The sequence below is a fragment of the Lissotriton vulgaris genome, chromosome 6 (genome assembly GCF_964263255.1).
Source record: "Lissotriton vulgaris chromosome 6, aLisVul1.2, whole genome shotgun sequence".
Classification (NCBI taxonomy): domain Eukaryota; kingdom Metazoa; phylum Chordata; class Amphibia; order Caudata; family Salamandridae; genus Lissotriton; species Lissotriton vulgaris.
The window spans coordinates 1,189,426,632-1,189,498,720 of NC_141694.1; positions in this window are offsets into that span (position 1 = coordinate 1,189,426,632).

The following is a 72,089-nucleotide window of genomic DNA, read 5'->3' on the forward strand; positions in this document are numbered from 1 at the left end:
ATTAATACAATTATTGTAATTATCGATTAATAAATTAATACAAATTAATTACCAATTAATAAAAAATAATTACCAATAAATTAACAATAAATAAAAAATCAATACCAATAAATAAATACAAATTATTTACTTAATTACAATTACATTACTTCCCACCCTATTCCCCTATAAACCCAAAACCCGCTACAGAAAATAAAATAAAATTAACATAATTATTAATTCATCAATTAAGAAAAACTAATTACTAATTAAAAATTAATTGACAAATAATTCAAAATGAATACCAATAAATAAATAAAAATATTTAATTAATTACAATTAAATTTCTTCCCACCCTATTGCCCTATAAACCAACAACCCGCTACAGAACTAAAACACACAATTAAATTAAAAATAATTAGTAATTTCTAAAAATTTATATATAATCTAATATAATTAAATAACTTCCCACCCTATTCCCCTATAAACCCACAACCCACTACAGAATAAAATGACGCAAAAATTAAATAACATAAAATTCATTACTTAAAATAAATTACAAAAATATTATACACTTTTCACACATATACTAACATACAAAACACTTTAAAAAATTCGATATTATTAAAAATCCGATATATTTTAATACTTATATTGTATGCTTCGATATTTTGACTTTCTATATTTTAAAAAATCGATATTATGTTACTTACCTTCAATTCGATATTTTTGACCACTATATTCTGTCCATTTGATATTTTGTCCATTCTATATTTTGAGCGATATTTTGGTAATTCTATATTTTGAATTCGATATTTTGTCTTGTTACCCCTCTCAACATCACTGTGTTCATCGTCGGTGCCTGTGCAATGTTACCAGTCCATGTGGGTTTCAATTATGCACATTGGTGCACTTCAGGGTGTGTGGTGTTGAGGGTGGACCGATGTGAATGTTTTCATAGCTGGGCCCCTACCTCCCTTTAGTCCCTGGTTGACGGACCGTGCTGAGTGATTTGTGTTTGTGTAGGTGTGATGTACATTAGTGCCACAGGTCACATGTCTGAGCTTCCCAGTTTGAACAACATCTACCTTTGTCATCACAGTGGACGTTTCATGCAGGCTTGTGTCACTCCAATTTATGGTCCCTGGTGGTAGTGCTGTTGTGGGTCTGTCTCTTGTTGTTTTAGTTACTGTTCATTCCAGCTTGTGTCACATGTGTCTGTTGGGATTCCTCTCATCTTACAATGCCTGACTGACCACTGAGGGGTGCCCAGTTAATGGGTTACTTTTGTATGGCACTGTGTCCACATCTTTGTCATTGTGGTTCAGCCCCCCTCATGTGTTGTGTAGTTGCCTGGGGATACTGAGACACACACATACACATGTTGTGTGAGATGTGCAGTGTAAGGTTGCCTGTTTGTGTGTGTGCCTCTGCAGCAGTACATTGGTATTGCTGTTGTGGGCAATTGTCTGGATGTTGTTTGGGTGATTTTTCCTGCTGACCATGTGAGTCATGTCTCATCACTCTGGACATTGATCCTGGTTGTAATGTCCCATTGCTGCCATGGAATGGGATTTTGTGACCTGACACCTACAGTCTACACAGGATGTCTTGCTTTGTGTGTCTATTTTCAAGATTTGGACTGGACTGTTTCCATGAGGAGCAGGGTCAAGACTGATTTGCATATGACAGTGTCTAAACTGGGGTGGCTTAGTGAGCCGAAGAGCGATGATAGATTCAACCTAGATCTGTGACTGGGGGTAAGTGTCTGAAATGTTTCTGCACTCCGTCCCTCATCTTATTGTATTTGCTTTATTTTTGTTGCACAATGTTATTCATCTTTGTTTTAAGTGCTTACCATTTCAGTAATGGTTGAAATCTTTTGAAGTCGAGGCAGGTCTTGCCACGAATTATGTGTTTTTTTGTTCTCTTTAGGGTAGAAAGAGGCAATTAATTGTCCAAATGAAAAAAAAAGCCATAATCCTAACTGGCTTTGTGTGTTCTTTCTATGATAGTAAGTATATAATACCACGGGTAAACCAAGTCAATCAAAAGGTACTTAATTATCCTCATGGAATTTTAATAAGGTTGTAGCCCTACAGTCATAAACAAGCGTGCCTTTCAAGTTTGAAACAAAACCTAAACCTTGTGTTCACCACATTTGTAAAGATGTACAAATAATTATTAGAAGCGTTGACCACACAGCGAGACAAGCCATGGTGCACACTGATACAAAATGCCTGTCTGTTGCCGTAGTGCTCAGAAGCAGAGGTTTAATAAGCAATTGAACAGAGCATGGAACAGCTACTTTGTGTAGAAAGCTTAACCACCACGGATGACACATGAATGAAGAATGAAGTTAATGATTTCACTTCTTGAATAAACTATAAAAAAAATGTGTACCAGAACATGACCTGTCAGCTCCTTCATTAAAGGTGGATTTGCTTGTAATGCTTATGTTGCGGGTTTGCACGCGTCATTGGCCGTGGACAGCACCTGTGCCTGCAACTGTGGCTCCAGAGTGCATTTCAGTCAGATCAGGCCTATGGGAGACTCCTTTCTCTCTCGCACCTGTCGTCTATTGAGGAATCTGTCAATATTAGTAAGGAATTGCACAGTGGTGGCTCGCACAGGTAAAAGTGATGGGGCGTTGTGCAAGACAACACTTACACCACTTACTTTGACCTCCCTGCATTGCCAACGCGGCGATGCGGCGAGTGCAAAGTAAGTGGTTTTATTTATTTAATATTACTTACATAGTTGTCTGTCGATTTTGACCACCCCCCACCCCGCCCTGTCCCACTGCTTTTTTCATGTGCGAGCCGCTACTGGAATTGCAGGCAAGCAATTACGGCCCATTTGTGGGACCCTTATGGTGAAGCAGGAGAGGAGAATCTGCCTCTCTAATCACAGGCTCTGACCACATCGAAAATTCTCAGTTTACCAGATCGCAGCTATAAAATGGCCACTTAGTGAGGGCACCTTTCGGCTGGTCCTATAGGCCTATTTACAAGCCCCTGGTGCCGCCGGAGCATCACTTTTTCCCATATTAAAGGTGATGCACTAGCGGCGCAAGGGGCTTGTAGCCCCCTTGTATTTCGTCCAACAGTACTAGATATGGAGGGTCATGGATGTGTGTGTGCATAAATGTAAAGGCAAAAAATAAACTACATGCCCAAACTTACATAGTGCTGTAAACCAGGAATAAAGGCTGGTTGTGTGCCCCCCACACCCCATACATAAGACCTATTGACGGTTGTGCAAAATGCTTTGACTGAATTTAAGACATCTACAGGATTTAAGGTGGCAACTACTTTATTATATATCTTTTCCCACGTTACGTTACAGAATAATCATTTTGCTATATCCACCAGTTTCTATGTACATTTCATGCATTTCCAACATATCTCTGGAACTCTTTAAACATTTGTCTCGTATCTAAAAATAAAAGTGATAGTGTGGCTATTTTGTTTGTTTCTTTCTATTATTTTAATACGTACTTCAGCTGCCTCTAAACTATGATTCTTACTTTTTGATACATTCAAGGTTAAGACTGTAAATGGTACTTCTTTTGAACTTAAAAAAGACTGTAAATGGTACAACGTTTTCTAATTGCATGCAGTGTTGACACAATGCAGTCACGTAAGTCAATGTTTCATTAAGTGCGGATTAGGTAAAAGCATTTTTTCTAGACTGACCAATAAGAAGAGATTAGGCAAGAACTCAAGTGGAACTAAAACTGTATTTTTTATGATGGACAACGCTTCGGATTATTTTTAAGTCTTCAGTCTCATTAAAGTGGTATCACCTGACAGAACACTTTAAAATGTAGCTTGGAAATTGACATTGATTTTTCCTTCCATCGTAAAGCACTTCAATGCCTCATCAGGAGGAGTAAGCGCTATATCAATTCACAATACAATGCAACACAATCTACTGGTTAGCAAGCATGGCCCTGTACTGAAACAAGTCTTGTGGTAAATTTACGAATAGTCTCTCTTAGTAGCTAAGGAGAATATTTATTAAGATATCAAGCGGCAGAGCAGGTAACCCTACTGTGCTGCATGATAGGGAAATGGCAGAAATGTGTTGTATCTAACAATAAATGGCGCATTCTTGTCTTTTCCCTGAGCTGGCGCACAATGTGCTGCCTAGCACCAATGCAGACACCCTTGCACAAAGCAGGATTGTTTTAACCCCTTCAATGCTTTTGACGGAACGGTTCCGTCATGAGCGTCAGTTGGCCTGTGCTCATGACGGAACCGTTCCGTCATGAGCCCGTTGGCTCATTAGAACGCTCAGCACAGCGCAGGAATCTGCACCGTGCTGAAGGTGTTACAAAAGGGGGTGGTAATGGACGGAGCATCTGAACCAATCAAACACTCACACCCAGTCAAAAGATCTGGGTTTAATCCATCACCGTTCTTTAGCCCACTATGCCACTCCAGTTCAGACATGGCTATATGCAAATCAGTCTGACCCTGTGCCTCATGGGAACAGTCCAGCCCAAACTGCCAAGAAGGTGTTAAGCAGGAAGGGACACCTTCCTGCACAAACAATCCTGTGAGGCATTTTCCTCTTTCTATGTATGCTTCACTATGCAGCACACATAGCAAGAGGAAGTAACAAGGAGAAATAAAGATATTTCTCCTCAATAAGCTTCACCGGAGAAGGCGTTGTCTTTTGACGCATTCCCAGGTCTACCAGAAATGGTAAATCTGGGAATGTGCCAAAATCCATGGATGGATGCATGAGAACAGCCACGCTCCAGCCATGGAACGCCTCCCTGTGGCAGAGTAACGCGACGCAGGGATTTGCGCTGAGTTGCGCTACTCTGGATTTATCAAGCCACGCAAGTTGGCCTAGCCTGGCATGATAAATCAGACTTAGGTTTTGTGTTGCCCTTGCGTACCCTCGCATGATGCAAGGGCGATGCAAAACCTTCATAAATATGCCCCTTACAAACTTTATGTAAATGAGAAGTAGAGATATTTGTATAGTGTATAGTAAGCAAGGAGGTTCTGAAAAATCAGTGTGACCTAGGAGTAATATTGAACGTTATTCACAGTGAGGCAGGTGACCAGTGAGTTCCTATTAGGCAGGGGCTAGAGCTCCTTGAAGAGGTGAATCTTAATATTCTTTCTGATGTGCAGGAGGATTGGAGCAGTAATGATATCAGTGGTTTTGCTGCTCCATATCCTGGAAGCTTAGATAAAGCCTGCATTCCATTTTCTTTCGTTCTTGCACATTTACATTTCCAGTGTGGTGACGTTGTGATGTTGTGGCTCATGGCATGCCATTTTCCACTAAGACATGGTTAGTTTCTTAGTTATGTTTGAGTATTATTGCTTATGACCATGTAATGTTGCTTAAGTTACGACTTTGGCGCAACTATACAAGGCGTGCAAGATTATTGTAGCTCAGCAAAACTCTATTCAATGTTTAATTGACATAGAAATATTGCTTTTGGGTTACTAACAATCCCATAAAGTGAATAGGTGCCCAGTGGAAACAGTAATAAACTTTATTTCATTATTCACTGGATTGCACACGCTGTACTAAGAAGAATGAACACTTTTAAGTTAAAAGTATTTATTAGGACAAGAACCATCTGCTTCCCAGTACATCTAAAACAACTACACGAAATATTATAAAAACAGCAAGTAGGCACATATAAAAAACTGAGAATAAAATTAACAGTTCTGGCATTGTAAAAATATCATATAGAACCTAACACCATAATGTCTACTTCTATGCATCTACTAAGAGAGCATTGAAGGCAGAGAAACTTGTGGTCTACAGTGTCTTAGAGAGAAGAGACATACTGCATACCTTGTTGGCAGCAATGGCTGTCTTTATCAGTGGGGGTATAAAGACAGTATTACCCACAAAGGACAAACACATGCTGAGGAGTCTTGATGTATTAATGAGTTGGCATTATACTAAAAGTGTGACCTAACTCCACAGGAAAATAATATCACACTCTGGAGAGAATACACATTCAAGAATATAAACAATGAATCAGAATCCATAAATCACATGCTCACCCTCACCAGTACTGTCCATATGTTCAGAGATGTTCTCATCTCCTAGGCTCAAAGCTCAATATTCTTTCTCACACTCAGTAGGAGAATGGTTCTGAATGCCTCCTCCCTGGAAGTGAAATTATTGCTGGCCCTTCCCACTGTTCTGGTTTCGTGTTTCCTGCCCTCAAGCAGATGACAAATCACTATGTAGTCACCCCAGGGCTTGGGATCTTTGGCCCTCCAATTAACTCCTCTGCATAGTTGGAGTGGTTCAAATGGTCACAGATAATTACTCTCGGGCCTTGCAGAGGTGGGTTCAGCAGGCTGTTGTAACCAAAACCTGAACTCAACTCAAAAGATGGCTGGTGGGGTATGCATTCCCTAAGCCAATAGTAGATGCAGCCAATGCATCATTGATTGGCATGAAACCAGGATCATACTTTGAATAAGATCAATACATAGCACTAAAGTAGTGAGCTGCACAGGGCGATAATACTTTACTTATTTCCTCTAAGATAAGCCTGACTGCTTTTGTGCCAAGCTACCAAAGAGTTAAGGAACAATAATTTGGGTTTTACCCTGACAGGGATTGTGGTTTCTGCTTGAGTACAGTTTCAACCCCCCCTCAACTACCAACCCATTTTCCAACATTGGTGTTCAGCCATGAGATTTGGATTTGGGTGACCCAATTTCCTACAATTAGGAATACAAATTTCCTAACAGCGATTGTCTTTGTGTCGCAATTAGGTAATCAGTATTCCTAATTTATGCATTTTTGTATACCCAAATAGCAATTTCTATTCCCAAAGATCGCAAATTGACCAGCCTCATGAATATTAATGAGGTAGGTTGCAATTTGCAACCAATTAGGAATCACCGTCATCACAGGGATGATGGTCAGCAGAACACCATGTCTTTGATGGCTTTTTAATGAAGCAATCATTTTTCTTTTTTTAATGAAACCCGTTTTCCTTGAATGAAAATGGGATGTGTTTAAAAAAGATAATGGAGAGTTTAAGTTTAATTTTTTTTTAAGACCAGTCTGTGGTCCATTTGGGCCACTGCCTTCTCTTAACAAATATTTTTTTAACAATCTCAAAAGGGGGTGCCGAGGGGACCCCTTCCCACTTATAAATAGGTTAACACCACTTTTAAACTGGTGCCAAAGTATTACCGGTTTGCGACCTGAATCCAGTTGCAAAACAGTAGTACATACAATACCTATTCAGTATAGGGAAGGTGCACCCTAAACACGCCCCTTCCCAATACCTAATCATAAATGCAAATTTTGATTCAGTAACAAGTTACCAAATCTCATTTTGCCTTTTGTAAATTTGAAAAAGCATTTTTACAGTGGCAAGCAGCCTATTTCTACGAATCTGGACATTTGTGACCGCGAAAATGCTTTGTGCGTCTGGCCTTTGGTTCATATCATGAACTTACCTGAGGGCCAAGAAGGATCTACTGGGCCATGGTTAAAAGAGAACTTGTAAAAACATATCCCAAGGACCCTTCTGTTGTATCCTTCTAGTCATTCCTCTTGTTCATAGTGTTGATTGTAGTCTGGGGGGCATATCATTACATTTCTGAGCTAAGCTTAGCAGTGTTGTGTCCCATGCTGTGGTTAAAATGTTACAATCATTCCTCCTCTGTATAGGTACCATGAAGTAGTTTCTGTTTTTGTTACCTTTGATCAATTCCACCCACTAGATGCAGAAGTGTGGCTCAATGGTTAGAGGGGCAGACCCTGATGCAGAGGTCTAGCCCGGGACCAGGGTTCAATTCCCGCCTCGGCGGGTCTTGGGCTAAATTTCCTCTGACCTGATAATTCTCGCCTTGGTGCCTAATCTAATTCATGGGTCCCACTCTGCAACTCTGGGCAATAGCTTGCTTAATCTCCACAACGGCCCCAACAACGCTAGGATGCCTAGCTTCACCTTAGGGGTGCCCAGGAGTGGACACTTCACAGGGAAAAAGCCAGGAAGGGTTCCACAGTGGTATGCGTACAAGTGCTGTAAGGCCTCATGGGTGATTTGTGCGCTATACAAGTACTACTACATTACATTACATAACATCTTAAATACTTGAGGGAACCTCCATATCATGGCTGTTTGTCTTCTGACAAATAAAACTGCTTGAACTGACAGTATGCATTCTAATTTATGTTTCTTAGGTCTAATCATTACTCCAAGTAGACATGACTCTGTCCTGCAGACATTGATCCTACACTTAGGAGTCGTCACCCTATTAGGTATTCCTACCTAAGAATGCCTAATCATTGGGCACTTGTAGACCATATGAAAAGAATGGCCTTACCTGTACATATCTGAACAACCATCTGTTATCTGCTATGCTTGGGTCCTCCCTCTGTGGATGCTGTGGAGACAAGTATGTACCATTTCTTTGATAATCTAGTTGGAAAATTTGCAGCTAGCAGCATATTCCAGGTCAGAAGGTTCTCTACCTACTTCTTAAAACAAATGCGTTATTTAGACCGTCTAGTGCTACCCTGGCATTTCTTGTATAATTCAATACAGCAATGTTTCAGATTCCTCAGCTTTGTTCAGAATCAATATCTAATGTTATATTCCACATGTTGGTGGTTCAGGTCACAGTGGTGGTGGTGGAAGGTAATAATGAACAAGAATATAGCCAAACACATGCATGAAGAGGTGGCTTTGCTCTAATGCACCCTTCCCTTCTTTCCAGAGGAGCACATGAAGCACTATAATGTGTCTTACAGACGAGATAAAAGATCAGACAATTCGTTTTTGAGGCTCTTTCCATCGTACTCATTTTTCGAGGTGATGCTGTGGTGAAAGAGGATCCAAGTGGAAAATATATTTGCAAGATTCTATTCTCTAGGTGTCAGACACAAAAGTGATTTTGAAAGCTAGATATAAAAATACATCAAAGGAGCCAGTAAACGGCAGTGACAGTTTGTAACTCGTCGAGATTAAGATACCTCTCCACAAGTCAGTTTCGGAGATGATTCTTCAGAAGTAGAAGGAGGCAGAACATATTTATATCGATAAGAAGGAGCCATATAATTTACCTTTATCCTCTTGCATTTTTTCCTTTTTTTTCATTCTTTCACTTCAGATATTTCCAAGTAATTCACATCAAATCTTTGGTATACTGCTTTAAATGCATCTATATTGATTTATTTACCTTAACATTCTCATTAGATTAGAAAATTCATAATATGAACTAGTTTTAGAACAACACCACCCAGGATTAATCCTCTTGGGAGAAAGATGAGCTACTAAAAACAATCAGGTGTAAGAAAACCTGAGGTTAAGATAACAAGCAGGAAAATTACATCAAAAGATTGAAGATAAAAATGAAATGAAAAGGAAAGGAAAGAGAAGAGAAGAGAAGTAAAGTAAAAAAGAAAAAAAAAACGGAATATTGAGAAATAGTACCAAATAGCAAGTTGATTCCAAATACATCAATGTAATAAGTATATGTCACAGTACATCAATATTCAATAATATAATTATTGGTATAGATCAACCAAATATATTTTCATTGTCTGTATAAATAAATTCAGGACCCCGTTTAATTCCAATCACATTGTCTTTTTATATATTCTGTTTAATAGCTCATGCTTATTTAAATATTCTTTTCCCAAGATCAGGGGTGTAAATATCCTCCAAAATAGTAAAAACATTTCTGCAAATTCCTACCCTATAGTTCATATATGACATTTGTTTTAAAAATTACACGATACAGGTATCTTAATAAAATATTTTATTGTTCATTTCCACATTTCGTAAAAGTCTTTAATATTGTTATTAATTTACCGGATAGAGATATTGCCCAGCTCTGATCCTGCATGGACCCCCGAAACTTTGCTTGCACAACTAGGTAAGTAGGCCACTTTTTTGGGGAAGCTTTTGTGAAGATTTGTCAAATGGCGCCAAAGTTATTAGCAAAACAAAAAACGCTTCATCTATAAGAAAAGCTGGTCCTAACTATAAGTACCTCCCGGCTATCACTAGTATGCTATATGTATATATATATATCTTTATATAGAGAGAGATAGATAGATAGATAGATAGATAGATAGATAGATAGATAGATAGATAGATAGATATTTATATTTGTACACACAGGAAAGCTAGATCCTTCTTCTTTCCATCTCTGCTATAATACTATGAATTCCTCAAGCTGTGGGTGGCCCTTTAAATTTTGGTGCAATTGCTGAGTTGATTAGTGGCCTATTGGAGCCTGCAGGCAACTCTCTACGACTGTGGGCAAGGCATCCTTGGCGCAAGGGAGGGAGGAATGCAGCTGTATTTATTTATGTAAGTGTGTTCTGTAAGTATTATCTGGGCATCGTCTACAAAGTTAGGGTTTCACTCATGTAAAAGTCTGAAAAATCAGTTGCAGATGGAGCGTTTTGCCCCCAGGTCCAAGGCCGTCAGTGTGCTGATCTCTCTTGTACTGTAACGTATTCTCTCTCCAAAGATATCTCAGTACTACTGTTAATTGTTTAGACCAGTTTATGCTGACACATAATAGGTACAAAATATGCAACTGATATTATTCAATAAGGACCTTTTACTGTTTGACAACTATAATTTTTTTACATATTTGTATTGGTTTTCTTAGGCATGTATTTCGCTCTTTACAGTTTTGTGAAACATGTTCGATATTTTTCCTCTTCTCCTCTCCTTTCTTCCTTTTGAATCTCTTTTTGTACATTGCTTTCATTTGTGTGCCTTCTTTTATGATGTGTATGTTGTTTGCGTTATCCAAATATACTTTTGTTTTCATGTACCTAATATATATTGTTTTATAGATTAACATTGGATTTTATAAGGTGTGAAATGGAAGAAAAAAAATAGAATGGAAAAGAAAGAAGGATCAAAAAAGGAAAGTACTATCGGGTCAGCTGCTCTCCTTTAGCTTCTACTCTAGGTGGAGTTTTGGCAATACGCGTCTAAGCTATTTGTACATTTAGGGGTATATTCATCTAAAAGTAATGCAGCCCAGCAAGTCATCTTGCTGCGCTGCGCTGAGTTATAGGGAAAAGGCAGGAATGTGCTGTATTTATCACAATATTGCATGCTGCTGCCTTTATCCAGCACTGGCGAACACTGGGCTGCCTAGGGCCAACGCAGTCACCCGCGCACCATGGTGCAAGGGTGCCTGCTTTACATGTAGGATTGATTTTGTGCAGGTAGTGCCACCTTCCTACACAAAAACAAACACCCAGGTGTTTTCCTTCTTCTGTGTGTGCTACAGAATTCAGCCCACATAGAAGGAGTAGTAATAAAGAGAAATAAATATATTCCTCCTCATTACGCCTCCCCTTTAAGGCGCAGCATTTGATGCATTCCCAGGTCTACCAATAATAGTAAATCACGGAATGCATTAAATCCATGAGTGCTGCGTGGGAACACCCACGCAACGCACATGGAATGCTTCCCTGTTTGTGCTGCGGTGCCTTACTCTGGATTTATTAAGTCACTCAGGGCATCACAACATTTTTGCCAGAAAATGTTCATTTTGGGCTTGCGTCGCACTTGTGTGGTGCAAAAGTGATGCACCCCCAGGATAAAGAGGGCCCTAAGAATTTTCCTCTGTGTGTTACTCCATTTGATCTATCTATATCAGTGTTCTCAGAAGGAGGTCCGATGCTTAGGCGTCGATATGTGGGGGTCTGGCATAGTCATTTTTAGGCAGTAGGTGGGAGGCTTTTAACATGAGAAAGGCGAGAAGAAAGTGAAAGAAGTATATGTGATTTTGGCTAGGGCAGTCGAATGTGGGGAACTGGGGGAATATTACCAACAAGTAGCGATATTTATCGCTAAATAGGCTTAGCGATGATTTTTTTATCGCTGCCTATAGCTGGATATGTTGGCGGAGAAAACATACTATTAGCAACGTTTTTCTCCATTGTGCTAAAATATCCAGCAATAGCGACGAAATGCGTGATTATCGCTGAGAATACAGCGATATTCACGCATTAGCGACAAACTGCTCTTAGCCATGATATCCACCTCCCATTGGATAACATGGCTAAGAACTGGTCTGGGTAGGTGTTAGTATTTGGAGATATTCGCGCTGCTCGCAAATATTTCCAACGCTACACCTGCCTTGCTAATAGGCGATAGCGACGTTAGCGACTGCTTTCAGTCGCTAACTGGTTGGGTACGCCCACTTTGCATGTCATTAGCGATAAACATCGCTGACATGCAAAGTGGGCCCCAAACCGCTCGCTATCGCCTAAAAGCTGTCGCTAACATCAGTTAGCGACAGCTTGCTAATAGGGCGATAGAATTATCGCCGCCTAGCGGCCGAAAAAGGCCGCTAAATCGGCGATAATTGCCTATCGCCCCCCTTGGTGATATGCCCCTGGGTTCGAGTCTCGGCAATGAAGCTGAACACCCTGTGATTCTGGGCAAATCGCTTAATCTCCCCCTGCCTAAAAAATGAATGGGTCCTCATGTTGCGTAACTGGTACTATGTAAAGCGCTATGATACCAGGGAAGTTCGCGCTATATAAAACTCCATTAAAAACTATTTTAAAAAATTGACCACCATATGTGGCAGGATATTTAATAGCTTTTAAAGTAGCACAAATTATTTTTTTTCTGTCAAACAAAATTCTAGGGCATATTTTTGCCTGCCCTGCGCTATGAGATGGCTTCAGGTGTGATGAATCACTGCTCCACAAAGCCTGGAAACAGATTCTCTCAGCTAAGCAGGCAGGGTCCCCAAAGCTCGCCTGGTTCAAGTTACACGACTTAAGAAAGCAAGTACAACTGTGAGAAACGAATTGGCTCCCGAAATCCAAAGCAAGTTGCTGTCATTTAAAATGTGCCACAAGTAAAAGTGTAGAGAAAAATCCATTTAGAATTCTAAGAGCATCGTTAGAATTTCTTGGCCATGCTTCTGATCGTAAAAAAATGCTTACTCGGCTGTTGCTCACTGGTTATTTATTTTGGTTTTAGTCTCTGATCTTCTGTATTCTGGCACATCATAAAAAATATTCCTGCTTTAGTTCTGAATCCTACAGTTTATTTCTGCCTGGCATGTTCGCTCGGCTCTTAGGGCCCGAATAAGACCCTCTTTGTGTTTGATGGACTCCAGGTGTTTATCGCTAAAGCTTACTAATGGATTTGACCACAAGATATGCACTCAAGTGGGGGAGCTAGGAATCTAATAGTAAAATTGCTGGCTAGATAACTTAAAGGCCTGCCCTATAGGAACCACAATAAACACCCGTGCCACTACGGGAAGAAGGCATGTTTGGAATGACATTCCGGATTAAACATCTAAAATAGAGGGCAATTATGGTTTGAAAGCAGATCAAATGTTTTATTCCGGTCTATTTCAGGGGCAGAGCTACCACTGGTGCATAATGTGCAGTGGCACCGGGGCCCTGCCCGGAGGTGCCTATTGAACCTTGATAATTGTTGCATTTTACTACCCCTACAGCAGTCAAAGGGGCCATTTTCATTGCTTGCGCAGGCATTCATACTACTCTACTGGTTGGTCAATGGCAATGTATATGCCTTGTGCTTTCCGGTTTAGTAGTCAAAGTTATCTAAATTCCAACATTGAATGAATGGACGGATAGATTAAGCATTCATTCGTTTAAAAGTGGAAGCCCACTCAGGCAGGAAGCACAGTCCTTGTCAGGGTGAACCACAAAAGTAACTCAATCAACCTGTGATCAACCCTATGTATGGTAGCTTGGCACAAAAGCAGTCAGGGTTAACTTAGATTAAAGGTGTAAAGTATTTATGCAGCACACAAACAGTAATAAAGTGAAAACACAACGCAAGAAATATCCCAAACCAATTTAGAAAAAACAGTACATTTTAATAAATAACATTATACCAGAATGATAATAATTCAATCAGTAGAACTGGAGATAGCCAGTTTTAAAGTTTTTGGTAGCTATATCACCTAAAAGCACAGAGTAGCACTCGTAGTCATCTGGTCATGATAGGCCGGGGGGAAATTCATAAGTTCAGGTTCACTGTGATTGAGCATGGCTGGATGCAGACACCAGGTTAGTCCCACTGAAAACGTTACCCCCTCAAAGTCTAATGCGGAAATTTCTGTTTGCGATGGAGGAGGCCGCGAGGAGCAGGGAGAGTATTGCAGATGGACTCTGCTGTAGCATGAATAGCTGTCTGGTCGCTACAAGCTCACATTGCTGTAGCACGAATAGCTGGCCAGGGCTTTGCAGGCAGTTGTTGCTAGACCTTCGCCATGGCAGCTACCACTGGCTGTGGTTGCTGTAACACTAAGTGCAAAATCGTTGCCATTCATTCCTGGCAGTCACAGTAGCGTGAAGTCAGGTTCACCGAAGCTTTGCGATGGCGGTCTTCATGAGCGGCACAGTCTCTGTGCAAACAGGCCCTTTCACAGACGTAAACAGCCCAAATATTCAAAAGATTTCACCTTTCTCCTTAGGAAGAGCTCAACTGATGTCAGCCAAGAGTCCAGGATGTGGGGCAACTCTTGGGGATCAGAACCTCACCCCAGGAGCAGCCAGTGGGGCTCAGGCAGGTCCAGTTGCAGGTCCAGGTAGGTCCAAGGCAGTAGGTCATCTGGGCAGTGTCAGAGAGGTCTCTGAAGCTAGTTGTGTCCCTGTAGCTAAGACATGAGATTAGCCAACTGACCCTTGGAGGCTGGGATGAAGGGAGAGGGTCCAGTCTTCTCAGACAGCAAGGCAGTACCCAAGCAGCAGGGCAGTCCTCTGGCAGTAGCAGGCTGTCCTCTCAATGAAGGGCAGTCCTTGTTCTGTAATGTAGACAGGTCCAAGAGTTGATGAGTGGCTCAGGAGGTCCAGTATTTATATCTTGTGTCAGCCTTGTGTGTGGGGTACACCCTGTCCTACCCTAAAGTCTGTTTCTGGCAAGTTCCTACCTTCCCTTGTCAAGTCTCCAAGAAGTCTGGTGTGACAACAGACTGATGTCAGGATCCTCTGTGTGTGCTGGAGGCAAGCGTTTTGATGTGTAAGTGGGGTAGCACACAGCTCTGCCCCAGCAATCCTGGCAGGGTGGCCCATCCTGTCCACAATTAGTCCCCTTTGTGTTACTCTCTGAGATGATTATACAAACCCCAACAGCAGAACCATTCACATTCATGTGACCCAGGACACTGACAGGAGGCACAAATAGTTAGGACAGGAAAACCCCGACTTTCTAAAAATTACATTTTCAGAATTCTGACTTTAAATCTCACTGTAGCATTGAAGAGGATTTTAAATTACAATTCAGTTGAGTACAAAAAACATATTTCTATCTGCTCCAAATCCAAAGTTAGCAGTTATTAAATGTAATAAGGTAACCCACTGTTAGCCAATGGGAAAGATAGCCTTACAGTAGTGAAAAAAAATTGTGGGAGTGTTTCGCTACTAGGACATCTAAAACGTAAACCTACATGTCCTACCTTTTATATACCATGCATTCTGCCCTGTTGGCTTTTAGTGTCTACCTTAATGGTGGCTCATAGGTATTTCAAAAGTTCATTTTATCAGGTCCAAATATCAGGTTAAAACTGCACTAACAGCTGCAGTGGCAGCCAGAGGCATGTCTTAAAAGACTACTTGCTGGAACTGGCACTTTTTGGTTGGCTGAGGCATTACACCAGCCAGGCAGTAACTATCACTCCTGTCAGGCACAGGTGATTACACACACTGTATAACCTGCGCTCATCCTTGGGTAGCTTGGTACAGAGCAGTCCGGGTTACCACAGAGGCAATGTGTAAAGCACAGCACTCACTTACGATAAATACCTTGTGAGTCACAAAAGAGACTTCACACGGAATGCATGTAAATAAAGTTTGTATTCAACACACAAAATAATCAACACAACATGAACATCAAGTACCTCTGGGCATAAATCATATTCATATTATTACTAGCATTACTAGGCCCAGCTGTGTACAATTAACATCAGTAATATACACATTTGGGAAATATCTTAATTTGCACCCCCCAGAAATCTTATGAGGTGCAACAGATTGTCCACCCCAGGCCTACCCAAGCCAGTCTTCTAATTCAATACCACATAAATATAGGGTGCAACCCAGGTCACTACAATGTCATAAATATGTACATACCACAAATTATTACACTTATTCGCAGCACCCCGGGCCAAGGCCACAAGCGTAAGACCAATGTCACATGTAATGATATTCTGGTAAGAAATCAATGGCAAACCACCATCCAGTGTTGTGAGTCACTAGGAATTCCCCACTGTCACTCCCACACACTCACACTCACTCCACATTGCAACCTGATTCAATAGATATCAGACAAGTCTGCTCAGACACAGACACATTCAGAACCCCAAAGCGATGCACTGATACCCAGCAGGTCAGTTGGTTACACACTGCAGACCCCGTGGCCCCAAGTCTCCCTCCTCCCTCCAAATCGCCCCGACTATCCTACACCCACAGATTGGAGACACCTCATCCTCCCCCAGGCACTAGGCAACATGCGGCTGACGTTATTCCTTTGGTTTTTCTTTTTTTCGTTATTCTTAGCCAGGGTCCCAGGAAACAGGTGGGGGTAGACAGCAAGGCCAATTAGGAGACAATCTGCAAAAGGGTTTGGCAACGACTCAAGAAGTTCATCCACAGGATGCAGAGAAGACACGAGGGGGATCATGCAGTGGATGAATGGAGAATGAAGTGGGGGGCTTTTCAGAAGGAGGCACCTGGTCAGGTACACGTTGATCAGAGTCGCACCCAGATAATCCAGGCGCAACATTGAGTGTGCAATGATAGGGGTCACCATTCCGGTCACACACAATGAAGAGTTGCTCACTGTCCTGTGCATTCCTATATTGGCCGCACCTTCGGTCATGCACACAATGAAGAGTTGCAAATCTGTACCTCCCTGGAAATGAGGCACATGTCCGGTACGTGCTTCAGGTGTCACAGGTAGACGGAGTTGGTCCCCCCTTTTTTGAAATCTTTGATGTCCCTGAGACCTCCGAGAGAACAGGGGTCAGGATCGGCAAGCCCTTGGAGAGCACATTTCAGGGTGCCACAAAGCAGCTGGTTGTCAGCCCAGGCCAGCCACTATTCAAGAAGGTAACGCAGTCTCTTTCAATGGCAGAAATTCTCCTTGTGCACAACAGAGTCCTCAGGCAAGGTGCACTACATAGGTTAGGTTCTCCGGTCCTACATCACCATAAGTGTATCTCACCCTGTGCTGAAGTACGGCACCAGTAGTTTTACTTGAGAGTGACTTGTAGTTGGGGGTGGTTTGAACCACAGATGTCTCTCCAAAATGTGAGTCATGTCTGCCATGAGGCCTTGGAATGCAGATGTTAATCTTTAGTGGGGCCACGATCTGGTCTTGGAGGCCAAGTGTCAATACGTTCTCCTACAAACTCTGCAGCCAGGTCCATAAATGTGACAGAACTGTTGTAACAATTGAATGCCCAGTGTTTAATAGCTATCATTGAGGAATTCCCAGATGTGCTTCCCCAAACTCCAGTGTGGACTGGAGCCAAGCACCAAGGCACACAAAGAGTTTAGAGCACAGAAATGCACACTTTCTAAAAGTGGCGTTTCTACACGAATTACATCAAAGTCACATTTACCACTGGCAAGGGGTTGTCACTGTGAATCCAATGATAGGAATTATCATGTGCTGTGCCACTGCAAATCACTATTGCAGTCTAAAGTGATTTCAACCATTTCCCCATGTTAGGCTATGGGAAGAGCAAATCTTACAGGCACTGAAAACACGTTGGGTATGCCTCTCTATCTGGGCAAGGGACACATATGTGTACCTTACCTGCCTTTTGACATTCAACTCACTTCACCTCTAAAGACATACCCTTTGGGTACTCGGGTGAGATGAGAAGTCCTGTCAGGCTGGCTGGTGATTAAAACAGGCCAGTCTGAGTAAACGCACAATTACAAGCATCAGTCTGCAATGGCAGGCCGAACACATCTTTAAGAGCACCTTCAGTGCAAAGCACACCCCAGCTGGCAATGGCAGGCTAGACATGTATTTAAGAGCACCATCAGTGCAAGGGTGCACACTAGCTTGAAATGGCAAGCCTGACATGTCTTTAAGAGCACCATTAGTGAAAAGCACACACCAGCCTGCAGTGGCAGACTGTACATGTATTTAGAAGCACCATCAGTGTAAAGGTCATACAAGCTTTCAATGGCAGGCTGGACATGTCTTTAACAGAACCATCAGTGCCAAGCACACTGCAACCTGCAATGGCAGGCTGGACAGATAATTAAGGGCACCCTCTGTGCAAAAGGGCGCACAGCAGCCTGCAATGGTAGGCTGGACATGGGTCTTAAAAAACAGTAGGTGCAAGCGTGCACCAACCGGCCGGCCATGGCAGACCTGACTGATGTTTTAGTAACCTCAGGTGAGCCCTCCTTCCTAACATGTGTAGGAAGGCAGCACACACTTTCACACTGCACTTACAGTGGGAACGTGCCCCAGGCACTAAGGCCTTAACATGGGAATCTGCCACCCGCAGAAGGTGTCCCACCAGGAGAGCTGGCCCCTTCGGTAGGGAAAACCCACATGGGGGTTCATCCTTACCCATACAGTGCACAAACCAATGTACCTGCCCAGCCACTCACATACCCTGGTTTGGTGGTAGTGAATGGTAGGGGTAGCTAAGGAATGAGACTGGCCACCCTGAGTATGATACATTTTTACAGGCTTTTCAAGCTGGTGGCACAGTCAGTGCAGAATCTCCCTAGTAGCCAGTGTTGTACTCTCCCTGGGTATGTGGTGTCACCTTAATACAGGGCACTCATAGGTACGACACCTAACACAATCAAGTAAGCACCCTATTATGACATGTACAGGACAGGCATGTGCACTTTTCTGATGCAATACAGTGGGAAAGTGCCCAGAGTCCTAAGATCTGAAAAAAGAGAGTTGTCAAAAACCAGGAGGGCAATAAGCAAAATGTTGTAGGGAATGCCCCCCAAGACGGGTCACGCCCAACACTACTGGGTGGCACAGGAAGCACTGCAGTCCCACTAGTAGCGTGTAATGTGCAGGCACAGGGTACATATATTACCATTTACTAGGGACTTACAAGTAAATTAAATGTGCCAATTAGGTGTAAGTTAATTTTACCATGTTGTAGGGAGAGAGCACTTCAACATTGGGTTAGTAGTGGTAAAGTGCCCAGAATACTAAAGCCTACAAAAACTATTTCTGTAAACAGGAGGAGTAAAGGCAAAATGTTTAGGGGAATACCACAATAAGGATGTCAGGTCTAAAAGAAATGAATATACCAAAGTATGCATGTTTGTGCACATTATCGAGTAGCGGATTTCTAGTTAAGTTTCAGTCTTCATTTCCTTCATAAATGGAATACTTTGATATAACGTGGGTCTCTCATAAACCAGCACACAAAATGTTTCATACCACTTGGTTGGGCAACTTCCCCCGCAGAGTAGGAGAATTTGAGGCTGTATCAAAAAATCAGTTTTCCCAAATAATGATTTTCCAGATATTGATTGTCTACTGAGAATGTAAAATTGCTGGACGAACCATTGCCAAATGTGGCACATACTCAGAAGATGCTATAGATAATGTACCTATTGTTGAATACCCTAAGTCTGTTTAGCAGTGTTTGAGAAATATCAATAGAGAGGACAAGTACACATATGGATACTCAGTAGTTGTCATTGATTTTCTTTTCAGCAAATATTTTTTTTATTTTTTCGTTTTGTGGAAAATGCTTCGCTGAGCATCAGTTATACAATGACATCAGCTAACGTTTGTATGCCAACAACAGGGAAGGGAAATAAGAAAAAGGAACAAAAGAGAGAGAGGAACAATCCCCTGTACAGCATGCAAAAGGTACAATTTGAATGTAGGTGTATGGATATGTCATCCAAACACAAGAGGAATTCAAAGATACCAGTTGTTCAAAGCAATAACGTACTTGTCTTTGATATTAGGAGGCAGTGGGATTGCCTTATTAGCTTAAAGATCTGATACTTTCTGTCCTTTAAAATATGAGCCCCATACATCTACTTGTGTCTATTACATATCTCTTTAATATGTGCCACCACAGTGTCATTTTTGCAATCTTAGCACAGGCAGCTTTACCTCTCTGTTGCAGACAACACTGTAACTAATGCATCAGCACATTTATAGGGTGAGCTTGGGCCTGCCCTAACTCACTGTATGTAATTTTAACCAGAAAATTGGTCGATTTTAATGCATATCCATCACGTTGTTTTTTTAAGACGATATGAAATGATGTCACATATATGTCTCCTTTTATACATTTTTTTACTGATGTGTGTACTGCTAAAATTTTAATTAATCAAGCAATAAACTTACTACTACTTAACTCGTTGGTGGATCACATTCTCATGCTTTTTCAATTCCTCTTCCTGATTTGTGGCATTCCTTCTTATCCTTATGGTGTTTGTCCCACCACTGAAGCATTTTCTTTTCCCCAGACTGTTGGCTGACTGAGTATATCCTTCCATCACTGACGTCAGGGTGCTATTTTTAATTTTTTTGGGTGGCATTTGTGATTTAAAACTTAATGTGAGTACATGTATTTCCCTCTGCACACTTTCTTTCTCTTGCTCTCTTCCCCTTAAATAGTTTTTTATCTCTCTTCCAGCTGTCGCAGATGCCCTGTTATCCTCAGTGCTTGTGCCTCCTACACTGTCTCATCATTGTTTACCCCTTCCTTTAACCCCTGGCGCTTGGTGCGACATCGCTTTCTCTTTGCCTGCCAGTCGCTGCTTGCCTATAATGGCTCTGACATTGCTTTTAAAATGTTGTTGCATTGATAAAGTCAGTAGCCCTCAATGACCATCCTGAAATATTATTTTTTGCACTTTTACGATGGTCGTCAGACTGCCTGTAGATGCAAAGCTTCGGGCATTTTGGAAGTATAAAAAGTAACATTTCAGAATGGCTCTCTGCAGCTATTGGCATTGCCAATGCTTCTGATGCAATTTCGCAAGAATTAGCAAAGCCATTTGGAAACATATATTGTTGAAACTAATATCACCCTAAAATTACCAAAAAGACTGATTTTGTTTAATATGAATAAAGTTTGAAGTAGTAAATGTTACAATTTTTAACGTGTAAATTTATTATATTCAACTAATATCTAATACTATATATAGTCATAGTCAAATCACTTTTTGTCAGTTTATTGTATTGTATTGTAATTGCATTTTCATTAATTTAGCGCGTACTACCCCTGACGAGGCGTCAAAGCGCTATTTTCAGCGAGAAGTACGCTAGTCTGGAACCCATAAAGATTTAGTGTTGAATTAGTGTAGTGAAATATGAAAGTAATTTGAGTGGTGGATAGGTTAGTCAGTTATTTGAATACCGAAGGATAGTGGAGGGATAGAAGAGGGAAAAAAGTGTGTATTTATATAGCGCTTGTTACCCCTGACGAGGTATTGAAGCGCTTTTTTGGCGAGTAGCACATTACTACGGAACCCATAAAGGATTAGTGGTGAATTAGTTCAGTGAAATATGGAAGTAATTTGAGTGGTGGATATTAGTCAGTTATTTGGATTGAGAAGGATAGTGGTAGGAGAGAAGAGGGAAAATGGTTTGCCTTTATCTAGGGCTTGTTACCCCTAATGGGGTGTTGAAGCGATTTTTGGTGAGTAGCATGCTACTCAGGAACTCATAAAGGATTAGTGTTGAATTAGTATAGTGAAATATGACATTTTAGAAGTGGACATGTTAGGCTGTTATTTTGATTGAAAAGGTTAATGGAGGGATAGAAGTGTGAAGGATTTAGAATTATTTTGTTGTTGTTTTGGAGGTCATAGCAGTAGGAGGAGGCTAGGGATGAGTAAAAAAGGGGCGTGGAGGGGAAGAGCCAGGGGAAAGAGTTTAGAAGGCTTGTTTTGGGGGATTGGTATAGTAAAAGAGGTGTCAGATGATGCAAAGATGGGTAGAGTAGGGGAGAGTCTAGAAAGGCGTATTTGGGGGATCAAAGTAGTGGTATGGGATGAATGAGAGAGAGGATATATTGATAGAGGTACAGGGTGAGAAATAGGGTAGTGCATTAGAAAGAGGAGTAGAAAGAGGTTTGAAATGAGTCAGACAGTTTAGGTAGAAGTTTATTGCGAGAGGTATAGGGTGAGAAATGGGGTGGTGCATTGGATTTGCTGAATTAGAAGAAAGCAATAAATATTTAGATCCATAAGTACATGTAAAGTATATAGATGCATAAAGGAAGTACGTAAATGCAGATTAAAGATATTGATAGAGGCATAGGGTAGTATTTACCTGTGCGAGCTACGGCTGCTAATTGCTGTCATTGAGTTCTCTAAGGTGCTGTTTAGGTTTCAGTATCCAAGACCTGCACACAGGACTCTATCCAGCTTTTGGTATTCAACTCTCCACCAATGCCTATCCCTCCACCCCTGGCTCCTGCGCCGCCTCCTCTCTATGGTTCCCTCCCCAGTCATGACCGAAGGGCCTGGAAGGGACTGTCTGTTCTCTCTGGGCATTGCGAGGTGTCTCCTTGATCCATTCTCACGTCCATTTGAGGTGGCCAAAGAATAAGGGTGAACCCTGAAAGATTACTTTCATCTTTGGCGGTTAGTGCAACATGTACCTAATATCCAACGCTCGTAGTCCGGAAAGATAAAGATGTGGTTCAGCTTGAGCTTGACTTCTGCAAGACCTCTCACAATTCACAGGACCAGGTCTCTGTTCCTGTAATTCAAGAACCGGGCGACCATTGTCCTTTGGGCCTCCCAAGGGGGTTGGGGTTTGCTGCCAGTGTGCAGTGTCACACTCAATCGAGAAGCATAATGATAGCTGGGCTGGGAATAGAAATTAGCTCAGCCATTTCTCAAGAAATTGCACAGGGAGGGGGTCTTCCAGCCCTTAGGTAACCCCAGGAACAGCAGATTATTTCTCCTAGAAGGCACCTCGACATATTATACTGGCTTTTCAAATTTAGTACTACCTGAGCTAAGTCCTTCATTGAGTCTTCTAGCGCGTTATTTGAGTTTCGGTCTCCCTGTGGTTTTCCTCATGGCCCGGCAGAGTATGGCCACATCCGCTCTGACTTTGCCAATTTTGCTGTCCTAGGCTACGCCGTAGGAATCAAGCTTTGCTCGCACCTGACCCCTTGAGACCCTCAGGTTCATCCTCCTGCTATGTCTGTCCAGGGGTTTTGTAAATTTGTCCAGCATTCCCTGTTTAGTATGTGTTTTAACCCTGGCCATGTTTGATGCATTTGTAGTGGTTATCCTGTCTCAAAGATCTGGTTCCCGTGCCCAAATAGTACGAAGGGAAGGGACACTCAGAAGCCCCACCAGTCCACGATCCCTACTTTGCAGGGCAGGTGGCATGAGCAGCCCTCTCCATCTAGTGTCCTACGGTGGTCATGGAGGGAGTAGGGGGACACAAATCCAGACCCTGTAACATGCTGCAGGTCAAGGACCCCCTCCCCGGTGTCTCCAGCCCAATGCCAATGTCTCCTCACCTCTTCAGGAAGGGTGTTGATGCACCACTCTCCATGCAAGGCATTGCTCTGGTCGCCATTCCTTCCTTCATTCTGGGGTGAACAGGCCCTGTTTCCTTAGATCCAGGCAGGGCTGGAGGAAAGGAACACATGGGGGCCCACCAGTCCCATGTAACCCATTCTTCGGGCAGGCAGCAGTCTCCTCCTTCTTAGAGTGCAGGGGCCCCACTCTTAGCTTACTGAGACCCCCTCACATAACCAGGGTCCTCAGTTGCACCCACTGCCCCGCCATGTACTGCGGTCCAGATCTCTGCTTCTCCTGTGGGTTGTTCGTTGCTAACCTCCCCAGCAGGCAGCAGAAGAGGGGGGCTGGCTGCTAACACACCGGGCAGGCACTCCCACTCCTCGGCCAACCCAGAACCCCTCCACTATCAGAGCCACACCAGCCAGCTTCACTGCCACGACCCTGTTATGGCTGCCATGTTGTTAGGACCACACTCCAGGCCTCTGCCGTAGCACTGATTTCTGGGTACCTTGGCTGCCCTATTGTTACTCAATGCGCAAGGGGCCAGCTCAAATGAAGCGCACCGTCTGTTGCAGAAGGTTGGTCAGTGTGGACACAGGAGCGCTACAGAATGGCAATGCCATGCCCCTGAAAATGTATTAAACTTTTAATATAAAAAATATTAATTAACTCAAAAAATATATGTATTAATTAAAAAATAAAAACAATGAGTCAATTAGCATAATTACAATTGAAAAAATAATTGTCTAATATACATCATTTTTATTAAATTCTTAATTAATTACCTCCCCACCATGTACCCCTACAAACCTATCAGCTGGCTCCTAAAAGATAACTAAAAAAAGAACTATTCCACAGCTTACATATTTTTGACAAATTGAATTATGAATTAACAATTAATAAATAATTGTTAATTAATTATAACTTATTTAGCTTCCCATCACAGACCCCCTACCAACCCAGTATCCTGCAACTAAAATAAAATGAAAATAAATAAGTATTCTACAATTTACATATTTAAAATTCAATTAAATAATGAATTTACAAATAGTAATTCATAGTTAATTAATTCTTATTTAATTAATTTCCCACTCTATACCGTACAAACCTAGCATCCTAGAACTAAAATATCAGTAAAATAAACCAGTATTCCATATTTTACATAATTAAAAATCAACAAAATAATTCACTATTAATGAACCATAAATTGATCAATAATTATGAAAAAAGGGTTGAGGAGAACAGTAACATTTTTACATCATTTAAAGAATTCCTTTTATAATTTACAACTTCTAATGTTTAAGTCAAACGACAGTAGAAGACACCATACATCACAAAAGTCAGTCTCTAAAACATATTCTTTTTCATCTTCTTTTAATTTTTAATTTCAGAGCAGTATAGATGGACAATTCCAAAAATGTGCAACAGCCATGGAGAGCACGGGACCGGATAATCCGGATTACCGCCGGCGGCAGCTCGCTCAATATTGAGCGAGCTGCCGCCGGTGGTGAGGCATCCGGTAAGGAGCCATGGCCCAGGAGAGACCAAGAAAAGGGAGACAGGGTGCCCCTGGGAGCAAGGAGCTGGGGGCTCAAAAGGCAGACACCAGGGATTGACAGAGTGTGGAGGACACTTTCTAGAACAAGTCACATTGTTTCCCACGTATACCATTTCCTGGATATTAAGAAAACATATGACATTGGAGAAATTAGATACTTGAAAGAAATTTGCTATTGGTGGTAATCCGGATGGATCTCCATAGGTGATTTTTGAAAAAGTGGTTACTCTGAAGCCCAAGTCCTGATGAGGCACGAAAGTTCATGGGTTGAAACGTGTCGACTAGAGAGGAACATCTAACCCACTTTGTTGTTTCAATTTTTTGGATTGTATTTTATCATTGAATGTGTATTAAATCTTCATATATTGTTTTTTATCATTTTATGCCCCCACATTATTTGGCATGTATTATGATCATGTATTTGTTTGATAACGAGATTGTTTTTTGTATGTATATTTTTTATAATGATAAATGAATAATATTTTTTTATATATTTTGTCGTCATTAGTCCAGTACACTGTAGTTTCTGTTATTATTTTTGTGTTGCTGTATCTGCCATTCTGCAGGGTTTTTAAATTGCCTAGGAATTTGTTATATTTGAAATATTGTTGCCCTGTCCTAGGAACTTCTACTAGTTACAGGGGGTCCCTTTTTACATATTTGACAGTATAATTGAATACACCCATAAAAATAAAAATAAAACATAAGAAATAAGTTGATGAGCATTGTTGAAAAAAATAAGGGCATAAGTATATAGCCTTAAATGCTTAATTGATAGGGTGATCTTTTGTACAAGAAATGCTCGGTAGGGAATTTTGTTTATATAGCATCCTGTTCTAATAGTAGGGCTACGAGAATACAATAAGTGGATTGAATATTTTTTGTTTTTGTTTATGTTGTTGGTATTAATATTTTGTATATATCTGTACATATATGTTTGTGTTGTAAATGTTTGTACATATATATGTAAGTCAGAGTATTACTTTTATGTGAGTCTTTACTAAAAATATATAAAAGTAAGAAAGAAAGGTGACAGTAAATAAACACTTTGTTATCTAAAACATTTGAAATTTGTTTTGGGTTAACCTTTGGCTAGTGATTTCTTCTAAATCGTCAGATTTGGTCTAAAGATTAGTATTGGTAGGGAGAGTTAATTTAAGTATATCTTCAACCTACATATGTTTGGTTATTTATCCCAAGGCATTATCGTTTTTGTATATCTGAACAATGTCATACATTCACCCCAGTACAGAGATCTGAGCCTAATCCATCGTTTTTTTTGCTCACCATGCCATTCCAGTTTGGACCAACCCGGATCTGTGACTGGGGGTGAGTGTCTGAAAATTTTGAGCACTCCGTCCATCATCTCCTTGTGTTTGCTTTGTTTGCCCTAAGTTGGGTGGGTATGCCCAGACGTGGGTCCCTTGCTCAATTTGCCACTGGATTCAAGCTAGCCTGTCTGATGAAGGGTGTTACCCAGAAACCGGTCCCATGATGCTTGTTTCTGGTTCAGGGAAGACCTGGCTTGGCAGTTCGGGCTGGACTGTTCCCATGAGGCACAGGGTCAAGACTGATTTGCATATAGCTAGGTCTGAACTGAGGTTGGGAAGTGAGCTAAAGAATGATGATGGATTCAACCCCGATCTGTGACTGAGGGGTGAGTGTCTGAAAAGTTTCAGCACTCTGTCCATCATCTCCTTGTGTTTAATTAACTTCCCACCCTATCTCCCTACAAACCCCACAGCCCACTACAACACTATAAACGACTATTCAAAATTGAATACAAAATTCTATATCACTTAAAATTACAAGCTATATAAAACATAAAATTAATGTATCAACTAAAACACATTAAAATAATTGAAAATTATATTATAACCACTATATCAGTGGAAACAATATTAAAAATATTGATATTATTTAAAATGATATTACTTACCTCCTCAAAAATAATTCTTGCCAAGGACGTGTGCATCACAGTATTTGTGTATCAGAATATTTAATTTCCGATATTTCTGTCTCACAATATTTTTAAATTGCCATTTTGACCAAACACCTTCCACACACAATGTGACAGCCATGTTGGAAGTGTTAAAATAATATTCCAAGCTGTTCAGTGTAATGCTTGCCCCACATTGGCTAACTCCAAACAAAGCAAGACTGATTTTTCCAATGTTTGTTTCTTACTGGCAAGCAGTAGCTTCCCACTCATACTCTTTTTTTTTTTTACAGGAAGTAGTTCATGTGCGCTTTGTTTCTTTCTGTGACACATGTATATGCTCTATTCCTATTGTATTTTAGTCTAACCACTTTTAACTCTAAAGTGCAATTACCTTCTGGAGAAATGTAACTCTTCCTTCACCAGTAGAAACACAGAGCTGATATGCATGCATGGTTACGCAGACAACATAGTAGATAAGTGGATTAGATAGGTCCAAATATCATAAGAGCTACATACTTCTACAGTTTTGAAAAGACAGCATTACATTAGCATGACCAGAGCTCTTATAATCATAAGGGCCGTGCAGTAACTGGATCCATCCACCCCCTATAACACACATGTCCCGGCTGAGAGTAGCTGGTAGTCCATAGTCTAATTTCAGTCTTGATTTAACCAGCAGAGTCCTTAGTATACACGTAAATCCTATTAATTCGTTATTTCACTTGAATACTGATTATCTTATATGCAGTTGCATGTCAGTGATACTCACATGTACATTTACAGGGTCCCATCACTGGATAACACTCCCTAATTAACTACTATTCTCCATATCTCTCGCCTCAATTTAGGGTCGCTCTGAAAGCTCACTTGATGCATGTAGAGCACCAAAGTGTCTAAACAGGACTCTCCTCCTGACCTCACTTCACTTTCCTTTCCCTCTTCTAATTTCTATGTCTCTGTATATATGCAAAGTACTAAATTCCATTTTACCAATGCTTAACCTTCACAAACATATAGACACATACAGACAAGTACAAATACACAAAAACATATTTATACATACACAAATTGATGGCTCACACTCTGTACCATTGGTTTTTCTCTCCACCTCCAACACCTTCTCATTGCTGTTCTCTGACATGAAATTTTTTGCAGCCAATTAGGGAACACTCTCCTACCACCATGCCAAGATGAGCTCTCCTTTAATTAAGTAGCTGAGCCCAGGTAGGCATCAATGATGGTAACTCTTAAGGATGGAGACAAGTAAGTTAGGCATTGGGCAGGGCCTACAGGCAAGTAACTTGGGACTGAAACTGTGAAAGTAGCTGTGAAAAGGTGAGCTCTGACCCTTCTAGATTTTTGGACCACTCTGCTGTGAGTGTACATGTGTCCAGAATGAGCAACGAAGAGTACTGTCGGCCTCAGCCTGGTATCTACGCATAGGTAACCTGTCACAGATTGGACCTTGGATAAATTGGCTATGGCTTGTGCAGGCCTTATAATTCATTTGAGATTGCAAAATGAAGCACCTCCAATTTATTCTGACGAAAATGTGAGTCTGGTTGCTTTACTGCATGTATGTGTGCTTTCCTGTTTTCTCCCTCTAGGTAAAAGCTGCACCAAAATATTATCTTTGTATTTTCTGAAGACAGAGTCATGATCAATGTAACATCTTCTATGTTTAAAAAGGCCCAAGCATGAATATAATATTAATTTGGCTCCACCCAGACTGGGATTTTTGAGATTTTGACTGCGAACTACCCTGCTGAACCATTTTACGTATTCTGCTAACCAGCAGGTTGATCAACAGTTACCCGGAAAATCCACCCATTTGAAAGGGTATTGCTGGTGGGGAGGAATCTGTAAGGGTTGACTAACTTCGCAGACCTTTGAAAAGTTTGAGCAAGCTCTTACAGCAAGGCCACTAGAGAAACAGGTTGATCTCTGCAAAATGCCCATGAGGTGTTCCCACTGAAGTCTTGGAGTGAAGAAGTCAGTTTTGCTGTGTCTGTAAGAGACAAAGCTAAAGGCCCAGAGAGAGCACTTGGAGACAACCACTTAATTCCACCATCTTGAGAACACCCTCTATGCTGTACAAGAGCATTGGCCAGCCTGCAGGATGCCCCTAGAACGTTTATGTGATTTGTGGAGTGTTTATGTGGTATCTCTGAATTAGGCAGAGGCACCCAGAACTCCAGAGACACCCAGAACTGCTAGAACTTCTCGAACTCCCTATCTCCACCTTTAACCTACCGCATTGGCCGCCCCACGTCCACTAGAGACCATCAAAGTACAGGCTTGCTTGGGATGCTGAAGGAGTGGGATCACTTGGGCTAACATGGACTGGTCCTTTGTTGGCTCCCCGTGGAAAAGGCTACTTGACTACTGTTAAAAATATGATCTAGACCTAACTTTTTGTGAATTCTGAGCCACGTCAAGAGTGTGGATTTGTTTACTGGTTCCTAATCAGCTGGAGGGCATCATCTGGTGACAGAGTGCATTGGGCCCTTGACCTAGAAAATTGAGCTCTAAGGCCTCTGAAAAAGGGGTTTCTAATATAGGCAATAGTATATCAACTGCCCGTGAAAAAATGCTGTGCATGTTAGCAAGTTCGATATGTGGTAGGCAAAGCCTGACCAAGTATGACCACAAATTCCGGGCAATAGTCCCTGAATAAAGGGCATCCCGTAGTACTATCCTGGGAACCTAACCCACTGAGGAACCATGCTTCATCGCCATGTCTTGCTAGGTGTAATGCAGACCTCTGCAATCCCTGTGGCGCAGAGGGGCCCCAAGATTTTAGGAGCCCCCAAGTCTTCAGAGGGGCCCAATTCAGCCCAAGGCGAATGCAACTCTGTGAGCTATGAGAGACTCAGACCCCCCTCTTCACAGTCTGAAGGGGGGACATATCATTGCGTGTTATGCCACTGGGTACCGCCCACACGCAGGCAGACTTCAGGGCTAAGAGGATATATGGATGAGGGGAGCCCGAGACCAAGACCCTCTGTTACACTTCTGATTGGAGGATACAGGCAATAGTTTTTGATGGCTAAAACTTATTTGTCATGAGCAGAATGTAACCCACAGTAAGAAAGAGAAAGGCAGCCCGGGTGACAGAACAGTAGAAAGATAGGGAAGCAATGATAAATGGAAAAAGCAGTGATGAACACTAACCTGCAAGAATGAGCTAAAGAGACAGGAAGTGTAGAGTGCTGGAAGGAAGGCTAAAGGTAGAATAAAGAGTGAGGCAGCATGGTATTTCACAACCCATCATTCAACAGTGCTGCTGTAGGGCTCCTATGGAAGACGTTGCGCCCTTGCACTTATATTGTTTAAAAACTTAGTGGTGACAGTAAGTGGCACTACCGCGGGGTGCGGACTGTCAATCCTTTTTCCTACCTGCATGCCTAAACCGATTACATTAATATGGAGCTTTTTTTGATCTGTGCCCATAATGACAGTGTCCCACCACCAACTAAGAGGATATAGAAAACACAAAGAAGGTACTGGTGGCAATATTGGTCGCACCTCAAGATTTACTAAAAGTATCGGCCTTATACAATAGAAAACCAATCGTTACATGAAGAAAAAAATCAAGTTGGTGCCACTCAGGGTGAAACACCCCAGTACCTAAGGTGCATTAGCACAAGAAACAGCAGTAACTTGTCAAACGTTTTCGAAAAACACTCTGGCACTCACAATCTCGCAAATTTCATTAAAGACAGTAATTTGTCAGTTGGACCCAGAGAAAAAACAGCTGCGAAGAGATTCCTCATAACACAGGAAACAAAGAAATGTTGTTATATGTTCCAGTATTAATTTATTTCTATATTAACAAAAAGGGCAAGGACTAAGACTTACAAATCATGCTTGACATAATGATAAAAGCTTTCTTCTAGGATGTAATGATAGTCCAGTCCTCGTTTCAGAAAACACACGAAAGACAGCCAACGCGCGTTTCGTCACCACCGTGACTTTCTCAAGCTCTATATAGTCCAGATAATATGGAGAAGCTCGAAAACTCAAGGCCCCTGATCCACCTACTTGTAAAATCAGCATTCCAAGTTTAAAGGTAGCAGCGTCGTTAGATACATCTAGAGTAAAGTAACACAGCGCTAGTCTCTGCATTGTGTTACGCTGCCCCAGGGAGTCATTCCCTGGGTGAAGTGTGAGTGTTCCCAAGCATCCACCCATGGATTTTGGTGCATTCCCAAATTTACCATTGCTGGTAGACCTCCTGGGAATGTGTCAGAATGCTCCCCAGGTGAGGCGTAAGAAGGAGAAATATTCTTATTTCTCCTCATTACTTCCTCTTTCTATGGGTGCTGCAATCTGCAATCTGCAATCTGCCTCTCTGGATGGTTTATGTCCACGGAGGTGTCCCTTCATGCCCAAAAACAATCCTGCTTATAATGCAGGGACTCTTGCACCGTGGAGCAAGCATGCCTGAGTTGGCACTAGCAGGCCTTTCCTCCACGTGGGCGTTGGAGTGTCGCCCTACTGCTTCCACGCAGTGCGAGAAGCAAAAACTTAAAATGGTATAAATACCATTTTACGTTTCTGCTTCTCGCACTGGTTGGGGCGGCTGGGTGGGTGGGTTGGGAAGGAGTGGCTAGCCCAATGTTATGGGGGCTGATTGTTTGGTCGGCCCAAGAGCCGACCAAACCAGTCATAGCTCTCTCCTTTTTCTCCATGCAGGCTGCCAAGCCTGCGTGGAGAAAACAGCCTCCCCATAGACGCCTGTACAGACGACGTGCTAGCCAATCACAATGCTGCCATTGCAGCTTTGTGATTGGCTTAGAGGAGGAGAGGGAGGCTGCCTGCTTCTGCTTTCTGTGAGCACTGAGCAGGAGACGCAACGCAGAAGTACGGGACCAGAGGCATAGGTATATTTTTTTTTATATCTGTTTTTAATTAAATTAACCCCCCCCCCCCCTCCCCTCCGTGACCCCCCTGCCCCCCCACCCGCAAGTCATGCCGGCCGTGACTGGGCACTAGGCAGCACATGGTGCACCAGCATAAGGAAAATACGGGAATATGTAGTATAATATTATATATGGAGCATTCCTACCCTTTCCCAATCAAGCTGGATAGGGCAGCAAGAGTAAATTGCAGCGCTATGTGTTTTTTTTTTTTAATAAATAAAGGCATAGCATTCGTGATAAAAAGAATCTTACTCTCTGTTAACATGAATTCAAGCTTAATGAGAGGCCCAGATACTTTGAGAGTTTAGAGGGTAAGTAATGTCCAACGCAAGTAAAGCAGGCATGAAAACGGTAGGCACTGGCCAATTGTGTCTCAGCCGGAGTACGAATCTGCACAAGTGCAGCGCTATCACATTAAACGTATAACTGTCCTGCAGAGAAGTATCATCACTAATTCATTGGTGAGATCATTGGTTCCTGAAGTACTTTACACCCAGCAGTTGTATAGACAGACCCCAGTCACTAAAACCCTTCCACTGCCTTTATGTGTGCCCTAAACCCATTCATAATACCACCAATACCAAACCATGGTCCCAGAGTACTTTTCATTTCCATACCTCATTTATTTCCGAATTTATATGCAATTATTGGGTGATTTACCTTTGGACAAATTATCCGTGCACAACAGAGCTGCCAGCAGCATCCTCTCGGAATGAAGCAAAGGCAACGCGTTGTAAAACAAATGAAAGTCTAAATAAATATAATCAACACAATTATTTCCAATCAACTAGTTCTGAATGTGAATTTAATCTACATGCATGAATGAATGCCATGCCGGGGTAATCACAGAACTGCCATACCCGCCCTTTAATTTAAATTGTTTGTTGAATATATCAATTTTGTTTTTATTTTTCTGTTTATGATTCAGTTTTGCCTATAAGGAATGAATGCCACATGTTAGTTCTCCTTTCAATGAGTAGTAATTCAATGCACATGTGTTCACATTATTTAGAATGTGTAAGATTTTAGAAACTTCAAAACTTTATACTACCATGCATTGCTAAAAAGATAGAACTAAAAAAAATCCTTGGCGTTAATAATTGTACCTAATTTACCTGGTACAAAAATAATACATACATTATGCATACAACGCCTATTTTAAAACAATTGTGCAAATGGCAACACTAACCTGTTGGGAAAAAACCGTAACTGAATTATATATACTAATGAAGTGGTATCTTTGATTGGTCCAAGAACAATATTGAAGGGAATATGGCTACCTGTTACCAAAGTTAACATTTTCATATATATAAATGCTGGTGTACTACTATTCTAATTAAAATATCACAAATGTTATTATCACTGCTTGATTTGTAATAAAATATGTGCCAGGGCGCTCGCCAGTAGACCACTGCAGCTTTAACTACCCATCGCCTTGCCAGCGCGGCCAACGATGATAGATATGCAACTACCAACTATTACACTACCACAAGTGTGATTATTCTGACTAGTCTAGGCCCCCAAAGCTGTATGAATGGCTTGGATGTCAGGAAGTAATCTTTTTTTAATGTATATCGAATTAATAAACAGCTTATGTTCTGTTCATCTTTAAATTACATAGGCAGCGCTACCACGTGGCAGGCTGTCACAGTGCCAGTGTTCAATGTTAAGTGCCAGGGCCGAGCACTGGAAACCACCGGCTCAAAGTAAGCACTTTTTGATACACTTTCTTCCCCCTGTTTCCTGCCCCGTAATAACAAAAAGCAGGACGACAACCATGCAGCCACTAACAAAACTGTCTTAGTCGGACATCTCTCAGCTTAGACCCCTCCCAATGTTTTCTAAAACCAAACAGGAAATTGCAGACAGAGCAAAAAGTCCACATATGTTCTCCTAGCACAGACATTCCATCATTTCACCTACCTAGGTCCTGGGCACTGCAGAGCAGTATAGTGCAGACAGAGAAACCACAGGAAAACAAAGTGCATAGAACACTCAGATTCCCTCGCCAACTTCGACACAATTTTAACAAGTAGGCAGAAAGGCCTTAGGACACCTGGTTCTAAACATCAGCCTACGAAGATATGAAAGAATATGGGCTACTGTCTAGCCTTGGAACCTTGTTCTACTAAAAATTCCCCCAGTAACTATACAAATGAAAATCCACAATGGACACATAAAGGCCAAGCAAACAAATATGTGAAAGAAGAGGGCATATATTTGTGTGACCAATGATGTAACAACTCTATAACATACTCTGAACTTTACGTTTCTAGGGTATATTAACAATACAGTCTTAATGACATATTAAAAACCTCAAACAACAACAGTCGCACATTCACTCAAATGAGCAATCAACAGTCATATCGTAGACAAAATAGACAAAAATAACGGTTCGCTGTTATACAAATTAAACTGTGTAAAATCAATAGGGACTAGCTGATTTTTAGGGAGAGTATGAGAGACTCAAGTACGTCAGACAATATAGGTAAGGAAAAACGCTGTTTTCCTTATAAAGCCCTCACCCACCGACCTAGTCGGTGGCATGCTTCATCATCGGGCCCACCACAGTGGCACCGAATGTGCCCCGGGTGTGCTTCAACGCCAGGTGACTGCGGAGCTGGTATATTGCTGAGTGTGCAGTGAAGGAGTGAGATTGGTGAAGTTTAAAATGCTATACAAGAGATCCCAGCACCCGAGGGTTAGCAAATTTTAATAAACTGGGTCTCTGTTAGCAGGTTAAAAAGGCAGATGGACGTAAGTAGGAGTGTTCCGGGCGCCGCGGAAGGACGAATAGGTCCAAGGAGGAACCAGACCGAACTACTCGGTCTCTTTCTCTGCCTCTGCCAGGCGACCCATGAGGCTTTGTACCAGAAAACACAGACAAAGCTTGAGGGAATCCCCCTCTAACAGTTACAGCGCCTTAGCGTGCGCAACACATAGTAAGAAAAATAACACAACCACTTAATATAGTTTATTATTATTTATTTTTGCACTCTTCACTTATCCTATTGGTCCTGAGGAAAGCCAGCTTAGAATATAAAGGCACTGGCTGAAACATGTAGACCACACTGGACGCTGGAGGTCATCATAACACTCCTACTTACGTCCATCTGCCTTTTTAACCTGCTAACAGAGACCCAGTTTATTAAAATTTGCTAACCCTCGGGTGCTGGGATCTCTTGTATAGCATTTTAAACTTCACCAATCTCACTCCTTCACTGCACACTCAGCAATATACCAGCTCCGCAGTCACCTGGCGTTGAAGCACACCCGGGGCACATTCGGTGCCACTGTGGTGGGCCCGATGATGAAGCATGCCACCGACTAGGTCAGTGGGTGAGGGCTTTATAAGGAAAACAGCGTTTTTCCTTACCTATATTGTCTGACGTACTTGAGTCTCTCATACTCTCCCTAAAAATCAGCTAGTCCCTATTGATTTTACACAGTTTAATTTGTATAACAGCGAACCGTTATTTTTGTCTATTTTGTCTACGATATGACTGTTGATTGCTCATTTGAGTGAATGTGCGACTGTTGTTGTTTGAGTTTTTAATATGTCATTAAGACTAAAAATCAGCTAGTCCCTATTGATTTTACATATATAACCCAGGGGATCCGGACTAGCCTATCTAGTCCTCTCTCTCCCTTTGATCTGTATAATACAAATTAAACTGACATATTACACAAATATTGCACAAGGTAATCTCCAAACATTTCTAAAGAGGACCAATTCATTCGTTTTAAAGGAAAGTTGTGGACTGTGATACTTGTTATACTGATAGTTTCATCTGGAAATATAATCTACGAGCGTTTCAGCGACCAACATGCCTTCACGAGGATTGCCACGACATATGGTTCAAGGTACCTCAATATCATTCAATTACTTAAAGATGTGCAAGCCAGGGTAGAAATGTGGGCAATTCCATTCGCCTCAAGAGCTGATAGATGTTAAAGTAAGGATAACAAGGGAATACCAGCTTTGAAATTACTTTGGGGCATATTAACAAGCGGCAGCGATAATTATGGCTGGCCGCGCCTCGCGCGAGTTTCCCTATCGCCTGCTATCGCTGGAATTCATTGCCAAGCTAGTGCTGTATTTACAACGCTTAGCGCATTGGCAATGAAAATTCCAGCGATAGCAGGGAAATGTCCCAACATCGCTGGAAAACCAGCGTTCCGTGCAAAACAGCAATGACCTTGCTGATATGACCCTGTGGTCGTAACCCCACATTCCACCTCCGATGTAAAGTATGCCTAACACTGGATTTTAGCAGATGTTAAATCCAGCGTTAATGGCCGTTTAGCACGATTTTGTTTATTGCTACGCTGGTTGGGGCATAGTTGTAAATATCTCGAAGATGCCTTCGCGATATTAATCACGGAAACACGTGCTAGCGTGTCCTTGCTAATATTGCAATAAAATTATTGCTGCTTTTAGGCCGAAAACAGATGCTAAAGCGGCAATAATTTTATCTCCCTCTCTTGTTAATGTGCCCCTTAGTGCTGCGTCAAGTCACATGCGGCATACACAAACCGCAGATAAGACGTCTTACATGAATTGCCGAAATTTGAAATGGTTGCACAATCTTGACGGCAATAATGGCAAGTGTGCTGATAGAGTCAATGTGATGGCAACAAAGTTTATCGGAATGTAGGTAGGTGTATCTTCAAAGTGGCTGGAAAAAATCGATCCAGTCAAACTATGTGAACTTTCTAATACAGTTGTGATGATGTGACGCTTGATTGCTCGTTTGTGTGAAGTTATTACTGTAGTGTTGTATGAGGTTTTTAATATAGTACACACAGGGAGATGATGGACGGTTCTTTAGCTCACTTCGCCAGCCCCGTTCGGGACCCAGACATATGCAAATCAGTCTGGACGGACCACTGAAACTTTTCAAACACTCACAGGGTCAAGACTGATTTGCATATGACTGGGTCTGAACTGTTGTGGCAAAGTGAGCTAAAGAAGGATGATGGATTCAACCTAGATCTGTGACTGGGGGTGAGTGTCTGAAAAGTTTCAGTGCTCCTTCCATCATCTCCTTGTGTTTGCTTTGTTCGCCCTAAGTTGGCAGGGTATGCCCAGACGTGGGTCCCCTGCTCACTTTGCCACTGGATTCAAGCTGGCCTTGATGATGAGGGTGTTACCTTGAAACCGGTCCCAGGATGCTTGTTTCTGGTCCAGGGAAGCCATGGCTGTTCAGTTCGAGCTGAACTGTTTCCATGAGGAACAGGGTCAAGACTGATTTGCATATGGCTGGGTCTGGGCAGGGATGGTGAAGTGAGTTAAAGAATGATGATGGATTCAACCCAGATCTGTATCTGGGGGTGAGTGTCTGAAAAGGTGCAGTGCTCCGTCCATCATCTCCTTGTCTTTGAGGTTTTTATTATGTCATTAGGATTGGATTGTTAATATAACCTAGAAACATGAAATTCTGGGTATGTATATAGAGTTATTGCATAATTTGTCACAAAAATGTATGTCTTCTTTCTTCATATAATGTAGATTTTCCTAGTTGTTATGACGGAAAGTCTTCATTTTATCAAAGACACGGAGGCGAGTATTATGCTTTTCCTTATCTTGCTTTATTCAACAGCAGCCAAGATAAGTGAAAACTACAGTTTCCAGGGGCCCAGGTAACCAGATCTGGCCAATGGGAACACAGAAAAAACAATAACAGGTAACCTATCATGCAAGAGCAGGCTATATAACGTCACATCTGACTGCGCATCTTCCTCTTTTCGCTGATGAGCAGATTAGATAAAGTCAGAAAACAATGGAATAATCGCAAAAACAATAGAGAGGGCCTAAGTCCAGGAACAAACTTCTTGAGCCAAAGTAATCCAGGGGAAATGATCAGCAGGAATCCTCGAAGATAACTTCAAGTAGGAAGGCGAGGTAGACCGCTGAGATGAAGACCAGAATTGGCAGAGAGCAGAACCATCACGAAGATGCAGGCGGCAGGGCCGGATTCGCTGAAGGGAGGGAGAACACAAGTTAGTTGTGTAGTGGTGGGATAATACTCGCCTCCGTGTCTTTAATAAAATTAAGACTTTCCGTCATAACAACTAGGAAAACCTACATTTTATGGCAAGACCGGAGGCTCCTATTATGCTTGTTCAAAGCATATTAACCACCGTAGAAGCCACAGTATTAATAGGTTTGCAATAGAACATACGAAAAACATTATCATTAGTCCAGTCTGCTGATCTCAGAATGTCCAAAAGGCAGAAGCCTGCCCAAAAGGCTTTAGAAGCCATTGCTCCCCTAGTGGAATGAGCTTCAACAACGGAGATATCAATGCCCGCAAGGGACATAACCCATCGAATCCAACGGGCAAGGGTGGCAGAGGAAACAGGAAGATGGGGCTTACGGAAGGAAATAAGGAGTTGGGAATGCGAGGGCGTTCTGAGATCAGAAGTCCTTTGTTCATATACTTTTAGGCATGTTCCGACACATAACTTGGGATGGGAAGGAAAATAAGAGTAGAATACAGAATTCAAGTTTGTTTTAGTTTGCCTATGAATCTGAAACACAACACATGTAGGAGAAAACTGGCGAGAAAAAATATCCAAAGCTCTAACATCAGAGACTCGTTTAATGGAAACTAAGCACAAAAGCATAGTAAGTTTAGCAGATAAAATGTTTAATGAAAGTGCAGCATTATCTGGCCAATCAGAGAACAACTTGAGCACCACAGTAACGTTCCATAAAGGTACAGGTTGACCGTTCTGTAAGACTTACCTGCGCTGGCCTCGGAGGCCAAAAAATTGACCACAAAATTCAGAGCGGCGGAAAGGGGATCGATATGCCTTTCCAGACACCAGCTTGCCCAAAGAGACCAGGCGTATTTGTAATCTTTGAATGTCCCAGGAGCCCAGGCTTTGCTGATAAAGATAGAAGCCTCTTGTGAAATGAGGACATCAGAAGAAGAAGGCCAGAAACTTTCCATGAAGAAATAACTAAGGAATTGTCCAGAATGAGGTTGTGTTGAAGACCTTGAGGATTCAGGAGCAGATTGACAGAAAGTGGGAGAAGAACTGGGAAGTCTACTGCCATCTCCAAAAGAGAGGGGAACCAAATCTGCGATTGCCAAAAGGGGGCTACTAGAACCAAGGAAGTTGACTGCCGATGAACCTGGGAAAGAACTCGGCTGATCATGAGAAAAGGAGGAAAGGCGTAATTTAGATGGAGAGACCAATCCTGAAAAAAAACGTCCATCGCTAAGGCTAGAAGGTCTGGACGCCAAATGAGAGTTGAGGTGGGATGCAAAAAGATCTATGAAAAAAGGACCCAATTTTTGAAACAGGGATAGGAAAACGGACGGCAGCAGCTTCCAATCACTGGAGTCTTGGAGAAACCGAGAATGCCAGTCTGCCTCAGAGTTGAGATCTCCCTGAAGATATTCCACCATCAAAGAAAGCTGATTTGACAGGCAAAATTCCCAAAGGCTCTTGGCAAGCTCTGCCAGAGGTTTTGATTTGGTACCGCCTAGGTGATTGATATAGCGGACCGCAGAAACATTGTCCATGCGAAGCAGAATGGAACAACAAACTCTGTTTTTGGAGAGGCTTTGGATCGCAAAGGAGCCTGCAAGCATTTCTAAACAATTGATGTGCAATTTCGACTCCTCGTGAGACCATGTACCGCCAGTCGATATTGGTCCACAGCTGGTGCCCCAACCAGACAGGCTGGCATCGGATTCTAACACAAGATCTGGGGCCGACGCTAAGCTAGTTCGCCCATTCCACACATCTAAATGGTCTATCCACCATTGAAGTTCGTCGGGTGATTCCTGGTCCAAAACGATTAGGTCGGCGTAGGCCAGGCCTTGTTGTAGATGTCGGATTTTTAGGCGCTGAAGAGCTCGATAGTGAAGTAGACCTGGAAAGATGGCCTGACTGGAAGAAGAGAGAAGGCTGACAATTCTCGCAAGAGACCTCAGAGATAGAAGAGAGGTCCAAAGGACACTCGCAATCTCCGCCTTGATTGTGGAAACCTTGGCTTGAGGAAGACCAAGGGAGGCTGTGGCGGAATCTATGAGGAAACCCAAGAACTCTATGTTCTGAGATGGAATTAGCATAGATTTCTCGAAATTGAGAAGAAATCCCAGCCCCAAGAGCAGAGACTGGGTGGTGTTGAGCTCAGACAAAAGAAGCTGTTTATCTGCATTCATGATCAGAATGTCGTCCAGATAGATGATGAGTCTGATTCCAAGGGAGCGAAGGAAGGCAACCACCGGTTTCAGGAGTTTTGTAAAACACCAGGGTGCTGAAGAAAGACCGAATGGAATAGAGGTGAAGCAGTATGTCACACCTGCCCACTGGAATTGTCAAAATTTGGTATGAGAGGGATGAATGGATACAGTGAGTCAAGTAAGCGTCTTGTAAGTCCAATCGAACCATCCAGTTGCTTGGACGAAGTGTATCCCTTAGATGAAGAATAGTCTCCATCTTGAAGTGGCAGTACACCACGAGCTGTTTGAACCATTTCAGATTGATTACTGGGCGAAGCTTTTTGTTCTTTTTCTGAACCAGAAAGATGGAACTTAGGAAACCTGTAGGATCAAAAGGAAAAATTTGTACGGCCTGTTTTTGGAGTAGGGTTTGGATCTCGGACGAGATTAGAAGAGCCATGTCCATGGAAAAAACTAGCGGAGGGGGGAGCGTAATCTGGGAAGGCGGAGAATAGAGCTCTATAAGATAGCCCTGAACTGTATTTAGACCCCCATGATCTGTGCTAATAGTTTGCCATTTTGACAGAAACAGTTTTAACCGGCCTCCCACCGGAGGCGGAGGAGAAATACCTACCTTGTTGATTATTGGTGTTGGTACGATAGTTCTTCTGGCCTCTGCCCCGGAAACCTCTACCCCGCTGAGGGTAAAATTGGGGTTTGTATTCTTGGGCAGAATTTTTGTAGGAGCCTCTGGAGCCTTGATTGTTGTATGGACGGCCGGAAGAGCGACTCCTGCCTCTGCCGGCCCATCCAAAAACCCGGGGAGCAAACACCTTTTTTATAGATTGTTGCGCCTTGTCCAAGGACGCGAAGGTGGAGACGAATCTGCTAAGGTCCCTGACCAAATTTTCGCCAAAGAGAAGTCCATTAGATTAGTGCCTGGGTCTAAGGGAGCCAAATTGGCAAGCTTGGGATCCAACTTAATAAGAAGGCCCTTACGGCGTTCGTGTGTGGTGGCGGCATTGACGTTCCCCAGTGAACAAAAGGCATGTTGGACCCACATGGATACATCCTCTGCTGAAAGATCAGAGCCATCAAGCTGAGCGGGCTCAACAATGTCGAAGATGCGTGCCAATGGACCAACCACATCAAGTAATTTATCCTGGCAAGTGGACCAGGCCTTGTCCACCTCTTTTTGAGGGTCTTTTTCGAACTTTGAAAAGAAAGTAAGTAATGGCTGGTCAACAGAAGGGACTAAAGTAACTTTGTCGGGCAGGGAAGGTTTGGGGCATTCCGATTTTAGTCTGGACCTGACGGCGGTCTCCAAGGGTAGCCGGAGTCTAGCTGATATGTATTCCCCTACATACGTACTTGTAGAATTACCCCTTTGAAATGCCTCTGACATTTTAGCAGAATATTCTCAAATACTCCAGAATCTTACTTTGGGTGCAGAAAGCACCCTGAGATGCATATGATAAATATGCGCTATCATAATACAATTGTTTACCCCTGGCTGATGTAAAACAGTATTACTAAGCAGTTCAGTGGCCAGTGCTCAATATCTAGCTATCTGGGCGAAAGGAAGACCCAGCCATCTGAGAAGAATTGGTTGTTCTGACAGAGGCCAGACACCATACTCTCTTCCTCAAAATACTAAGGTAGTTATTGACTGCTGCCACAAGGCTGTTTGATGGGTGGTCTGGGAATGCTGGTAACCTAGAAAACCCCACACTGGTGTGGAACCTGGCTGGCACAGATTAATAGACTGGTGGGCTTTTTTACAATGAGATGCCATCAGAATATCCATGGGGAGAGATGCGTGGGATTGTATCTAGGCAAAGTCCTGTCTAGAGTTGACCAAGGAGTTTCTATGCACAAGTCCAGTTCTTCAGACCCCTCCAACTCACACGTGCTGGAGGCACATGAGGCGGAGCTAAGTGGCCTCCCTCAAAAAGCTCGTTAGAAGACAGATTGGTAATTGCCCCTATAGGGGAGATAAAAAAACTCACATGTATCCTGAATCCTGCAACGTAATGATTCAGGTAAACTGATAGGAGTTAGGACTGCTTGGGAGGCAGACATGAGCCCTTCAGACAACAGTGAGTGGTGGGAGACAAAGTTGCTAAGAAACTGGTAATTTCAACGAGGCTCTGCCTGATTCAATTCGCACACATGCCCAGAGTACACTTCTCGCTGCACTGCCTCTAGAATAAGGCAAGATGTCTTCTCCAGAACGTTTCAGATGCCAGGCTCACAGGAGACTTTTTCCCACCTAACTTGGGAGTGTGGAATCTCTCTTGGTTTAAGTGATCTGAGTTGCTCAGGGTGAGTGTGAACATTTTCTCTGTGAACCCTGTGGTTCCCTTGATAAGTGTCTCCTTATAATTGGAAAAATGAGTCCCTGTACACTCTTTTGTGTTGTGGCAAACTGGACTATCCATAACAACTGCTGCAGCCACATCAGTTCACTTCTAACAGATCTTTATCATCAACTAAGACCGATCTTCTGCACAGATAGTACCACTCTGCCTGTGTGACCCTTAATCATTCTCAAGTAACACTGCCTGTATCACCACTCACTGGGACTCGTCCTTCGTTATTGATGTCACCATTATTATTGAAACCTGGGGCAAATGTAAACATACCTTTTCTTTGGCTGCACTCCACAGTACCTATCACCAAAACGGACTCCCCTTCAAGCAATAACTTTAGACTATCAGGTACTCCCTTTGTACCTTTTGTTCTGAGAGGTTTTCAGTAGTAATATGTACTACACCTGCACACCTGTGTTTCATTAAAAAATATTAGCAAATTTTTTAAAAGCTGATTAGGAAGTGCGAAACTGTATTTACAAGAAAGAGCGATGTGGGAGAGAATAGGCTATGGAGAATGCATTCTTATAGTAAAATGACATGCATCTAGTGGAATAAAAAAATCCCCTTATGATATTCAGAATGTGGGAAGTTGATGTCATCTCAAATATATCATGTAAAAATGAGTATATGAGTAATGATATACAAAGAATTAATGCACTGAACAAATACTTATGTAAGAGAAACAAATGAGAGGCTCTGTACTGCACACTGATACCTGTGTTTTCAGTTTTTTGTATTTCGCAGTGCAATGCATTTTTAATCATGACATATGTAGGTAAGGAGTTTGGGTGAGGCTTGGAACCCCTCTGAAATGCTGCAACGACATTCCTGTTAAATATATTCATGATTGGTTTTTATCATATTTTTATATTGTGAATCATTGTTGCAATGTTTTTATGAATCTTGATTTGGCGGGGTGTCTCGAAAGATGAACTGTTGTGAGAAATCCCCTGCTAAAACGTTGATGCAAGATCATGTTAAATATTTCGGTTCATGTCAGAATTAAGTAACATTTGTGAATACGTTTTTAATATATGAGATAATATTTTAAACTAAACACAGGTGGCAGATACCATGGCCAGAATTCCTCATGAAGCTAATAGGTCGAGTATTCTTAGGGCCATTGGTATGAATACTATTGGTAAACATTCGTTAACATATCGACCATCATCTCTGTAAGCTGTTCAAACCATGTGATGTCTTTCAGTGCTATAGTGGATAGGTCGACACAAGACTAGCTTCATGTCAGTGCCTTTGTACCAGTGTCCAGGAAATTCTTTCTTCCCTGTCTGCTTTATTCTGATCCTTAGTAGTAAATCTCCATTGAGTTGAAGAGCCTCATATAAAACGGGTTTGAGAATGTGATGGTTTGCATTATACACAAATTTGGTATATTTAGTTATTAACATTCATCCAAGGTGAGGCCATTGGCGAGGTACTGTTTAATTGTTATGAGGGCAAAGCAATCCCACATAACATAGGTAATAGACGTAGGGAGCTGATTGCGGTAGTTGTGGATCAAGGACTTAACCTCATCACAGTAGATCTTTATATGGATGGGGCCAGCAGATCACACTCACTCACGCTGACGGAGGAACATGTTGTCACACAGTCAAAAACAAGGTGTGCTGCCACCACCACTTAATGTGATACATCAAGGGCAGGGACAGTTGTCCACTGCCTACTGTGAGTTTAAGCTTCGTGCAACCCCTACAGGCCACATAAGAGGTCCTAGGTGTCACATTTTCAGGGACAGGCCCAAGCCACTGTGAACATGCTACATTAGCATGATATCAGGGATCAAGGAGAGGACACCAGTTACATTTGGAGTAGGGCACCCAGATTGGTGGTAAATGACTGTTTACTATCCAGGGGGCATTCCCATCCTAAACCCTCCTGATTTTTGGCCTCTTGGTTTGAGATTACAGAGCGCCTCAATTAAGAGTGAAGGGTTCAGGACACTGATACCTTTTTCCGTTAGAGTAATGTAGACTTTAGAATTGATTCAGGACCTCTGAAATCTATTATCACCACTTCCAATATTTAACTATAAGTTCATGCCCTATCCTAGGATTCATTACAATATGGGATTCTCAATGGATTTCCATCAACGTTACCTTTGTTTTTGCTAAGGTCTTCTACACCTAAACACTGTCATTGATAAACTCATTCACTTGCTGTGCCTTGTTCATTGAAACCCCGGTCTGCTCCAATTGCTAAGGCACTAATATACAAATGCACATTCTCATCTGGCCCAGCCTCCTGATTTTAAATGTGCACAACCCCTCCTAAACCCCATTTAGGATGCCCTCTAAGAAGAATCTTGACTCTCACTATCCACCTTGAATTTTTACTTCCATGTCCTGTCGTGCAGATCTGCAGTCACCTCCATAAGTGAAGTCCCTCACCACAAGCATCTGGAAGCCTCTAGGAGGCTGTTATGCCCTCACTATCACACCTGAATTGGCAATATGAACCTTGTTAGCCTTTTTCCAAGGCCTCAATATCACACTTCACCACTACCTTCAGAAGTAGTCCTGTACATAACAAATTAATTGCTATGCCTACCAACACTAATATCACTGCTTCAACATCACATGACCTGACGTTGCATCGTACTCCTCTTCCAAACTTGTCCTCCCCAGGAACACTTTTAGCATTCTCCCTACCGTGCTTTGCCTTATACTCTCTAACTCCCTTAAACTTCCACGTCACTCGTCCTGCCAATTAGCCCCACCTCAGTCCAGTTCTTCTCAGTACTCCATTCTGCAATCTCAACCTGGGCTCCATTTGACCACTTCGGTCCTTTATTGACACTCACTTTTAGAACACCACAGTCCTTTTCCAATCTCTTCCACTACTGAACTCTTTTCCTCTCTGGTACCTAACCATGAATATTTAAATTTCGGCATGAATGATTATTCCACTAATCTATAAAGCAATGGTCGGTCCCTCTTAAATATCTAGCTGTGGTCCCAGCTCCCAAATGATCTTCTTCTCTAATATACCAGGAAGGCTGCTGGTGAACCAGTTTACTGTCTCCCTAGCTTGCTCATCCCATGACAGTCATGTTTCTGCTAGCATTTCTCCACCAAGACAGCCCACACATAAGTACCCACCTTTTTAACTCTGCAGCCTCTAAACACCTTTCATCTATCTTTTATTTTCAATAACTGTTTCACAGCTTTCACCACGATTGACCACTATAAAGTACTAGCTACCCCTACCTCAAAAGCATCACCAATATAGTGATGGACTAATTAGCCTACTATTTCTCTAATTACAATTTTCTTTGTCTCCTAGTGCCTGTCAACCATACCCTTACCAGTGGGAATACCCAGAGGCACTTCTTTGGGACTTACTCTTGTCTCTATCTTTATAACAACCCTAAACAATATCATCTTTTGCTTCACTTCAACTTTGTCCTTCTTGTCCCGTCCATCCCACATTCTTATGAGACTTTGCAACTGAATATATCATAAGGTATTAGCAGTAAGTGTGCCTGCACTGTTACACGCTGCACTCATTCAAGACTTAGTTGGTTTCCAGAATTCTCTGTCTCACTACCCTGATAACCTCTATCTCCTCACACCTGACATTTTAACACCCTCATCTTTCACCAGAAACCTCAGAATGAAATTTGAAGGCATTATGAGGCTAGAATCCTAATCACTTTACACACTACTGCAGCTAATAGACAGCTACTGACTATCCAGAAAATGTGACTTAATCTACAGTTAGTTAGAGCATGTTAAATAAATAACGTTGCATTGTCTTATTCTTTGCATTAGATTATATTCAAGTAGGGATTTGTGTAAATGTCGCTCTACTCGTCCAACTTTGTTAGGCCACCGCCTCACATATATCACCATGCCTCCTTTGTTGGTTTCCTTTGCCCTTTCATCCAAACCAACAAATTTATTTCAACACATGCCCCCATAAACATTGTCCTGTGACTCCTTAGGGCCCCTCAGTTATTCATCCATTTTGAAGTAGTCTGCATAGCACATCAGTAAGTATACTGGGCATCATTTATGAAAAGTGTTGCATCGCTGCGTGAAAACAGCGATGCAATACTTTTCAGTGTGTCCCCCTTGCGACACCATGGATGCACTTTATTTACTGTACGGCGCTCCATGTTGCAAGGATTTATAGATACCTCGGTATTCCTGGCGTATCTGTAGGCGCAAAAGGGATGCAATGTTGGAGTGTTACTGGAAACAGACACAACACCAACAATGTGTCCTTTCACAAAGTGCAAGCCCCATACGAAAGGACCTGCGTCACACCAATGATGCAGTGGCATCCTAGAAGTGTTGCAGTGTTGCAGAGAAATCTCATAGATTTCACTGCAACATTTCTATGAGCCTTTTTTGCGGTAGAATGCCCACTCAGCATATATTATACCTGATGCAGGTATAATGTAGCGCAGGTGTTTACAAAGTGACGCATCTGCTTAGATGCATCAATTTGCAAATATGGCAAATGTGGCACATTTTTACATAGGCGCAGCATCACAAACAGTGATGCAATAGCGGCGCTAAAGGCTCATAAATAGGCTTCACTGTTGACTGAACACTGGGTTAATTTGCATATATGCAAATACAGTACTCTCCACAGTTTCCTGAAATAACTGATGGGCCTCAGAAGTGGAATTAGTCCCCGGATCCAATCTGCATGTATATCATCCATTTGCTGACGTTGCCAGCACGGCTCTTGAATAACTAACTAACTGTTAGCTGCAGAGCAGAGAGGTGGATAGAAAGCTTTAGGCAGTGCTGTGTTTTTCAAGGTAGCAATGCCAAGTAAAACACAAATGATATTCCCCAACCAAAATATACAGTAGCTTCAGTTTTGATAATACGTCGAAGAAACACCACAAAGGAAAATGTTGTTCTTTCCAACTTCTGTCACAAGTTACTGTCAGCACCAAACAAACCCCTTTTCCTTTCCTCGGCTCACAGACACTTTTGAAGGATGATAAATGTGCTGGATAAGCAGCTGAGTGCCAGTCCAGATGAGACTCAACACACACTTTTAATCAAGGATCCCGATTGGTATTAAATTCATTCCACATTTAGTAAACTGTAAATCAGTCATTTTCCAGGAGTTTCTTTCCCCTGGATAGAAGTAAAATACATTTCCTACGATCCATGCAAAGGATGACAGGGGCTTGGAAAAGGGGCTGAATCGCAAGACTGGATAAGACAAGACAGGTAAACAAATTGGTTTTATCGAGCCATCCAAAAATCTAAAGAACAGCAGAATTTAAACATACCATGGAAAATGTGAGGTATAAACAAAATTAGATATTGGAAAATAAAAATATAAGTTCAAAACGTGTGTGTGTGTGTGTGTCCGTGCATGTGTGTGTGTGCTTGTATTTATGTACAATATTAGTCTCACTCAGGACATCCTGAACCCAGACTCCCCCACCCCCTTCCCTATGGAGACGACTCAGAGTCTTGATCTGCCGGAAAGCCAGCTAGAATTTGTAATACTGGTCCTCAACAAAATCCTACTGAACCTCACCACACCTCTGGAGTCTTTCCAATGGCCACACCCTACACCCACAGCTACCATCACCAAGCACTCAAGGCCTCCAAAGGCTCAATGGCACAGCTGGGACACAACCCCCTTTTGAATCAGCCACAAAGACCCAAAAGAACAAGAGCCACAATGTCCACGAGAGAGGCGATTGTTCTTGCCAACTGTCACCCCCAGCTCCAAGATGAAGTTTATCACTGGATTTGGAAGAGACCACTCCCCACCTAGAACGTGAAGACCTCCAGCCTTCCTCACTAATACCCCCATGGCCCCCTTAAAGTAGAAACTCAACAACAAGGGGACTACCAACTGCATGCTCATAAACTGCAGATTGGCTACCAAACATGCAACAGAACTGGCAGAAACCATCCTTACCCATGGCATAGACATCTACACAACAACAACCTTATCCAACACGGCTCAGAGCAAACTTATGACAGAGACTCAACCCTGGATACCATCATAGCTCAAGTAGACACAGTCACTATTGACCACACCCTTCCTGTCGACTGGTCAGACCACCATATCATTCTATTCCACATCAACCAAATGATCCAATACCTACCTCATTCACAGGAACACCCCCACTGGAAGAGAAATCTAAGACAGATCCTCCTTGCTGACCTGAAAGGAAGGATAAGCTCACTCCTTCCCACCACCACAGACAACCTCTCCTCAACTGAACTCACCTCACACTACAATACAACAATTACTTCCATACTTGACCAAATGGCTCCCTTGAAACAAAAAAGAGTCAGGAACATTCCATCTAGATCTTGGTTCAACACAGACCTAAACTCCGAAAGAAGAAGAGCTGCAGAAAGACTCTGGCGGAACAACCTGTACACAATCCTCCTTGATCGAATAAAATCTGAACGCCTTAACTACAAAAAACAAGAGTGAGAAAACTTCCTTCTTCTGTGATGCTCTAGACAATGCATAAAAAAGGCCAAAAGAACTCTTCAATCTCATTAGGCAACAAACTTCCAAGCCCCCTTCATCCTCAGTTCAGGCCTCCAAGGACCTTTGTGACAACTTTGCTAATTTCTTTAATTATAAAACCACCAAGATTGAGCTCTCCCTGGACGATCACTGCAGACACCGCCAACAGAAGTGCGCTCCCAGGAATAGAAGATATCACACCCAAGCGCCCCCCAAACAACTGGAAATACTTCAAACCCATCTCCGAAGCTGAGATCAACGAAATGATCACCAGTTCCAAACCCTCATCTGATTTTTCGGATGCCATTCCTGCCCAACTGGTCAAAAAGCTTAAATTCACCCTAGCTCCATCTGGACCAAGATTATTAACAGCTCCCTTAGAGCCGGAGTCATGCCTGATTGTCTCAAAATCGGCCAAGTCAAGCCAATACTAACAAAATAGGCTCTGACCCAAACAATCTCAACAACTTCAGACCCATCTCCAATCGCCCATTCCTAGCTAAAATCATGGAAAGATGGGTTCTCCTTCAACTCACTCAACACATGGACAGTAACAACCTTTTAGACCCTCATCAATCGGGCTTCAGACAAGGTTGCAGCTCAGAGACAGCAATCCTGATTGTCATAGATGATGTTCACAAATCACTAGATACGGACCAATGCCATCTACTCATACTCCTGGTCTTTTTGGCAGCCTTCGACAAAGTTGACCACAAACTACTCATTACGGTACTTCTAGTAAGGGTCGGAGCAGAAGAGGTGGTCGCACAGTGGTTCACCTCCTTTCTGCAGAACGCACCCAAAGAATAAAAATCAAAAACTTCACATCTGACCTACGCCCCATAGGCAGGGGTGTCCCACAAGGATCAGTTCCCTCCCCACAACTATTCAACATCTACATGGAACCCCTCACCGCCATACTCAAAGAAGGCAACATCCCCTTCCACCTCTATGCGGACGCCACCCAGATCTATATGGAAACCTCCTCCATTGGTGACATTCAGAGACTTTAAGAGAAGTTAAACGCTGGCTATCCCTCAACCAAGACAAGCTGGAAATCCTCCTCATATCCAACAAGGAACAGACCCCCAAAATCACAGATTGGCTAAAAGCTATTGATGCTCTCAACTGCAATCTCACCCTGGATGACTCCGTAAAATCACTGGGAATCACTCTGGACCCAAACTTAGACATGGTCAAACACATCAAGAACACAGCAAAGAGCGCTTTCTTCAACCTAAAACTACTCAATAAAATAACGCCGTTCATCTCCCCCAACAACCTCAAACAAGCTACTCAATCCCTGGTGCTGTCCAGACTGGATTACGGGAACGCAACTCTCACAGAATCAGCAAAATCTTACTTCGCTCCCCTCAGATCAACTCTAAATGCAGCAACCAGAATGGTCACCAGAGTTAAAGAAATACGAACACTTCTCGCCCAATCTCATAGAGCTAAAATGGCTCCCAATCGAAATGCGTGCCAACTTCAGAACTGCCAGTCTCACATGCAAAGCTCTGCACACTGGGAAACTTGTCTACCTAGCTTCCAAACTCAAGAAGGCTGGTCAGACAAAGAACCTCAGGGGTATAAACACTCTACTTCTCATTCCGCTGAAAACAAAAAACCTTATCTCGATCATTCTCAGGCAATGTACCCAAAATCTGGAACTCCATCCCAGTCCATATCAGGACTACCGCCTCCTTTCTAAAATTCAAGAGCCAGCTCAAAGACCTCTTCCTCAACCGATCTCTTCCGAATGGATAGCTGCCGCCAAACACAGAATCTTGCCCAATGCAGCACACAGCCACTTTGACAAAAAGGTTACTACCTCACCCTCCTCCCGACTCAATCCCGTGCCCCCCCCCCTGAACTGGATTTGTTATGAGTCAATGTTTGTATTATTGTTATACTATATGTACGATTTCTGTAAACTAAAAATGTTGTAAAATGATCCGATACTTTTGGGTCTGGCCAGCGCTACATAAAACTCTTAAATAAATACATAAATAGTCTGATGTTTTTGATATCTGCTTCATATTCTATTTAGGGCTTTCTACCATCTCAGACAATTACAACCTTCTGTCCCTCGCCTTTCTTCCCCACCCATTCCAGTTACCTTTAGTAGGTTTGAAAAAGTTAGATTGCAAGTAACTTCCATATCCAGAATTATACAAACCTGACTTGTTTGGGGACTTCCTTCACTGGCATGATGGTGGAGTCGTTGAAGGGCTAGTCTATTTCCCAAAGAGGAGTAGTGGTATAAATTGCAAAACACAAATGCCAGTCCAACAGGGAGTGTTCAGAATGAGTTCCAACACTGTAAACTAGATTGGACCGCGATTTTCCCTGTATTTCAGTTTCTTGAACAAACTTGTTAAAGAAAGTTCTCAGGACAGACTAAAGTCAAGATTTACTATGAAAAGTTTGGGCTGGTGCTCGTGTGACACAAAGCAACACAACCAATCAACTACTTCATGCAAAAACTATTTGCACCAAAGGTTTACCCTGGTGCAGTGCTCAAACCTCTCTGCACCGCCCCTTCTGTAAATGTAAGTAGGGTGCATGGCTGGGCAGTGCCAGGACAGACAACTTAGATTTTCACACAAAGTTAGAGCTACCAAAGTAGCGCAATTTGGCTTTGTAACAAATGCTACAGAACACTGAAAGCAGGGGCAAGTGGGAGCAGAACCGCACACCAACATGCAAGGATGCCCCGAAATTCGGATAACCCCAAAATTAGCTTTTAGACAGTTCTGCCCCAATTTGTTCTTATGATAAAAGGCACCCTCGCCGACATCAATTTTGCAGCGTAATTAATCATAAGTAACTGAGACCACTTAATAATTTAGGTCAGAGAAAAATGTAAGAGTTTTCCTACAAAAATCTCAAAATCAAGCAGTAAAGAATAAATGCCATGAGCACTTCAATGCAGAGCTATATAAAAGAAGTCAAGAATAAGAAATAATCTAAGTCCTAAATGAGCAGCAAAATATTAAAAACAAATGGACAGCATCTCTAGTGGAATAGGAAAGTCTTCTAGCTCACCTGCAAAACTAAGTGGTTTTTATATATAATTCTTTCGGAAAAATTGAAGTAAACGCAGACTAATGGCATGATCACAAGTAACAACTCTTCCTGCCAATCAAAAATGTTACTGTCACTGTTGGAAAATGAGTTCCTTTGTTGAGGGTGGTGAAACCCTAGCCAAGCAGCAAACACAATTCTTGTCAGGGGGAAACACAAGCAAGCCTCAAATTAACCTATGCTTAACCCTCTGTTAGCTTGACACAAAGCAGTCGGTCTTAACTTCGAGGCACTGTGTAAAGTATTTATGCAGCACAAAGACAGTAATAAAGTAAAAACACAGCATAAGAAAAATTGCGCACCAATTTAGAAAAAAAGAGTAAAATATAATAAATAATTTGAAACCAAAATGAAATCCACTCGGTGGACCCAGAGTTATGCATTTTAAAAGGTTTAGGTAAAAATAGTGCTTAGTCACACAAAGCGCTGGCTGGTAATTTAGTCATGCTGGATCAGGACAAAAGTCTCAAGTTCAGGCCAAATGTGATGCAGCTTAGGCGGGAAACAGGAACCAATTAATCCAGTTGAGAAAAGCATCTTAAATCCTGGTCGCAGAGCATTGTTCCACCCAGTGTCAGTCCCGAGGAGCAATGAGAGTGCCACGTCAAGAATGCATTGTGCAGCGGTGTTTTTATTGAGCTGTGAGTACCCTCTGAAGCTAAGGGGACTTCATCCCCCAACCAGTAGTGCGCCAGGAATCACATTTGCTGAGCGGTGGAGAAAGGTGGCGTGGCTTCCAACAACCTCTCAGCAATTCCACTGTGTGTGACTTACTTGAGGTAAATTCAAGAGTAGTTGGCCCCCTAGGACCCTCTGCAACTCAAGGGGACTTCATCCCCCAACTATTCATATCCCAAGAAGCGCATTTGCAGAGTGGTGGTATAAAGGGGCGGTGTCTCCGGCAATTTGCCTACTGGCTTTTTGAACGTCATTTTTTCAATTTGTTAAGGGAAGGGGCCATGCGGCCCTCTCCCTGGCCGATTTTGGTTCCGGCGACCCAATCCCCTGGGAACTAGCCTCTCTTCTTGGTGCTCTGGTCCCACCCAGGGAAGCCAGTTACTTTTGTTGGGCACCGGAGGGGGAACCTCAAGGCCCCAGTGGTCCATGCTGGCTCTCCATCTCCTGAGGGATTTGGCATTGCTTTTACAAAGAGGGAGCTGCTAACATGCAACTCCCTCTCTGTTTAAACAATTGTGCTTCACTTCTAGCAAGCAAGAGCATTTATATGCTCTTGCTTGCTTGAAGCGGAGCACAGTTTGCTATGGTTCAGCTGGAGCGGTAAATCTCCCGCCAACCCATAGCAAACCGCTATGTCCTGGGATGGGCAGCCCTGGACATAGCTGGAGCCGGCCCTAGGAGGCGATGGTCCCCAGGGCCATCTTTGGCTCCAGGAGGGGTGCTGCGTGGGCCCCCTCCTTTCTGTAACTATGCCCCAGGGAGGTGGTGATCACCGGGGCTGTAGTGGAGCCACAAGCCCCCTGCATTCCATTTGACAAAAGCCCTAGGGAGGTGCCCATCCCGAATGCTGGGGTGGGCCTAAGAGACCCCTATTTATAAATGAAAATAGCCCTGAGGAGTTGGTGGTCCTCAGGGCAGTGAGGGAGGCTGTATGGGCCTCCTCCACATTTCTTTCAAAGCAAGCCCCAGGAAGGTAGTGGTCCCAAGGGCATCAATAAGCCGCAGGAGTCCCATGCATCCCCCTCCTTTATGAAAATGCCCCTGGGACCTGGCCCATCCGGGGGTGGATTAGTAACAAAGTGCAGTAGCCGGCGCTTTTTTTCTTAAATCAGCGGTAGCAACTGATCCAGCGTGACTCCAGCCAACATTATTTTTCAAAATGTGTTTTTCTGGTCTTGTAGGAACAAAGGTTATAGGGATGTTATAGATAGGCTCAGATTTCACTTGTATAAAACCAGTGAAATTCAGCAGTTATAGTTACCTGAGTTAGCTATAACTTACACTCCTGCAATGTATGACCTCATATATTAGATCACACATGACATGGTCAGTGACATGACAGATGACATTTGAAGAGTGGTAGAGAAAGGGGGCAAGGCCTCTGAAAAACGCTCAGCAATCCTGAGATTATTATTAATTTGTGCCTCAGAGTGTATTCACCTCTAATAGCAAGGTGAGTGGGTCCTCCTTGGCCCCTCCCATGGCCAGTTTCTTCTCTCTTATTTGTCGCTCCTTGGTGAAAAACAAGCAATAATTGTTTGATTTTATCTCTGATCAGGTGCAGTGTGCAGTATTTTTTAATTGAAACCTGGCTTACAGAAAGCTCAGAGTCCGATATTATGTTAGCTATCCAACTTGGGTTTGCAATAGTCAGGTGAGATAGGAAAGGTCAACGGTAGTATTGCACATTTACTGAGGCGCCCCTCCTTACTTTGGCCCGGCAAATTTTCTCTCTCTGGGATCCTAATCTATCACCCGCCAGGGTCTGCCTCTAGTTTCATCTCAAGTTGGTGGAAACAAAGGATTTGGGTTGCGTACTCCCCCCTTTCCTGTTCCTCCCATCAGAGTTTGACATTGATCCCTGTCTTCATGTCCCGCCTTCACAGCAGCATCTTCACCCCAAAGATTATGATCCTGTTTGTGGTGATCTACAGGTGAGTCCTTTTTGCCCTGTATACTCATTGTCATATGGGCCTAACTCCGGGAATATGTAGTTGCTATTTATCCATATCTATCAGGCATATTTGTGCATCCGACACATATGCAGGTGAAATTCTCACACAGGCATTGATATACATGGAAAAGTATTCACCACGCCACAAGATCTCCACAGCGACAATGTGGGCATTGTGGTAAAGAGGGGTGGGCGGAATTTGCGAAGTTGCCTTTCGCAAAAGTCCGCGAAACAGCAAGAAATCTCAGCGAGCCCGCGTAATTTCGCGAGCTCGCTGAGATTTTGCTGGGCCCTTCGAATATCGCCTGTAAAGTGGCGCTACGGTGTTTGCGTCAGACTAGCTCACCACTGAGGACCTGCGGGTCATCTGCTTTGCCCCAGATTGCTGTAGGTGCATGAGGGAATCATCGCCACCAGCCCCGGGGCTTCATTGGAAGTGCTGTGCCACGAGGGAATCACTGCCGGCGGCCCGGGTGTCAGGGCGCCCTGTATGCTGCTGGCCATGACCGGAGACACCTGTTGTGTGCATGGCAATCACCGCCGCAGGCCTGGGGTGCTGCCTACATCAGTGTTGAGCCGCGCTGGATTGGCAGCCACACCGAGCGTTGCCCAGTATCCAGGAAGCATCCTGAAGGAGCCGCACTGGGATTGGCGGCTCCACTGAGCGTTGCCAAGCAACCAGGAAGCGTCCTGGAGGAGCCTTGCGGGGTCGAGAGGAAGCACGAGGTGTCACCTAGTAATGAGGGCTTCCCCCCACCATGCAACGAAGACTCGAGCCACACCCGAGGCCGGGGAGCGTAGCCCAAGGAAAGAGCTGCAGCCCGCGAGTGACGGAGCGGGCATCGGGTGGTTCTTTAACCATGTTGAAGGACAGTGTCCTTTTAGTGATTGAGAGGCAGCGCCCTCGTGCATTGTGAAGGAGGGGGAGTCGCTGATTTCGAACAGGCCAGAGAAGTTTAACACGTTCCGTGCTACAGCGAAGGCAGTATTACAGGTCAGCGTCCTTTTTGTTGCTTCTTATAAAGGTGCGACAGGGGCAATTTTGAAGGCCTGGATTATTTTGCTTGTACCGAGGGCAGCATTTCAACAACGAGCTGCGGTACCGGAGGCTGCATTCCACAAAGGGGGAGGTAAGTGGCTCAAGAAGCAGACAGTGCAAGTACTCACAAAAGGATCAGCGCTATGGTTATAAGATGATGAAGATGGATAATCTCCACCCGAATTCCGTACCGCAGCGGATCGCAGAAGTTTCAACATTTACGTGGTCAGCGCGGAACGCGAAAATGTCGACATTTCACAAGTTCCACGAGCGGAACGGAATTTGCCGTCCTCCCCTAGTGGTAAACTCGTAATATGGCAGTCGAAAGACCACTGACCCTGCGGTCTCCTGGTGGCTTAGGTGTTTGGGTGGTTGTACCACCAAACTTGTATCTGTCACACATAGGTGTGGGCATAGAGTAAATCCTAATTTCTCCAAATGTAGTGGGCTAGTTGCTGTTCCTCCTGTGCCGCTTCCATGGTCATATCATTTGGAGATTCCCTTTCAGGTCCCTATGGGCAAATCTCTACACCAGGATTAGGAGTTATAGCTAGGAAATGGGCTAAGGCCACCAGGGCTAATAATACCAGTGCCTTGGCCATGAATTGACACAAACTTGGAAATTGTGTTACATTAGCCCTTGCGTCACTTTGCGCCGCCGGTGCATAACTTTTTGTGACACACCAGCGGCGTAAAGAATGTGCCTTGTTTCACCATATTTACAATGTGACGCATCTAGGTAGATGCGCCACTTTTTTAACCCCTATCCAGGTATAATGTATGCAGGGTTTCGTTCCCACGCAAGTAAGCCTTGTAGAATTGATGCAGTGAAATCTTATAGATTTCACTGTGCCACTTCTAGAACACAAATGTGTCAATAACTTATGCCTGCCTCATGTCAGGGGTAAGAGTGACGCAGGCACATTTCACATGGGGCTTGCCCATGTGTAGTGACCCATTGCTGGAGTTGTGTCACTTTTGTGACATACTCCAGCAATGCGTCATTTTTGTGACTACAGATACGTCCGAAAAACTGACGTATCTGTAACTACTTGCGACATGATGTGTCATACTGTAAATATGACGCATCATTGGTGTCGCAAGGAGGGCACAATGACAAGTGACGCATCGCTGTTTTCTCGCAGGGATGCTTCACTTTTCATAAATGAGGCCCTAGATGTCTGGGGCTCCAGATTTAATTGCTCCAATAGCTGACAAGTTAGCACTGAGAATTAGACCCACTGCAGAAAGGTTCAATGAGGAACTAGCTACACTCAAAAATAACTGTAAGCGATGTGAGCGCATCTGGTGTCAACATTTTGCAGAAGATAGCAAGGACATCTATTGCTTAGCTGTGTATACATATCATAGGCGCATCAGGCAGGTGCATCAGGAAATTTATACCAATAAAATTGAGCTGGTTCAAAACTCATTCCGAGAAATGTTATCTATTGTAAAGCCTTTGACCTCATTGGACAGCGTCTCTTAAGTCATTCGTCCTTTGGAGGACAGATGTAATGCCATTGCTAATTTCTTTTTTGGATCAGGTAGCATCCATTTATTCCTTCTTTCCAGAGAATGTTAGAAATGCTCCATGTTTTGAAGCATGGTTTGAGCTGTCTATGGACCATGACAGACTATTACAGTTTAAAACTTTGGACCTTGACGAGTTACAGGCTCTTTGTCTGTCTATTAAATCTGGTTCTTCTTCTGACCCGGCCATCCTGCTATTTTGGAGCATGGAATGGATGAGTTTCTTCCAGTGTTTAGAGAGCTTATCAATAACTCTTTTGCTACAGCTCAAGTTCCATTTAAGTGGAAGCATGCTACTGTGGTGCAGTAGTTGAAAAAGCCTTCTCTTGACCCCACTGTAGCTGAGAATTCTAAGCCAATCTAGTTGCTCCCTTGTCTTTCGAAAGTGGCAGAAAAATATGTGAATCAACAGCTCTCAATGTTCATTGAAGCTAAGAACCATCTCCGTAGAACTCAATCAGGCTTTTGTTCCCATTATAGCACTGACTCAGCTCTTCTGCTTGCTTCGGAGTCAATGCATCCGATTCTGGTTCAGGCTTTTCACTGCAGCACTGCTGCTATTGAATCTAAGTGCAGATTTTGACACTGCATCCCACAGCCTCCTTCTTGAGAGGTTGTGGAACTGAGTTGTGGTACACAAGGCACTGTAGTGGCTTCTGTATTTCTTGCAAGGCTGCTCTGTCGAAGTCATACTGAAACCTTTTTGCTCTCAGATTCTGTCCCTGCAGCAGGGGTGCCACAGGGCTCCCCATTGAGCCTTACCCTTTCCAATCTGGATTTGCGCCCCCTGCCTGATATCATTGAGCGTCACAGGTTTGCCATCATATCGTATGCGATGATACGCATCTGATTGCCACCTTAACACAGAATTCTGCTAGTGTGGCTGCTTCTCAGAGAGCCTGTTTGTCAGGGATAGCCCAATGGATGGTCCTCAACTGCTTGAAATTATACGCGGGCAAGATCTAGGTTCCTATTTTAGACAAGCAAATGTCAATCAGGTGTCCCGATTGGTGGCCATCTACCTTAGCCTCCTTCCTTCACCAAAGCCAAGGGTTAAAAAATCTAGGCATTTGTTTTGATGAAAATCTTATCTTTCACAGTCAAATCATGGCCTTGACATTCAAATGATTTGGGATTTCAAAATCCCTGAACAACATCATTCACCTTCTGCTTGAGTCTGCCAAAAAAATGGTGATTCAGACCCTTGGTATCTCCTGGTTGAATTATTGTAACATCCTTTACTTGGGAGTCACTCAGTAATGGCTGATGAGACTTCAGCACATACAGAATTCAACAGCCCGGCTTTTAATAAATCTGTCTAAGCTGTCCTCTATGAGCTCCGCTCTGAGCAAATTGCACTGGCTCCCGATCAAGGAACTTACTACCTTTAAGACTCTCTGCTATTGCTACAGAGCCTTTAGGAAGAGGGGCAAGTTACTTTCATCCGCCTATGAGGTCTTTCTCTCCTGCGAGGTGTCTCAGGTCCTCTGGGACTTGGTTAGCTCAAATAACCAGAGTTAAGATGGTCCACGTTGGGGGCCGTTCCTTCAGTTTTTTGGCACCCAAGTTATGGAACTCTCTTCCTCTCTGTCTTAGGCAATCAGAGACAGAGGCTCTGTTCCAGAAATACCATCCTTGGGAATTTCTGACTATGCAGCGCTGGGATACTTCTTCAAAGCAACTATTGCGCTTTAGAAATTCCATTATTATTAATATTTTATTATTTTGTGGGGAGTCAGTTGGGGTGCCGTGGGCCTGAGGCTGATCCCAAAGTCTCCAACGTGGTGCTTAATGGGTTCCCCAGGTGGGTACCAGGCCACCCACCTATAATTTAGGGAGGGGCACAATAGGCCCGAGAAGGGCGGTCGTGAGGCTTGCTACCCTTTGTAATGACATAAAACACAAGCAAATGTGGTCCACGGGCCTAATAAGGCTGGGGATGGGACCACATGGCCCTCTCCCATTTTAATTGGACTTCGTCCCCAGGGAATGGGGTCCCATGGACCTATTTAGGCTCAGGGAAGGAGGTGCATGTCCCCCTCAGCTTAATATATATGTTTGGCCCTGGGGGATGTGGACCGCTATAGGCTCTGACAGGCACCATGTACCACCCTCCATTTAAAGCTCAGGATGGGGACACGTGCCCCCTCCTCTTTACAGATATTTGGCCCTTGAGATGGGGTCACTGGGGCCTGAAGTGGCTCTGGAATTGTGGCCACATCCCCCCTCCATGACCTTGGGGATGAGGTCCCCATGGCCCAAAGGCCAACCCTGCATCACGCCCAACAAAGGCCATGGGGATGGCTTTCTGGGGGGGTTGAACACAGGGCCTGGCTGCAGACCAGGCTTTGGGGCCATCACCCTGGTGTGCATGGTCAAAGGCAGTGCAAGCCAGACCCTGCAGCCAAACCGATGCCACACACAACAAAAGGCTGTGTACAGCAAGGGATTGGCTGCGTGCAGGTGAGTTGGCTATAGGGCCTTGCCACAAGTCCCATGTGCAGCAGTTGGTTGATGTTATATATAGTAAGAAAATATTACTTTACATTGAAAAACCTAAAACCTCATTGAAAAAAATAAAGTTTAAAGTGACATTATAGTTAGGTGACAATTTCAGTGCCAAAGGAACATTTTAGAAGTACAAAACCACTGAAAGTATTCAATTATAGTTAGCTCTGGTAACTATAAATTGTGCCCTAAGGTAACTATAACGTGCACCTGTGCCATGCACAGCTAATTACTCCACATATTACATCACTCATAACATCTTCTATGAAACCATTGAAAATATCGCTGTAACATTTGCAACATTTCAATGAAATTATTAATGAGAGAACTGCGGATTGCTGGGGTGCTTCAGTATGTTTAAAACGATACATTGACGCTGACATTTTCACCTAACTATAACGTCAAGCTAAACTTTCGTTTTTTCAGTGAATATATATATATATATATAACGTAATAATACAGTACCAAGGGATACGGATACACTAAACTTTGGCAATGTGCTGATTTGAACATTATGTTTGACAATAAGTGTTTACTTTAGGCACTTTAATATGGTCACCATGTTTTCCATAATTGTACACAGTGTTGGTCCGTTCTCAATATCCAGTACCGAGACTATGTAATGAGTATGTCTTCACTATGCTCACGGTGTGATCAAGGAAGTCCGCTTCCGAAACGCATTACCTGAATCTGAAAATAAATCTTCCTTTAACGGGACTCTGAGTGTGCATGTTAGTACAGTAAGCTAATATATATATATATATATATATATATATATATATATATTCACTGAAAAAACCATAGGTTTCACACCAGTTATAGTTAGGAATTAGCATTTAAAAGACCTATTAAATTCACTGAAAAAACCATAGGTTTCACACCAGTTATAGTTACCTGAAAATTTTACTGACATAAAACCATTGAAATTCCCACGTTATAGTTAGTTGGACTCACTATAAGATGCGCGCCTGCATTGCACTGCTGATGACGTCACATATTACATCACTCATGACATGGTCAGTGACATCACTCATGACATCACTGATGACACCATCCCGTGAATGTTTGTGTTTCTGAAAAATATATATTTTTTTAATATGTATTTGTAAAGTACGATGCAAGAATAAATGGTTCAATAAGTGTGTAAATGGATGTTGGTTTTTAAAATAATTGATTGGTTAACTGCCTTATTAAGTGTATCTTAGTCAATACATATATTAGCAAGTAACTTTTATATATTGAAATGTATGTATCAGTGTTTCACTTTGTGTATAAGTGGCTGTATGGGTTGGTGACTGACTCACTGTTTGTATGTGTTTTGAAGACAGCATATGTACAGGACTGTACAGATGTATGAGTGTGTATATGTGTATGTTAGTGAGTAAATGACTGTCTCACTATTGTCTTTTTCAGTAACGACATATGTTTTAATCTAGTATATGTGAGTATTGATTTATAAAACTAAGTATATGTGAGAGTGAGAGATTATAAGAGTTCCTGTTTAAATTAGTATGTGTTTATATAAGTGATTGTTTAAGAGAGTAAGTATGTGTAAGTATTCTTAGAAGTAAAGTGGTAGTGTGTGTATAGCTGTATATGCAAATAAATGAATGTTCATTAGTTTTTTTGCATGTGTGAATATGTGTGTGAGTAACGTTTGGATGACTGTCAGTGTGTAACAGGATGTATAGGTGTATCACTACATATAATGAGTGAGTATATGTATGAATGACTATATAGAACTGTTTATGAATGAGTGGATGTGTATATAGATGGTGGAATTACTGAATTGTTTGTTGTAACTGGTATGAGTATCTCCACTTTTTTGAAAATGTTAAATTCTATTCTTGAATATGTGTTTCAAGACTTACATTACACTGAAAGGAGGACTCTCACTCTGTCACAAGGATGGTGTCATCAGTGATGTCATGAGTGATGTCACTGACCATGTCATGAGTGATGTTATATGTGACGTCATCAGCAGTGCATTGCAGGCGCGCAAGTTATAGTGAGTCCAACTAACTATAAGGTGGGAATTTCAATGGTTTTATGTCAGTAAAATTTCCAGGTAACTATAACTGGTGTGAAACCTATGATTTTTTCAGTGAATTTAATAGGTTTTTTAAAATGCTAATTCCTAACTATAACTGGTGTGAAACCTATGGTTTTTTCAGTGAATTTCATAGGTTTTTTTAAATGCTAATTCCTTTCTATATCGAGTTTCTAACCTATGTTTTTTTTTACATTTTGCTGTTTTGTGTAAGTATTAATTTTTGAGTTTTTTTTATATCATTTTTTCCTTTTGCGCTCTGGGTGCGCGCTCCGGTAAGCTCTCCAGTAAGCTCTCCGGTAAGCTTTCCGGTAAGCTCACCAGTAAGCTCACCGGAAAGCGCACCCAGAGCGCTACTTTCGTTCGTGAAAAAAAATATGAATGAGAAGTTAATAATAATGCAAAACATTTCGTACCATACAAATAAAATCAGTTTTTTTTAATAAGGAAAATGATTATGCATTTCCGTAAAAGTATGATGACGTCACTTCGGCGCGCAACGTAAGCGCCCTCGGAAGCGCCTACGTTCGCGCCGCGTATACTTCCCCGGAAGCGCCTACGTTCGCGCCACGTATGCGCCCCGGAAGTGCCTACGTTCGCGCCGCGTGTGCGCACCCGGAAGCGCACCGGAGCGCGTAGCGTAAGCGCGTCGGGTCATGTGACCTTAAAATAACACTTTTCATTGGTTGCTAACAGTTGTTTTTACAAAGAATGAAATCCCCACCCATTTCCTTCACTTCTTCTTTCACTTTTGTGACTGCAAGACCTGCCATTTTGCTCCTGGATATTTCTTGGTTTTACAATGGCTGCCAGACAATCCAGCAGTGAGGATGAACCAGAATTCATCAATGAAGAGCCTCCTCAACGAAAAGTTAAGGAACATTTCATTTGGAAATTTTTTAAAATCCCACCTGGCCAAAAAAAGGTGAATATGCTCCAAAAGTGGAGTGCAGGATCTGCAAAGAAGAGCTGTCACGGGGTAACCCCTTAAAAAAGTACTCTTTTGGGATGTTCATTCTGATCCGGCATGTGGAGAGGAAGCACCCCCAAAATTTTGCCCGGGAAAGTGTCAGGGCTCTGGCACAAGAGGTTCCCAGTGATGGGGCCTCTACATCAACCGGAGGTTCAACTTCTTCTGGGAGGGGGAGATCACAAGAGCTGGTTCCGAACATTCAACCTGCTTTTAACCATGGTGCCCTCAGATGCAGATACTGCAATCAACTGCTTACCTTTGGGGAACAAAGTGTACAGCTCATGGTTCGAGCAGTAGAAAACCATCGCTGCCCTTCCCACCCCTAATTTTTTTTAGTTTTTTTGCTCCTGTTGAGCAGTTTCCATTCCCTGTTTTTGTTCCTGTTTAGAAAATAGAAGAAAACAAAAAGTTCTTTTCAGAACTACCTCCAATTCTCATCAAAGAGCTATATTCTTAAAAAAATGAAAAAGAGTAAGTGAAATAGAGTGCATTGATAATGGAAAGGAGAATGAGGAAGAAAGAACAGAAAGGTATGAGAGGAAAAAGGAAGTTAAGTAGTAGGACTGAAAGAAGGTGAGTGTTAGGAAAGTAAGTTATGAGAAGAAGAGTGAATATGGGGAATGTTGATATTCAATGAAAATGTTGAAAAGGAACAGGGGTGTGGAAGGATAAGAAAAGATGCATTGCTGGAGTTGAAGGCAGAAGGCCTCATTTATGAAGCCATGCGTCACTTTAACGCCACCAAAGCATCACTTTTTGTGACGCAACAGTCCAATAAAAAATGCACCTTATTTATTCATATTTACAAAGTGGCGTTTCTAGGTAAATACGTCACTTTGTAAAACCCTGTGCCACATTATTCCTACGTCAGGTGTAATGTATGCAAAAGGGACGTATTGACGCAAGAAAGGGTCGTAGAGGTGTCACAGTGAATAAACTGGAGGCCTCATTTCTGAAAAGTGACACATTGTGACGCCATCAACAGTGCATTGCAGGCACGCAAATTATAGTGAGTCCAACTAACTATAACGTGGGAATTTCAATGGTTTTATGTCAGTAAAATTTCCAGCTAACTATAACTGGTGTCAAACCTATGGTTTTTTCAGTGAATTTAATAGGTTTTTTAAATGCTAATTCCTAACTATAACTGGTGTGAAACCTATGGTTTTTTCAGTGAATTTCATAGGTTTTTTAAATGCTAATTCCTAACTATATAAGGCCTGAAACCTATGTTTTTTTCATTGAATTTCAAATGTTTTTTAATGCTAATTCCTAACTATATAAGACCTGAAAGCCCACCAGGAATCTCCAGTATGCACCAGGGGACTGCATTGCAGAGAGGTGTAATGAAGCCACGCCCCTTTTTACACCTCTCTGCAATGCAGCCCCCGTGCATGTTTGAAGAGGGGGAACTAATTCCCCTTGCATACTGGGGGTCCCTGGGGGCTAACTAGCCCACCAGGGGCCTCCAGTATACGCCAGGGGGCTGCATTGCAGAGAGGTGTAATGAGGCCACACCCTTTTTTACACCTCTCTGCAACGCAGCCCCCGTGCATGTTTGAAGAGGGGGAACTAATTCCCCTTGCATACTAGGGGTCCCTGGGGGCCAACTAGCTCACCTGGAACCTCCAGTATGTGCCGGGGGGCTGCATTGTACAGAGGTGTAATGAGGCTATGCCCCTTTTTACACCTCTCTGCAACGCAGGCCACTGGCGAGTTTGCAGAGGGGGGACTAATTCTCCTTGCATACTGGGGGTTCCTAGGTCATATCTGCCCAAACACCGATATTCTGAACGATTGAAAAAGACTTTTCTTGAGAAACATTTGGATTTGGATTATCATGTCCTATACTTTGGAATTTGTGAAAGACTGACCTTGAGGATGCTATAAATTACTTAAGTCTGCCCGAATTGTGTGGGTAAAATTGATACCTAGTCACTTTGAATAAGAATGTACTTATGTCTCGTCTAACATTTGGAAGAAATATCTAGTTATATGACAACAGGATACCGACATAACTTGAAGGAAATAAGAACACCCTGAAGAAGTTCTGTTGTACAGAACGAAACGTTTCGGCTGGCTGTGGTACATAAACTTAAGGAAAATAAAAGCATTTGAATATACACCAAGATTCAGCGCTTCAATAAGGACTCTAATTGATATGATTTGATTGGACTTATTGTGCAAGTGGTGCTGTGCCAAACTTTGGAATATTCTCCACTACTCTCTACTACTTACTCTCTCCTACTCCACTACTCTCAAATACTCACTCTCTACTACTCATTCTCTACTACTCTACTACTCTCTACTACTCTCTTCCTACTACTCACTCCCTACTACTCACTATCTACTACTCACTACTACTCACTCTCTACTACTCTCTTTCTACTACTTACTCTTTACTACTCACTCTCTACTTCTCTACTCTCTACTACTCACTCTCTACTTCTCGCTCTCTACTACTCTCTACTACTCACTCTCTACTACTCTCTCTCTCTCCTACTCACTTTCTACTACTCACTCTACTACTCACTCTCTACTACTCTCTACTACTCACTCTCTACTACTCTCTCTCTACTAGTCTCTACTACTCACTCTACTACTCAGTCAGTCAGTCAGTCAATTATCTTTATTTGATTATTAAAAATCATAAAAGAAACGAGCATTTTTACATAGCAACATTTCATCAGAACACGAATTAATACATAATTTTAACAGACAATCAATATTTAAAAACTCTAAAATCACAATGTACAAAATGAGTTATACGAAAATATTAAAAATATTAGGAAGAGACTTTTTTTTTTAAAAAAGCATTTAAAATCAATGAGATTAGAAAGGGAAATCAATGTTCATGAGTAAGGTGCCTAGTTCTTGTGCGGTGCTTATTTATACGTGCTCCTGCAACTAAAAAACTAGCAACATGAAAAGCTACTCTTACATTAGGAAGGAGTTGCAGGAACATCAGGGCTGGTTTTACCTGAGTAAAACCTAGGTTGCACAAAATTGGAAGCAAATATCTTTTTCTAATCTCAGTATAATGGCCGCAGAACATGGTAAAGTGAGTCATATCCTGGGTGGAGAAGTGATCACAATCACATGGTTCAGCATTATCGGGTCTATTCCATATTTTAAAATTGCCCAGAATGAAGTGGATCAAATCAAAACGAAATCTCGTTAGAAGGAAGCGATGGTAAGGTTTAGTTACCAGGAAAAGGTATGGTTCCATTCCTGGGACAGATGTCAACAAACAGTGTTTCCTAACCATGGGTTTTTTTAGCTCTATGGCTTCCCTCTCCATAACATATAAATTTGTCAGGGTATTTTTTACTATTTTAAGATCTTCCTGCCTTATCAAATCTGGAGATGAGAAAAGCTCCGGTCGGCCGGCTAAAATTAGCTGCGTTTGTACAAATTTTACCCACGGAATGTTTTGGGCTCTGTCCAGTGCTAAACAATCTTTTAAGATGATGTGATTTAATGTAAGCTCCTTGTTAAGCCAAATTTTCATCCATCCAATAACTGGGGCTAGTTTTAAGGTGTCAGTTATATAGCCCAATCCTAGCTCTGTATGTATTACATAGGTGGAAGTCGATTGGGGGACAGAAAGCAGGGTTCTCAGAAATTTGTTTTCTACTTTCTGGATTTTGTCATGATTAGTGTACCCCCAAATAACAGAACCGTACTGGGCAACAGATAAATATTTTGCTTTATAGACCTTTATAATGCTTTCCATGGGGCGGGCTCCCAGTTTTTTAGCAAAGCCAAGCAACCCTGCTGCCGCTCTTGCAACAGCGCTGCTTTTAACGGAATGCTGGGGGCCCCAAGTGCCCTTTTCATCAAAGGTCACCCCTAAATATGGAAAAGATGGAACTCTCCTGACCTCTTTCCCAGCACAGAAAAGTGTTTTTGACTTTCTTTTCCTGCCTGCAGCTCCTGCAATCATTACGTGAGATTTCTCTGTGTTGGTTTTCATGTCCAGCGAGGACATGAAATCCCCAAAAGATGACAGGAGTTTATTAAGTGCCACTCCGGAGCGTGCCAAAAGAACTGCGTCATCCGCGTACAGGAGGACAGGTTTGTCTCACCTGCACGCAGGATGTCGGTATGGGATGCTGCCAAGACTGCCTCGAGATCGTTTATGTAAAGAGTAAAGAGGAGGGGGGCAAGGATACACCCTTGCCTAACCCCCCTCTCTGACTTAAAGTGGCAAGTGCATCTCCCTTCCCTAGTCACTCTGTCCGAGGTCATGAGATCCCTATGTAGCTCAGCCAGGTATCCAACCAGAGGGGGATCAATGCCCATGGTCAAAAGGACCCTCCACAGCTTAGCCCTGTTGACCAGGCCAAAGGCTGAGGAGAGGTCCATAAAGGCCATGTACAGAGAACCCCCCTTGGCGATTACGTATTTATTTATGATCAGTTCTAGGTTTAGGCACTGATCTAAAGTTCCTCTTTTGGCTCTGAAACCGTATTGTGCATTTGATAGGGCACCCTTCCCTTCTAGAAGCTGAGTCAGTCTTCCTAAAATGACTCTTCCCAAGATTTTGACACTGGAATCAATGAGAGAGATTGGCCTATAACAGGCCGGGTTTTAAAGATCGGTACTATCGTGGACTTGGCCCAACAAGTAGGAAAAATGAGGTCCCTTGTAGCATTAAACATGTTTGTGAGAATCTTGGCACTTAGTTCAGGGGCACTCTTAAAGAAATCTGCGGGAACCCCATCGGGCCCCGGTGCCTTTTTATGGAGTGTGTCATTAATTGCTTTTTTCACCTCCTCTAAACTAAAAGGAGAGATGGTAGTTACTGCTTGTGTGAGTGGCATCTCACAGTCTGGAGTGGTATCAGGACAGCTATAGATGTTACTGAAATGTGTCACCCACTGTTCGTCTGGTATAATGCAATCTGCTCTCTGATTCTCTAGTCCCACAAAGTATGGGTGGTTTATTATTGCCCAGAATTTGGCGCTGTCTCTCTGTATATCAGGCAATAATAAATCATTCCAGGCTTCCTTTTTAATCTCAGATTTCCTCACCCTGATAGCATAACTGTATTGTTTCCTCAGTCTCACTCTCTATTACTCTCTACTATTCTCTCTCTCTGCTACTCACTCTCTACTACTCTCTACTACTCACTCTCTACTACTCACTCTTTACTACTCTCTACTACTCACTCTCTACTGCTCTCTACTACTCACTCTACTACGTACTCTCTACTACTCTCTACTACGCACTCTCTACTACTCACTCTCTACTACTCTCTACTACTTGGTCTACTATTCACTCTACTACTCTCTACTACTCACTCTCTGCTACTCTCTCTACTGCTCTCTACTACTCTCTACTACTCACTCTCTACTCTCTATTACTCACTCTCCACTCTCTACCTCTCTACCTCTCTCTACTTCTCTCTCTACTAGTCTCTACCTCTCTACCGCTACCTCTCTACCTCTACCTCTCTACCTCTACACCTCTACCTCTCTACCTCTCTCTACACGCACACATATACACATATATATATGCATATATATGCATATGCATTTATATATATGTATATATATATATCTACATACATATATAAACATATATAATCTGTATATCTATATAAATACAAATATAAATGCATGCATACATATACATATATGCATACAGATGCATGTTATTTACATGAAAGTTTAAAAAACACTAATAAAAGCAAAGCTAAAAAGCCACCTCATTACAAACAGAATGGCTTTAACTTAAACAAGGGCGAGATCTATTGCATTTTCAATGCTTGTTTACTTTGGTTCCATCAAGAAGGCATTCAGATGTGTCACACATTTGCCATAAATTCTGAATGTTAGCACTCTAGTTGCTCATTAGATCACTGTAGTAAAGCTACTGCTCACCAGGGAAGTCTGCTGCTGGTATTCAAAGTGCATGTTTCAGTCTGCATGTCAGAATTTTTTTTAATGAAATAGAAGAGGATTTGAGAAGTCACTCAAAATGATCCCTAATTTTTCTTTCTGAAGCACTAATCATACTTTCTATGGCAAAATGAACCCCCTCATTTTGTTCCTTTTTAAATTAAATGTTTTCAGATTTACCACTTCATTCCAATCAAGATGGCTTCTGGTGTGCCATACTTTTGTCATAAGTAAGACTGTTAGCGCTCTAGTTGTTCTTTAGAACACTCTGGGACATTCTGTCATTGGGCTATACTTGGGCTACATCTGGGTGACATTTGGGCTACATTTAGGCTCTTTTGTCTCTGGTGGCCATCTTGGGAGACTGTATGTCAGAATATTTTAATGAAATTGAAGAGGATTTGAGAAGTCACTCTGTGCCCTAATTTTTCTTTCTTTAGCACTAACCATACTTTCTATGGCAAAATATACCCCCTCATGTTGTTCCTTTTTAAATTAAATGTTTTAAGAGTTACCACTTCATTTCCATCATGATGGCTTCAGGTGTGCTATACCTTTGTAATAAGTAGGACTGTTAGCGCTCTAGTTGTTCTTTAGAACTCTCTAGGAGGCTGCAGTAGAACACAAAGGAATCAACTGACAGTCTCTGTCCTTGTTGGATGTACATGTTTTACTGAGAATGTCAGACTTCATTCTCACATGACTGAGAAAGATAATGTGAATTTACAGAAAATATGCTTTCAGTTTAGCTTATAGATACCCTTCCAAACCACTGTGGGAAAATCATGAGATATTACTTTTCTTTCAAACATGATTCATGATATCACAGCAGAAGGCTTTTTCACATGGTAAAATCACCTTAGAACACACCACAATTCCTAAAATGAGCATGGTACCATCAACAAATGATTTATAATGTAACTAAAGTCCTAAAACCCTCTATTAACTACAATGCTATTTAATGAGGTGCTATCATGTATATTGGTCCCAAGATGGCTGCCAACACTTCTTGGATGAAGTGCTGACAGCCAATCAGATCAGATGTGTGGTTAGGCTCCGCCCAGATATATATATTTTTTTTACCTAAATTACTCAAAATCCACTGGAGCACATATCTTGAGACATCGCAAAGGCACATAGGGCTACCAGTCCCTACAATTTTGCCAAGTTTTTTGGAAATCCATTCAGCCGTTCAGGCTAAAAGTGAGTCCAACCGCCCTATGGAAATTAACATGGGGAAAACACGTTTTGGGACCCCCCTTTTATCTCGGCCCCCGCTTGATGAATCCCCCCCAAACTTTCAGGGAAGGAGCAGATTCCTGAACCAGCGCCAAAGTTTTTCCCAATAGAATGTTGCGGATTTCCTATAGAAAACAATCCTAACTATAACTACCTACTGGCGACTGCCAGTAGGTTATATATATATATATATATATTTTGCATCAGCTTCTTCTCCCCACGACTCCCGTAGATGAAGACACGGCACAGCAACAGGTAGCTTTTCCACTTATTTTATTTACACACCATGTGCAAAGCAAAAGTGCATCAAAATGGACGGTCTACGCGTTTCGGCTTCCAGCCTTCAACTGGAACTAAAAATGTGTTTTGGTGTTTTGTTTTGTTTTGTTTTTTACATAGCCACTGAAAAAAACAAAGGTTAGAGTGACGTTATAGTTAGGTATGGTAATAATATCTTACTTTGCATTAAAAAAACTCATTAATTGACTGAAAAAAACAAAGGTTAAAGTGGCAGTATAGTTAGGTGAAAATGTCAGTTTAAACATACCATTTTAAACAGAAGAATAGTTCAACAGTTATCGTTTTTTCATTTCCCCATAACTCACTCCAGTAACATGCACAGTGTTGTCATCAATGCTGTCAGTTCAGTTGTCATCAGTAATGTTATCAGTTATGTGACAAAACAAGTCCTGAGTATTGTAATATATTAGGTCATAAACAGTGCTTGACGTGGGCCTAAAGAACCCCAAAAAATAACTATAACTGTTGAATTTCAGTTTTTTTTATTAGAACATTATAAGGTCACATTAACATTTATTTTTTTACCAGTGAACTTCTGAGGTTTTTTAAGGTAAACTAATATTTATTTACCATACGTAAGGCCAACACCCCCGGCCTTGCATATGCCTGCGACCAGACCCCACATCCAACCCCCCTACCGATAACAACCTTTAGCATGATGTGGGGTTGGGCGTAGGCCTAGCCTGCAGTTTTGTCCTGTACCCAATCCATAGCGTGCAGCCAACCCCCACACCAGTCCAAATTGGCTTTCGGCCATGTGCGGCTTAGGATTGACTGCAGGGTCAGGCCCTTCATCTAATCTCCCCGCAGGCAGAACAACTCTTGGTAAACATGGGCTTTGGCCATGCACAGTGTGGCATTGGCAGCAGGGCCTGGCCTTTGACCAGGCCATGTGGACAACGTCTCATGGACAGCCATCCCACACGCAGAGCATGGCCTTTGCCAATTTGCAGCAACCCCGCCAGACACTCAAGCCCTGCTCTCTCTTTTTAAACTTTTTACAATCCTACAAGACTCTTGCAGAAGGCAGAGTGGCCCCACACTCACGTGGGCTCCCGCTGCTCACCCTCGGGATCACAAACCCCCCCAATTTCTTTTGACATTGCCCAATGATTGGGCCATACCGTGTTTTAAGCCTGTCTAAAGCTAGTTAGAGTTGCTCATCTATCAACTCTTGTGGCAAAGAGCTCCAAAAAGAAGAACTACCACTTTAATGGCCCTACCACCTTCACATTTTAATAGAATCCGGGCATGCACAGCAAACGTTTTCCTTAATTCTGAGGTGTAGCTGGTAGAGGAGACCCAATAAACCAAGAATGCTGGAGGAAGAATGTGCACAAATTTACGCATCCAGCAATCCAACTTATAACCAAATATGGTCATTGACAAGAACCCAATTCAGCGCCCTTCTAGCCTGCGTTACCTAACCCCATAAGGAACTTAGGACCAGATGTATGAAGGTCAAATGGGTTCGCAAACGCCGAAATTCACAGAATGTTGGCGTTTGCGAACTCATTTGAGCAAAATGGTATGTATGTAGTAAATTTCAGTGCAAAATAAGGAATCGCAAATTTGCGATTCCTTATTTTTCGATTGCATGTAAGGAATCGCAAAATTTGCAATTCCTTAAATGCAATGTATGATGCAAAAAAATGCTAATTGTCCCTAAGGAATGGCAAATTACCACCAACTTCAAGTTGGTGATGAATTTGAGAATTTCTTAAAAAATGCCCATTTTTGCATTTTTCAAAGTGCCATGTGCACCCATGCTTATTTCAGTGATGCAACAGGGTGTCCTTTGGACACCCTTGAAATTATTCTCAATTTGTGACTCGCAAATTGCGAATCGCAAATTGAGAATAATTTCAC